The following is a 70,045-nucleotide window of genomic DNA, read 5'->3' on the forward strand; positions in this document are numbered from 1 at the left end:
CCTTTTAGCATTAAAACAAACAAGGGGAAACTTGAAGCAGATGGCATTTAAGTTTAACTGAATTTGATGTCATTGTTTTCATTTTGGAGTTGTATCATCTCTCGGGAACAGGGGGCCATTATGTTGGTGTAACAAACAGCCAATCAAGTCCCATGTGTTCGAATTGCAACTAGCAAAAGAGTCAGCAAAAATCAAGAGGGAAATTGTGTTGTTGAACTTTCCGTGAAAATTTACAGTTGAATATAAGGATTGTTTTGTCTTGAATAACACACAGGTTCTCTTGAGATTTTTCCAGAGTTGCAAAACTATATGTAGTCTTATCATTTTCTTGCAGAGGTAACCATGGAATAAGGTGTTGTGACTATAACAAGTTTCCCTAAAATCCAGTGCTTAATTTATCATAATATTTTCTTTGGCTGGCGTCTCAATGTTACTAAAGAAACAATGAAATTAAACTATGGTTAAGATTCTAGATGCAAAAGCCAACAGCCATAAAAGCTTTTAAGCACAGTGCTCGGTTAATGCAGGTGTGCATTATTCAACTGCACAAATGACAGTTGAGAATCTCCAGCCAGAACCCAGAATGATAAACTAGTGTGACTAAATATTTCACCAGCCAGAGCCCAGAATGATGAATTGGCTGGTGGCCAGGCAAACTGAGGAAAGCCTGCCTGTTCTTCTGCTGCTTCTCCCTTTTGGAGGACTTGTTGCATCCCTTTCCAACTCATTATGCAGCGCAGGCAGGAATTGAAACAAGGTTGAAGGGTCCGGTCTCTCCAGCCTGCGTACAATTTCTGTACAAGTTGTTCGTAATCAGCTAAACAATTTCTGGCTGCATTCGGGAATCTGTACGTGCCTCGCTACAACCAGAGATTCAAAGTTGATACTTTATTACTTCCAAAATCAATGACATGCGCAATAATTCAATGATCCTTGTTTGTTTACAAGAAGCAAAACGTTTCCCATCGCTTTCGTATTCATGTATCATATATGGCCCTCAAGCCCTGAACAACAATAATGCTTTCTTACAAAAAAAGGTTAAAAAAATAATAATAATGCTTCTTTTTTCTTTCTTTTTGTCATGAATATATGTTTATCTGTATCTATCTATGTATATACGTTATATATGTCAAAATTTATTTTTACTGATAAGGAGTATAAGTGGATTTTCTTGAAGATTACTATGACCTGACCTCTTGAGAAGAACGTGTTGCTAATTGCACTTATTTCCTTAAATTTTGTCATAATCGTGGGACCACCTTTGTGCTTTAATTTTAATTGGTATTCAATACAAATACACAGTCTCTCTCAAACATAAATTTTTTATTACTCCATAAATTTCTAGGAAAAAAAAAGAGAAAAGCAAACGTTTAATGCTATGTACAAAAAATCTTTTCACTAAATGGGAAGTCAAAAAATTCATCCAGCTAATTCTGTCTCCACTTTCGGGGTTCGGGGTTGTGTTTGGTTAGATCTGATGCGGCTTACTTATATATATATATATATATATATATATGAAAGTAACTATTTTAATCAGAGTAGTTTCTCACTCCTCTGTATCATGCCTAATTGAAGAAAATTAATGGGTATGGGTCATTTGGATTTTACCCATATTGAATCCTATTTGGATTGTATTATATGTTTCAAAATTATCTCTAATTTTAAAATAACTTTAAAAAATAACTAACCTTGTTAATGATATTTCTTTAACAACAACTAATCTTATCTTAATGATTCTGCTTTCTATCAAATTATTACATATAGAACTATAGTAAAATCTTTTTCAAACCACAATTTTGAAATCTTACATATTCCAAATTACTTCCTTAATATAATTACTAAAATCTTACATACCCAAATTACTTCCTTTTACCACCATTTCGTTGATTAGTATTTATATTGTTCATCATTTCTTCCCTTAATTTTGAATTAATTTAGTGTAAAAAAGAGAATTAACTATTATATCGATAGATTTACCAATATTGTTAGAAACTGAATATTTATTGATAAAGAAAAATGAATTGTTGGTTTTTTTCTACTTAATTAAATATAAATATATAGTTCTAGATTCATGATCATTATAAAAATTTAAATTGTCTAAAAGAACATTTGTAAAAGAAAAAGATCTACCAAATTTTTTATATATATATCTGTGTGTGTGTGTGTGTGTAAAAAGTAGATATTTTAATAAGAGTTGTTTTTCACCCCTATTTGGCATGCTAAATTAGGGATGGCAATGGGGCGAAGTCCGTCGGCTCCCACCCAGCCCCGCTTCCCTTGCGTAACTAATAAAAAGTTGTCATATAATTTTTTATAGTCAAATTTTAGCAAATAATTAAGTACTAAAATATCAACACATCACCAAGTTATTATCCATCGTAATTTCACAATTGAAATCCAAAAAAACAATTGAACAAGAGTTATTCGAATATAATCCAACATTATGAAACAAATATAACTAAAGTAGTCAAGTTTTCACTTTTGATACAAATATAATTACTAAGTCATTATTGAGTTTTTTTCGAGAAAAAAAAATGTTATTATGTTAAGTATAATTATGAATTTAGTATAAATGTATTAGTTAATTTAATATAACTAATTAATAATTTCTATTAGTAGACATGCATAATTATTAGTATAATTAATAATATCAATTATATTACAAATACTAAAATCCATTATATAAACATATAACTAATAATATCATTATTATAAATTTGTAACTAATTAAATTAAATATTATATATAATTATACATATATATTTATTATTTTTTAACGGGTGGCAGGGCGGGGGATAAGGCAGGGGTAAATTCCTGCCCCTGCCCCATTTCTAAAGAGGGGAAAAAATTACCCTCGCCCCGCCCCACCACCTGCCCCATTAGCCCCCCATGACACCCGTCCCAATTGCCATCCCTAATGCTAATTAAAGAGAATTAATGGGTTATGAGTCACTTGGATTTTACCAATATTGAATCCTATTTGGATTATATTATATGTTTAAAAATTATCTCTAATTTTAAACTAACTTTAAAAAGAACTAATTTTATCTTAGTGATATGGCTTTGAAAACAACTAATCTTATCTTAATGATTTTGCTTTCTATCAAATTATTACATATAGAACTATAGTAAAATTTTTCTCAAATCACAATTATTGAAATCTTACATATTTCAAATTACTTTCTTAATGACAATTATTGAAATCGTATATACCCAAATTACTTCCTTTCACTACCATACTGCTGATTAGTATTCTTAATTTTGAATTAACTTAGTGTAAAAAAGAGAATTAACTATTACAATGACAGATTTACTAATATTGTTGGAAACTGAATATTTATTGATGAAGAAAAATGAATTGCTAGATTTTTTCTACTTAATTAATATGAATATATAGTTCTAGGTTTAAGGTCATTATAAAAATTTAAATTGTCTAAAAGAACATTTGTAAAAGAAAAAAAAAAGAAAATTTACCAAATTTTTGATATGAGGTACATTATTTGAAGTATACCATCATATTATTGTGAAAGTATGTAAACAAAATTTTAAAAATTAGTAAATAATTGAACATTTAGAATACATTAATTTTTTTAAAGTTAGTGGATGAACATATAGGATTGTTGTTAATTTTTGCATCTAAATTATTTATATTTGTATAAATTCACAATAAATAAAAAAAAGACCGTAAGGCATGGACAAAATTCAAGTAATACTTGAAAATTATCTGCAGTCTTTTGACTGCCAGTACAGAAATCTCCCGAAATTAATCAATCTAATCATGCAATTCATAAGAAAGATGAATAGAGCCTGCTATTAAACCTTGACCACCAAAAAGATCTTTAAATAAAAAAAAAAAAAGATTCTTGTTGCTGGTCTCATTATTTCTTAATGTTTGAATAAATCTTTTCTAGCTAGAACTAATTTAACAACTGCCAACTGCTTGTAACTAAACTCGCTATTTGCAAAGACGCCAATACTAAACCCCACCTGCCAAGATTGCTAGTGCTGTAAATCGTGACCTGGAACGCGTTTCCTCAACCTTCCAACATCACTATCAGTTGGTGCATTAGGTTCGTGTGGTGTCCTGCCTTTAGCATCACGATGTCGATCGCCAGCCACGACACCTTTGACATTCTTGGCAGTCTCCTTAGCAGCATCCCCATGCAATCAATATACATCCTCTGCTTCGCCTTTTCTCCCAAGCCCAGCCCCGTCTCCACTGCCTTTGCTGGAGCTTCTCTTGCCATATCCGCCACAGCATCCGCCGTGGCCCTCGTCCTTTCCTTTGCCCTGTCCACGCCATCTTTCGTTGTATACTTTGCTCTATCAGAAACTCTTGCCGTCTCATCTGCACCTGCCCTTATATCATCCCTCCAGTTCCTACTACCCTGTGGAGTACATATATAAATAATTTGTTGCACTTGATTCCGTCTTTCTTCTTCCTTTTATTTTCCCCCGAAACCATTGCCATGTCAAGTACTTAATCATAGCGTTTTTGGATAGTAAGTTCATTTGAAAAAAAAAATATATATCTTTCTTACATTACAACTATATACATTTTTTTAATTATTTTTTTATTTCACATGTATCAGGTAACGAAAATGCTACGCTATTATTCTGAATATTCTTCCAGTTAATCTTCAAGAAGAACAACTAATATTTGCCTAGCCTACGAAATAGTATTCAAACTCCATGTAAGGACTTCCCTTTTCATTTTAATTTTTTGGGTGGGGGTGGCTAGGGTGGTAGTCCAGCTACAAGATTAATGATTAGTACCTGGGAATTGTGCAAAGAGGAAAAGCAATACTTGATCCCGGACGACCTGAAATGGCAATAAGATGGAGGATGGGGGGGCAAGAAGTCCATTACGGAAAGTGAGAATAAGCTCTTCTGCCTGCAGACATGGTTGCCAATGTGTGTCGATCAACTCCACTAGTGAACCAATGGTATGCTAGGCTGTTGGTCACCATAAAAATCTGAAATGCTTTTGTGGATTGAGAGATTAAGAATTCGAACTTAACCTTCTATAAATTATCACTTAATGTGTGGATTCTTCTAACTCTGATGCGTGCTTAATGAATCAGTACATCCATTTGATCCGATAATAGTTCCGTCACCATCGGTCTCGTTAGTCCACTTGAACGTGCCCCGTTCTCATACCTGCCGGTGTAATGTCAAAAACTCCACTAGTGTTGCTGTTCTAAATTCCAATGAAATGGGGTAATCCCTTTAGTTCGGTAAACTTTTTGGGTAAAATCATAGTAATCATGACTTTAAACTTAGGAGACGCATATGTAAAATGTAGTGCATAATTCCAAGACCATCCGTACACAGCTGATCGAGTGACAAGTCTTGACACTTTGTTAATTAAAGGACGCGTGCCTAAGTCCAGCTGCTGCTACATTCCTACGCTTCGTTCATCCTTTAGGCTTTTCTTTAGCCACGCATGGCGTTTTATACCTTGCATCATATCAAACCCACTCCTTTTTGTGTGTCCACTCCAAGATCATACCATGCTCCTGCTGTCACTGCTATACTTCCAATCTCAGTCCTCGTAAAGAGCAAGAAGAAGAAGAAAAAATCTTGCATGATTGCTTGTACGTTCTATCCATTTCTTCAATTCAATCGGGCATGTCCTCATTTAGTGAAAAAGAATGAGAATCCAAGAAAGCACATGAAGCGTATCGTATTCAGGAACAGCATCGAATAACCGTATGTATGAACAAGAAAGTGATTTTAAGGTCTAAAATCATTTAATTTGGGCATTTCATGCGAAAGACCATGCGAGCGAGACTAAAAGCGCTATACGTTAATAGTATTATATTTATGTGAAAGAGACAGAAATATTCAAGACTAGAAGGCACATTAAATTTCTTTATTTTCTAGCTCTTCCAGTCTCAATTGCATCAAGCCAAGAAACAACTTGATCGATGGAGGGTCTGCGTCTAGGCTCCTGGTCTATACATTTACAGGCTATAGCAAGCACCTCTAATAGCTGCTTTTCAAAATCTTTATCCCATATAGATGAATCAAATATCTCCTCCTCTCTCCTCTCAGATTTCATCTGAAACACCCATGAAACCAAGTCTCTGCAATTCTTCCCCTTGCAAACTTCAACAGGTCTCCTTCCGGTAAGAAGCTCAAGCAGAACAACACCAAAACTGTAAACATCTCCCCTGAAAGTTGCCGTCAATGTTTGGCTGTACTCCGGAGGTATATACCCCAGGGTGCCGACCAAATCGGTAGTGACATGGGTGTCATAAGGATGAAGTAACCTAGACAACCCAAAATCAGCTAAATGAGCTTCAAACCTCTCATCCAGAAGAATGTTGCTAGTTTTAATGTCTCGATGAATTATATTTGGCTCCTTATGCAGATAAGCTAATCCACGAGCAGCCCCTTGAGCAATCTTTAGCCTTGCTTCCCATCTAAGAAAGGAACTCCCATCAATCCTTTCATGCAACCAATAATCTAAGCTTCCATTCTCCATGTAGGAGTAAATGAGAAGCCTGTCATTTCCATGCCTGCAGTACCCTTGCAGAGAAACAAGGTTCTTGTGCTGAGCTCTTGAGAGTGCTTCTACTTCAGCTTGGAATTCACGTTCCACCTGCCCGCAATCACCAGATAGTCTCTTGATTGCAGCTTTTGTGCCATTAGGTAGGTCAGCCTTGAAAACAAGACCAAAACCTCCACAGCCAACAATATTTGTTTGGCCGAAATTGCTCGTTCCCTTCAGAATGTCTGCAACTGTGAGATCCTTGCAGTCAGCATTCTGGAAGAGCACCAACTTTGAAGGTCCAAATGCATCAGACAATCTCGGGGGCCTACTGATTTCATCCTCCAGGTCATCAATTGGATTTCCCATATCTCTTCTTGAAATTTTAAGCAGAACTAGGGCCAGGAGAATGGCAATTCCCACCCCTATACTAATTGTCAATCCAAGGATACTGCTCCGACCAAACTTGTTGTTTGAAGTTGCAGGAATAACAGGTTGAAGCCCAACATTATTAACTGCACAAGGAGAGATGATTTTCCCACAAAGTCCAGGGTTACCATCAAAGCTTGAGCTGGGGAAACTAAAAAACTGGCCACCAATTGGGATTGCTCCCTGCAAGTGATTATAAGCCACACTAAACTTTGATAGGAATGTTAGCTTATTGAATGATGAAGGAATTGATCCGTAGAGATCATTGAATGACAAATCCAGGACCTCCAGATTTCCCATATCAGAAATGGATGGAGGGATGGTTCCAGTAATATTATTCCTGCTGAGATCAAGGACATGGACTTGCTTCAACCGTCCAATTTCAGGCCAAATTGTTCCATTTAGTTTATTGTTGCTCAATAATATTGATGGAGGGAAACTTGAAGCTTGATTATACTGTAAACCACTAGAACTCTGATTTCGTTTGACAAAGAGAGGAATGCTGGTTGATGAGTTGAGACTTGGTGGATTGCTTTTTGCAGTTACGAGTCCCTTCAGCTCTGTTATACTTTTTGGAATTTCTCCCGTCAATGAGTTATTAGACAAATCCAAGTAGAATAAGTTGTCCATCTGGCCAATCCATGGAGGAATACTTCCATTCAAATGATTCCAGGACAAGTCAAGAACTTCCAACTTGCTGCAATTCAATAACCAACTTGGAATTTGGCCATTCAGGCCACAGTTCCCGAGTGCAAAAACCATCAAGTTCTGAAAACCACCTACATTTGTTGGGATTTTTTCACCATGGAAATTCTTGGTGAGGATGAGGGTAGTGAGGTTTCTGCAATTCTGCAGAACTGACAATGCTCCAGATAAACTTGTAAGACTGTTGTTGGACAAAGATAAGAACACAAGAGATGTGAGATTTGCATAACTCTCAGGTACGTGGCCAGTTAGTTCATTCTTGGCAAGACTCAAAATTTTCAGCTCCTGGGAAGTAGATAGTGAGTCTGGTAGGGGACCGTAAAAGTGATTACTAGCAAGATCAAGAGTATGCAGATTCGGTAATCCAGTGAAGTTAAGATCAATGACACCAGATAAAGAATTTTTTCCAAGATCAAGCACTCTTAGCTTAGAGCATTGGGCCAGGCTAGAAGGCAATGGCCCAGAGAACGAATTAGAATGCGCAACCAACTGCTCTAGTTTTGTCAAATTGCCAAATACATTAGGAAGTGTACCAGAAAACACGTTCCCGGATAAAACCAAAGATTTCAGATTGGAAAGCTTACTGAGTTGAGGGCTAAGCTGGCCAGAGAAATTGTTGGCAGAAAATGATAGCTGCTCCAAGGAAGTCACTGAATACAGGGACTCGGGAAGGGGGCCTGAAAAAGAATTTTCATCTAGATGTAGCTGCTGAAGAGAAGTGCTGCAATTATCCAAGCCTTCAAGTCCACCAGAGAAACGGTTCAACGATAAATCAACAACCTGAATTTTCCTCGAGATACTGCAGAGCTGAGAGTCCAACTCTCCAGAAAAGGAGTTGTTGATAATGATAAATTCAACAAGATTGGGAAATTTACCAAAATCAGTGAAGTTTCCAGTGAATAGATTGCTAGACAGATTCAGTGATTGGATTGACCTTAATTTAATAAGTGCTCCCACCACTTGTCCAGATAACTTGTTATGGCTAAGATCAAGAGATTCCAGCAGCTGCAAATTGGAAAGATCAGAAGGCAATCCACCTTCGAGATCATTGTGTGAAAGATCAAGCAGCCTCAACTGATCCAAATTTCCCAAAGACTCTGAAATCACCCCTTTCACGCCGTTTCTTGACAAATTTAACATGATCACTCTGCTTCCACCACAGACAACACCATCCCAGTTACAGCAACTGAGATCATTCGACCATGCTGAGATAATGGAGCCGTTTGTTAGATTTCCTGCAAATTCCTTCAATGCCGCAAGGTCATTTGGATGACAACCCTGGCTTTGGGCTTCAAGTCCCGAAAGCAAGCAGATAAAACAAGCCAATAATAGTAAATTCATGATAGTCATGGGGAAAAGTTCCCTGACCACCATTAGTGAAACAACAGAACTTCACTGAGTAATCAGAGCCAACATCACCATCTATCCACTTAGTTCGAGCTGCCCATTATTGCTGGTGCATCGCTTTTCAGAATTTCGAAGGTAAAAGAACCAATCAGTACCACAAAGATCAAATGAAATCCTAAGATAGTACGATAACGGATAACTATCTGAGAGCAACAAATTGCCCAATTTACAAGGGGATTGATAAACTGAAGTGAGGAAACCCAGATACAGATATATAAGTACACTTCATGCCTCTAGAAAAAGGTGCCGAGCTATCATCCCCGGCCCCAAAAAAACTGGACTTTCATTGCATAGATTTCCCAAATGAAGAGAAATTCAACATCTCAATTCCAAAAAGAACCCAAAGATCACAAAAAAAAAGGGTTTAAGAAACAAAAACCAACAACACCAACTTAGTGCTGAAGCAAGAAATGTCACTACTTGGACAAAAATAAAAAATGTCACTACAATTTAGGAACCCCACTTGGTTTCAGATCCCTAGATCAGAAACTAACAAGCAAACATTAAAATTCAAGTCATATCAATAGGTTGAAATGGGGAGAGAACCTTCTTTTCCTCCAAAAGGGAACCGATATTTCAACGCTCCATCACTTCAGAGTGAAGCAATTGTCACTTGTGAACACAACCCTCGACAGTGAAGAGGAACAGTTCCTTCTTTTAGAAGTACAATCAAGCAATGAATCAGGGGAAAGAGGGACAATGAAAAAGAACAGAGCCCCACTTTGTCTCTTGAGTCAGTAAATAGTGAAATTGAGAAATCTCGAGCGAAGAAAAAATAGGGAAAGTACACTGTAGTTTTGTGAGGGTGAGAAAATCCAAGTTAATAAATGGACAGAAAACTGGTGGACTGATTTGAAATGATGACACGAGAGCTGACTTTTAATGCAGCACGGCAAATTTGTTTAAGTACCCCATCGTTCAGAGTTTCCACAGATCACAAGTCTGAGTCAATTGTCGATACCCACATTTGTCCGCAGTCCACAGTCTCACATTAGAAAATGCGTGTGATTGTGTGGGAGTTCTGAGTGGGAGATTTGAAGGATGAGTGGATGAGGTTGGACATTAATTGGTGCATTCTTACGAGGACAGGCGTGAGATTTTAGTACGACTTATTTTTCGTCGGCTCCCCCACAGCCCGCACTGCGCGTGTACCATAAAACTGGCAACCAAATCATGGAGGGTGTCTTCTTACCTTTGTTTTCTTCTTCTGCCTTGCTCCCTCTATAGAATCACCAAATTTTCCTCAAAATTGTGAAATTTGAAGAAAGTTTCAACGTACTCTGCATGGTTTTTTAACAATAAGGCTTAATTCGATGGTCAAGTTAAAACTCTTTAAAAAAAAAAAACAGAAAAACCTTATATTCAAGTCTTATTACACGTAAATTTATCTTCCCACTATATGTGAGTTATATTGTTAAGATGTAATTTTTATTACTATAGATTGATTTGAGTTGTAATTTATTTATATTAATGCACCATTATGAGTTCCTTGAATTATTTTGAAAATAACACATATATATTTTAAATTTGTTGATATTAAAGAGTTTTATTATAGTGTTGAATTCATCAATACAAGCAATCAATTATTACCCCGCCTCCCCCATGCTTATGAAATACCATTATTATCCTTAGAGAGTATTAATGTCACATGCTTAGGTACATACTCTTAAATTTCAATAATGCTAGTCTCTTTAGCTTTTTAGTACTACTAGTATGTAATGTCTAAAAATATCCTTTCAGCACTTCTAAATTTATAAATAATATTTACATATAATTAAATGTTAGAAAATACCATTTTTTATCCTAAGGTGCTGCTAGTTTTATGCTTTTAGGTACCTGTTCTTTGATTTTTAGTGCTTTCAGTACCAGCTTCATTAATTAACTTTTATGAATCCGTTAAGATTAAAATCCTCAGGTGTAATTTTTTTTAAAAAAAAAAATGTTGCAGCACGCGCGTTGAGGTAGAGACTAGAGAGTGCGAATGTTTTATAACAGCTGGCAGCGGGACCGAAAAGTCAAAGAAGTGAGATTCGATGATGACCGGGGAAGCAGGAAAGGATGGGCGGAAGTAGCCGGTAGCATGGAGCGGCGGAAGTCACGGGGTTTGGGAGGTGATTTATTTGTGAAGTTAAGGAGATCCATTCCCAAAGGGGTTGTCGGGTCAACTACTCAAACCTACTTCTTATGTATGATGCGAGAGTAGGACTGACATGTGAACGTACCGAATCCGCATAAATATGAGACTCGGTTGCTGATTGCTGGATTGGATTGCGACAATAATATCCATTCCTCTTCCAACTTTAGTGGTTAGTCAAGGGCTTTTACCAGCATTCATTGATGATTTGATTCTACTAAGATGCAAGAATTTTTGTGGGAAGTAATTGCCTAAATTGGTAATGACCTTACAAATCAATTCGTCCAACTGCATACCGAATACGAGTAATTATTTATGTAGATTAGGTAGGTTCGCATGTTTAATCACGTCCAAGTGTTTTACGTAACTTTTTTATGGAACTTTGTGATAAACAAACATCCTTCATTATCCACTGCATTAAAAAAAAAAAAATATTCTATAGCATAGTGTATGGTGCTTATCGTTTCTTTTCTTTTTTTTCCATTTGTTGAAACCAACAGAAAGAAACGGTGGCATTAAGATTTCTTATTTTTACGTTTAAGGAGAATAAGATGGTTGATTAAGATGATTTCCTAATAGCAAGTATTATTCATATTCTCGTTATTTGTATTATCACATAGTCTAATAAATGAAAAAATATATGATAAAAATAATGGTAGAATTGCGATAAACAAAAAGGGGATTACAATTAACAATTCCCAATAACCTTCATGTTCCATCATTAATTCTTGAGTTTTGATAAGAATTTCTACCTTTTAGACGATCATGTAGAGACTTCCGCAAAGAACCATCTAGTCCAACCAAAAATGCAATCTAAAAACAAGAATAAACCTTAACATCCGCTCTTGAATTAGGAAAAGGTAATTGAATTAGCACTCAAAAGAGTAGCTCTATTGCTCTCTGTGTTTGATCCATCGAATTAGAGCAGCACACCATATTAAAAGGATAGAAGGAAGCTTGCTTTTAATTAAGGCCAAGAAATTAAGTAGCTGCTTTCATATTTCTTTCGAGGGATTAAGAGCCCGTCCTGATTACTATTTTTAGGAGTTTTTGTAAAAAAAAAAAAATTATAACAATTTGGTGTATATATATATATATGTACGAGGTAATAAGTGATACCGACATTCCTAAAAAAAAAAAATCCGAGGTAATGTCACCGAACATTTTTTCTCTCCGTTTCCTCTTTCTCATTTCTTGCTTGATAATGATGTAAGAAAACAAATAGTTCAGCAGCAGGTAAGCGAAGTTTAGACACAATAAGGTGCTATCGTTGTCATTCAATCAAAAACAGAAAAAAAAAATTGTGTATACTATAAAAAGAATAATAAAATGTCCCATGACATTGAGGTCCACTCGTCAAAACAAATTTTTATTAGTGTGTTCGAATGCGTGTGGGCATATATGATGGTTTAGGTGACATGATTGCATTATTAAGCTTGCTTGGCAAGCTTTTTAGAGTGCTACAAAGTAATTAGTAGTGGGACTTCCAATTTACAATGATGCCTCGCCCATGATATCAACTCATCCTCAGTAGTGACAGTTGTGAGTTTTGCTGGGAAGCTTTCTGCTTTTTGACTTTTTGGGTGCTGAACTGTCGAACCAGAACTTCTTCATAGAGTACAGAAATGGACACTGCAATTTTTTTTTTTTTTATTGGCACCCAATAAAAAAAAAATTATTTAACACTAACACAGATTGAGTCAGTTTAATGTGGGCTAGCAAGCAATTGTTAATATGTTTTGAAGCTTATTAGATATATTATATTATTTGCCAATGCTGGCCTCTAGTGGCGTGTTGTCGATGCTCGATAGCAACCTTTGACAAGATTTAGTCCTAAATTAAGCATTGATGCCAAAAGGAGTAGGCTTGTGCTAGCTTGAGTTCTACTCAAGAGTCAAGCCAATTAGAAGTAAGAGAAAACTTTTTAGCCTCGAAAATTTTGGGAGTAATTACTACTGATATGAGCCTTTCATGTAACCAAAATGAATCAAAACACAAAGAAGAAGGGCTGGGTAACACAAATTGTAATCGTCGAGTCTTTTACGACATCACCCTCAGTTCAAAAACTTTTGCTTGCATCGTCAACAAAATTTTTAATTGCCTTTTAATTTCACGTAAATCACATGCAAAAGTGTTACGATATATATATATATATATATTTTTCAAAAGATATCCCAAACAATCTATTATCCAAACACGCTCTAGAATTGAGTAAGATGCATGATAATTTTCACCGAGCCATTGCTCCTCAACATACTAACGATGACAAAGTTCATTCGTATTCGGTTCTATTGACTTCGATGAATATATTTAAAATAAATAAAATCCAAGAACTATTACTAAAGGTTATTATTCGAAATAACCCCATCAAATGAATATTGGGACATGCTTGTCTTTTTCTCTTTAAGAAAAAAAAATACTAAAAGAGAGACTCTAAGCAAGCATTATAAGGAGAGGGAAAAAGGGGGATTTTGATGATGGACAACTCAAACATGCCCATGTCAAAGAGTCATTCAAATGCTATCAAATTTCTGCTTGGGCTCATTGGGCGGGTCTTCTTTCTATACGTCTACTCCAATCTGGAAAACCATAGACAGACCAGGGCTATATCGGGCTGGTCCATGAACTACCAATACTTGCCTTTGGGCTGGAAGCAGGTACTTGGGTGGATATAATCCAGTTGTTTGGATAGTAGGGAATGGTGGGACCGGATCAATTATCAAGTACGCCTGAGAAGAATCAAGCCTAAGCTCGTCAATTGTCAGGGGAGTCGAAAGAGTTGCTGACATGGCTGAAATCAAGTGCATAGGAGTGGTTGGAGCCGGCCAAATGGGTTCCGGAATCGCCCAACTGGCTGTCGTCAACGGCGTCGACGTCTGGCTTCATGATACTGAGGCTGAAGCTCTCTCCAGAGCCCACAATTCAATTTCTAAAAACATTGAACGCCTGGTCTCAAAGGGTCACCTTTCCCAGGTTTCCATCACCCATATATCTATTTCTTTTGTTGTAAAAAATGAACTTTCCATCTTCGCTTTTCGTTTTTTGAAGTTCTTTGTAGAAAACTCGGCATCTTTATGTAATTTAATGCTTAATTTAAGTGGAGTTAGAGCAACACTAATGTCTCATTCGTAACGAGCTTGCATGTTTTCCCCCTCTTCTAATTGTTGTTGGCGGGTGTATTTGTCCTTATAGTATTAGATTCTGTGTTGCAACGGTAGAAGGCCGGAGATACTAATCCCTTTAATAGAATAACCCAGGTGACAAACTTAATTGAATAATTAAATCGAAACGGGGTTCATAATCATAGCTTGGTACTAGTTAGTACTAGCATTTTAGAATAATACCTGGATTAGCTGTTGAAGCTTAATCAAAGTCAACTACTTCAACGCTGTGTTTGGTTATCTATCAGAATTGGAATTCAATGGGGAATTGGAATTGCATCCTAGTGCCATGTAGCGAAACAAGCAAGTAGGATGCACTTCTAATTTCAATTGGAATCCTTATGGAGAACCGAAGACAGCCCAAGTGTTTAAAAAGTAAGTTATAATGTCTTTTCTTCCCCCTGCTGTAACTTTTTAACAGGCTGTAGAGGCTGATGCTGCAAGGCGTTTACGCTGTACTTCCAGTCTGGATGATCTTATTTCAGTTGATATGGTGATTGAGGCTGTTGTTGAGTCTGAGGATGTGAAGAAGAAGTTATTTGTTCAATTGGATAAAATTCTAAAAGGCTCTGCAATCTTGGCATCAAATACAAGTTCCATTTCCATTACTCGTTTAGCATCAGCAACAAGCAGACCCAGCCAGGTTACCTTTGAAGTGCTTGATACTTGATGAATCAATATGCAATTTTGTCATTGTTTACACTTATAGGTTTAGGTAAAAGTGAAAAATGAAGGTCCAGATAACTTCTGAGTATTTGTGCTTGGTTGCCTTTAATCTTGCGTTGTTGGTCAGGTTGGTTATATGAGCTCCCCTCATTTACTGTATCATGTTGCAGGTGATCGGCATGCATTTTATGAACCCTCCACCTATTATGAAACTAGTTGAGATTATTAAGGGGGCAGATACATCAGATGATACTTATAATGCCACTAGATGCTTGGCTGAGAGGTGATTTAATGTTAAATCTTATATTTATCAACAAACATACTCCATGCCTTTTACACACTTTGATTGATTTCAGTGTTCCTCTGTCATCGATATGCTAGTGACGTTAGCAAAATTTGCATCCTTTCTGCCTCAACAGGCAAAGTAGACATGTCATAGTGCTCTGAATAGGGCCCTCTCCACGGAAAACACAAGTCCACAGATTAGTTCCTCAGAGAAGTTGCTATGTCATACTTCTAGCATTGGAATACATTTCTGGTTGTGGCATAGTGCTAGAGTTATGTGAGTTCAACTTCTTGTCAAAGCATGCACATTTGGGAGTGAATTCGGTCTGTTTGATAGAGATAAGTGGAAGTATAGGGCTATATTACAATTCTTGAAACTCTTTAACAGTAACCCTGCACAAAGGCTTATCAGCTATTGAAGTTTGAAATATAATTTTCTGACATGTCTATTGTAGATGAATAGATATATACTTGTATAATTTCATATTTATGCTTTTACATAATAAAGTCATTGGAGCCACTGGATTTGCAGGATGGGAAAGACAGTCATTTGCTCCAATGACTATCCTGGCTTCATTGTAAACCGAATTCTGATGCCAATGATAAACGAAGCATTTCATGCTTTACATACTGGAGTAGCAACAAAGGAAGACATTGATACAGGAATGAAGCTGGGGACAAACCATCCAATGGGTCCTCTAGAGCTTGCTGATTTGATTGGGCTTGATGTTTGCTTGTCAATAATGAAAGTTCTTCAGGCTGGCCTTGGGGACAGTAAATATGCTCCGTGTCCTCTTCTTGTGCAGTATGTTGATGCTGGTCGACTTGGCAGAAAACGCGGTGTTGGGGTTTATGACTATGATTCTAGGCCCAAAGAAATAAAACCATTGGCTCAACTTTAATATTCTTCAAGTATGAAAACAACGAGAATCTCAATTATGCATTTTCCACATGACATGTCTGAAACATGACTTTGACTGTTGAGGTAAGATTAAGAGTGCTCTACTACAGAGTCCTGGAAGCTTGAAAGTTCCAAAATCTTGTTGTAGCGTCTTCCTGGAGCCCAAGCTGCGGTAGATTTAGTCTTGTTGTTCATTTCAAAATAAACATGTAAGTTACTGAAATAGGATTATACATGTTTGTAAAATTGATAAATAGAAGAGAAAATGAAACTCTCTTATCTGGCATACAGCAGGAAAGATGGCTTGTGAAAGTTTATGAATACTGTGAAGATCCAGTGATTATGCTTTTACCTGTTTGCCTCCTTTTGCTACTAGATACAAGTATGTGAATACTACTATAATCTGTTGAATCGAATACCATAATAATGGTTAGTGATTAATCTTGGTGATGGAAATCCTTTATCTCTTTGGTAAGAATCAATCGAGAATGCTAATCAGCACTCGGACATCAGGTCAATCTATTGCATTCTAGACTGGCATGTAATTGTCGCTCGCATCGTTGTTCACAGGGTAAATAATAGAGGATTTTACTACAGATGAACTACTCTAGGCTTTCCCTATGTATGATGATCTTCCAAAAGGGTTTTGGTTTTCTGATAGTCACAGGGGCGATCTAAGCTGTGAATAATTATCGGGTCCTTCAAGCTCTGCGCAATCAACCAAACATATGCAAAGATTCTAGCTGCCCTTGTCAGTTATCACAACCGACACATTTCTCAGGAATCTGTTAACCATCCGCTAGTAGGAGAAAGGAGTGATTAAATTTGCTTTAATAGCTATTGAGCGCTGTTATATTTCTTATTGCTCCTTCAATGATGGATTTACCCACCGCTTGTTTACATGTTCTATTGTTGAATGATGTCTAACAGTAGTTGGTATGGTGTTCAAGAAAGCTCTCTTATAATAACAATGTAGAAGTCTGTTCTCTATAATGCTTGCCAGTTGCCTGCCCAAAATTTCTTATAGTGAGTTGATTAAACCAAAAAGTAGTCCCTTCTTTTCAAAGTTAATGGCCCACCAAAGTTCCCTATTTGTAGGGTACCCCAAATTCCCTCACTGTCATTGCCCACCCAAAGCAATTTCATGCCAGCATATAGTTGTCTTATTGATAGCATGGCCAGTCATCATGAAAGCGATTGAAATGGAATCCAACAGTAAAAGGTGTACTATTCTCCAAAAGAATTCTAGTGAAAACGGAAGATAAAAAGAAACAAGAAGGGCTAAAGCACAAAAACTTTCCCGTGTGCACCATTTGGGATAGTGGGAAGAGAGAAGCATGAAGTTCTTATTCCAGTGCCCCTGTTGCTCCTGTTTCTGCTTCATGAAACCCAAGGCAGGCAAACCAAAGCCAAAAGAGGAGCCAAAGCCAAAGGAGCAGCCAAAGCCGAAGGAAGAGAAGAAGGAAGCCAAGGGAGAGTAACCTTACAATCGGATCGAGCAACGACTCTTTTTAAGTAATTAATTCTCTTTATCTTCCCTTTATGATTTTATTTGCTACCATTCAACAGGCGAATGGTGGTAGAAGCAATTGTATGTTTTTTCTAAATCTGTATCGAGTTACGACGTACTCGGGTTACCAGGCATGTTGCTTGTCCAAGTGTACTCAGATGGGAATTAATTCTCGCATAACCATTTCAGCATTGTAAATTGTCCTGCTAGTTCTCTTTTCTGCTTGAGTTTGCTTTCAATAGTGATGAATACATGTAGGTGATAGAGCCCTTTGCTGGCCCAATATGCCAGAATTGCCTGAGAAAGTTTTATGCTTAGATCCAGGTTGTCGTTAAAAACCTGAGGAAATCCTTAAACTATTGTGGTTATCTACTTTTAGCCCCTTATTTATATTTTGTTTCTGATTGGCCCCTGAACATTTAAAATCACATACTTTAAGGACTTCCAGTGACTTTAGGCATAAGTCTAGCCAGATTTAAAGGGTTTTTTGTCCGTTCACAATCAAAGTATCGGGACCAGCATTAGAAACCCGGAAAAAAAGGCAACCCTTCAACGACTGCTAAAGAATCTGAAGAAAAAGAAGGACAAGGTGTAAAAATGAAACTTGAAAATGCATAGCCAATAAATTGTACATATGGATATTGGAGTACCTCTTTTGTTATTGGATTAAAGGTAGCAATGGATGTTTCTTTGTCCATTAGCAACGGACCCTCTTCGGAATAGCAGATTGCATGATCTTTTAGTGTCTCGGAACTGACAAAGAGTACTTGGCATTTCGCTTGGAATCAACAAAGCTGTAGAGTCCTCTTGATCTTTCCAGGAATATTAGACATGGAGAGAATGTGTTGGTGGTCCTCATCGGAATGGTGGAGGCATCAAAAGTTTATGCAGTCAGCAAAAGAAAGTTTTCCAGCAGTGAGAGCAAGTATTTTTGAAGGGACATCACACAACAATTTCCTTTATTTTGTTTCTCCTGATTTATTCTTCACCAAACTCTTCAGCTTGATTTCCTTTTCTTCTACCTTCATTCGTCCTCTTAGTTGTTGTTCTTCCTCTTCTGATTTTCCGGAGATTCTAACAATTTCTTGCTGATGATTACTAGTGTCTCCCCTGTGATGATTATCCTAAAAAGAGGCAATCCTCGATTTTTCAGATGATTTTTTTTTTTTAAAGAAAATCTAATGGTGTTTTGAAGAAAGAAATTGAAGGATTGCCTCTATTTAGGGATACTAGTCCGGATGCTTCAATTGTGAATGGGCAAAAATGCCCTTAAATCAGGCCCGATTTTTGCCTAAAATCACCAAAAGTTCTTAAAGAATGCAATCTTAATTGTTCAAGAACCAATCGAAAACAAATTTCAAATGAGGAGTCAAAATAGACAATAAAAATAGTTTAAGGACTACGCATGTTTTTTACTTTATTCTGAGAGAAGATGCATAGTGTTTGGATACAAAACTTATCCCAAATAATATTTCGTTTGCATCATAAATACATTTTCCAACCCACCTTTTTATATTCACAACTACCTTTTTATCTCACATACATCACATCATAAAAAGTGTTACAGTAATTATTCTAAATAATATTTCAAATAATACCCTATCCAAACACACCTGCTTCCCTATTATTTTAGAAGGATGTTAATGGCACTCCCTATTTTGTTGTCCACACTTTCACCATCCATGTATATGTCAAGAAAAAAATGTATATATCAGATTGACCTTGCAAAAAGTAAGCTTTGATAGATTGAAGTGACACTTTTGCCCTACGCAAACACATCCACTTTCTTCTTTGCTACAAAAAATCAATTATGGATGACAGTCCTCTAATAGAGGACATATTACAAACTGAGCAAGATATGTGGTCTGATGAAGTGGTCTGATGAAATCCAATAATTTTGTAAAAAATTCCACCTTTTTATCAGCATTTTTCTTCCGCCAAAGCCTGCTAATCATGGTATAGTATGAAAATTCTTTTGGTGCATGCTCTTTTGCGGGTCAAGTGAGTTGAATATTTTGGTTGCTTTTTTTTGGAATTCTTCAAAGATCTACCATTGTTCTGTTTTTCTTTTTCACACGGTCTAGCATAAAGACCTATTAAAAATTTAAATCTTGAAATAGTAATATATGGTTCGTCAAGTTTAAGGAATTATATTTTAAGTTTTGAGCTTGCAAAATATTTTTGCATTGTAAAGATTAATTTTTAGCATTCTGTGGTTTTGTTAATTTTTATTCGTATTTTAGCTGAAAATTTTGAACCAAATTGCACAAGCTATGCTATTAGAAAATTTCAAATCGGCCATTTGTCAATCTATGGCCACGAGAAAGAAAATAGTGCAACTGGAGTGTTTGGATATCAAAATTATCTCAAATAATATTTTGCTTGCATCACAAACACATTTCCCAACCTACCTTTTTATATTTCCAACTACTTTTTATCTCACATACATCATATCACAAAAAGTGTTACAATAATTATTTCAAATAATTGGGTCTGTTTGGATTGTAAGTTATTTGGGATTATTTGGGATATTTTTACTGTAGCACTTTTTGTGATGTGATGTATGTGAGATAAAAAGATATTGGGAAGATAAAAAGGTGTATTGGAAATTGTAAAGATGATGTAAGCAAATAAAATTGGAAAAATATGAAGCAATCCATATTTCAAATAATATACTATCCAAACAATGTAATATAGCCTCTTCTCGATAAGCAAGATGAGATAGTAAGAGCGTGACCAATAGAAAAAGGGTGTACTAATAATTTGTGTTTGGATTATGCGTTATTTCACTTTATTTACATCTTATTTACGTACACTGATTTGCTTGCATCATCAATACATTTTTCAATCACCTTTTTATTTTACATACATCATATCAAAAAAGTGCTACAGTACTTTTTCATAAAATTATCTCAAATTCAAACACACTTATATTTGTGGTCATTTTTATTTATTTGTGATCGTTTTATCTTTTCAATAGTTTTTTTATCTCAAATACATCGTGGGTCATCATAAAAACAGTTACTATAATTATTTCAATTCCAAACACGTAATTTCACATTCTAAACTACCGATTTGATATCCTCAAATCTAGTCCAAATTTCTAGCAAGTTGCAATTACTAATTTACCATAGAATAGGATGCCTTATTGGCGTAATCAAGAATGTCAAATCTGAGCTAATGACATGAGTCACAGATTAATGATTGAGAGGCTTATCCAGCCCTAAACGTGCACCACAAGAAATATATATATATATCTTACATATATATAAAAGCTAAAACTTCTACTCTCAGGTTTAGCCACATGGTGGGCTGAGGGGATGGAGAAAAATTTTCTTCCATTTATGCCCTGAGAATCTTGATTAGTTCTCCGAACAGTGTATCATTGGTGAGGTTATTTTTGTCTTGTTACATGAAATTACTAACTTGTCCAGAGAAAAATAACTAGCCCCAAAACAGTAACTAACTATTGAGGGTTATTTCTGACTTTTTTCGCATATTCTTTTGCTTTACTTCTCAGTCTTTCCCGGCATGAAATCTGTTCTCCACTTCTTGTTCGTCTCCATTATGCAAGACAAAAAGCCAACAAGTCAAACAACTTTAACACCGATGGCAGGAAAGCAACACACTCTATTTGTAGTTCATTTTACAACTTTAGCCCATCATTTTTTTTTTCTTCTTCATTTCTCTCTCTCTGTTTCCCGTTTCTCTATTTTTCCTTTCTTCTCTTTCTGGTTCAACGAAGAAAAGTGACAAGAAGCCAAAAAGTCAAACAACTTTAGCACCGATGGCAGGAAAGCAAAACACTCCATTTGCACTTCATTTTACTTTCCCCACTTTTCCTTCGCTTTCCTTCAGTAATTAACCAAGAAAGACCTTCACAAATTTCAATCGATGTCCCAAAGATCACAACTTTCGATTTACTTTCACTACAAAAACCAGAATGATTGAAATGAGATGACTATGGTGAAAACACCCATCTCCTCTTGTGATTTTGTGAGTTTATAGCCATTGAATTTGTTTCTTTGTTGTTTTATATTGACTACAAATTAATTGTTTGGTTCCTAACGCTTGTTGCCATTTTGTAGAAAAAGTTGCAGATTTACTTCTCAGTCTTTCCCATCTCTTGCCTTTTTTTTTTGGTCTAAGAAAGCGGAAACTAGCATTGTCCAGAAGTGGTTTTTGACTTTTTGCCTAGCATTCTTCCCCTCTCCTTCCAATTGTTTCAGCTTCGTTTTCTTTTTGCTTGAGAAGAAGCATGTTTGCAGATTTCATTTTGTTGTCATGTTCAATTCGAGTGTGTAGGTCTATCATGGCTGAATTGTAGTCTTAGAATCTATTGCTCCAATATTTTTGGATAGAGCAATGCATTCTAAGACTTACACTTACTAGGACCTACCTCACCTGCTAATGACTGCTATTAGCAGAGCCACAAAGTTGTAAATCGTAGCTTGACGAGCTGAAAACGCAGTATTAGAGTTCACTGCTCCAATATCTTTTGATAGAGCAGTGCATTTTAATACTCATATGTCATATAAGTCTCTCTAGCAATGAATAATATGTACAGTAGTTCTTAACATTCCTTTTCTATATGCTACAATTTTTGCGCCCGAGTTTTGTTGTGTTTCACCTGTTAATCATACTTTTCCAATTGTAAGTTTGTTTGCTTTCACTTATTAACTCAATGTATCCTTTATATGACTGTAATAGAGCTAACTAATCGATAGATTGCTATGTATTGGAAACAAAAGAGTAAGCATTTCTTTCTACACCTTACAAATGAGTAAACAGGGACAATTTGTATTTAAAATTCTCCAATTGATGATTAATATTGTTCAATATTTATTGTACAGGATTTTCTTCTGTTTACATCCTCTTATAGCTCATTATACCTGAAGATATTCAGCTTAGATTATTTCCTATTATAAAAACACATTTCAATATTTTTTACACAATACCTTAGGCATTGGCTGTGCCTTGCACAGCCAGAAATACTCTAGTATATATATATATATATATATATATATATATATATATATAAAATGGTGCTTTGTCAGAACTCTGATCTACTATTCTTCATGGACGAATGAGGAACTGGAAGGAAGGGTCACAAAGTCCAGCAACGAATATCTATAAATCCATTGAGGTGGTCACTGGTAGTTTATTTGTTTATCCTCCAAGAACCAATGAATCAAAACCCCAAATTACAAATCAACTTGAGGGTCCCTAAGGCGCTTTTAAAAATAATAATACTAATAATAAACAAAGGAAAAATTTGACGGAGGTTTGTTTGGATACTTCAATTATTTCAAATAATATTTCGCTTGCATCATAGACACATTTTTCAACCCACCTTTTTATATTTCCAATCACCTTTTTATCTCACATACATCACATCACAAAAAGTGCTACAATAATTATTTCAAATAATATTTCAAATAATACACTATCCAAACACTCCCCTAATTTAATAGGAAAATGAAAAAGGATCGATATGAAGTCATGGCATTGACATGTATAAATATAATCAAGAGTAAAAATTCCCCTCAAACTCTAATGTATTCTCTAACAAGAGTGAATGGCCAAAAAGTTTACTAAACTATTAAATATGGTATGGATTACTCATCAAAATTTTCTTGTGGCCACAAAGGTTATTAAAATGGCAAAAACAGGTCATCACGGTAATTTTGTCAAATTCTACCGAAAAAATAATTGGTAAATTACTGAGATTCAAAAATCTCTGTGGCAAAAACCAAAAATGACCTTTGGGTAGCTCATTGTTTTATTAATAGAATTTGACAAAATGGCCTTGCTAGCCAATCCGTGTCATATTTAATAGTTTAATCAGTTTTTGGACCATTCACTTCTCTAATATTAATTAATAAGAGTCTGATTGAGTTTGTACTAATACTGTGACAGAAGATGTTCATGGATTGGATTGCATTTTTCTAAATTTTTTGTAGAAAAATTATTATAATGATTGGATATATATGAGATAAAAAAGTGATTGAAAAATATATTCATGGAAACGTAGCAATTTTTCAATGCAATTTTTCTTTGAAAAGGTGATTTGAAAAATTGCTTTCCAAACCAGTGTTAAACGGTGCCTTAAGTATTGGATTTGAGTTCTAAATTTGACTTTAAACTTTCAGGATTCGCTATTTCTACGTATACGGCTCCAGCAGGCAGTTGCGTGATTTGTTTTCCAACAATTAATAATATTCCGTTGACTTCTCGCCACCTGTCAATTTTTCTTTTCCACCTGTTGTATAGAATGCTAGTCGTGGATTTGTTTTGTTCATTGTTGGACTGCTATGCTACCTACCTCCTGTCGGTTCATTTGCTTTACTTAGGGATAATATCAGAAACCTCCTTTGGAGTTTCTCTTAATATCATTTGACAGCCCTAATATTTTAGAAATAACCACTTACCTCCCTTGGTGATTATAAAAAGACTATATTAACACTCATTTGGCACATAATTCATAATATATCAAATAAATGGAGCTAAAAATAATAGTTTAGTACGGTTGCGTATAATTATTGTATTTCTTTCAAAATTCGGTATTGTTATATATATATATATATATATATGAGAATATATCAAATTAGATAGGTGCATGGCATGAGAATACACCAAATTTAGTAGAAAATACAAGAAGAAGCACGGAAATGTACCTTCATTTTTCATATATAGTAGTATTTTTTTGTTTCATAATTATGCCACATTTTTCAGAAACAAATATATAGACAACTTGGATTACAAAAAATTTTCGAGTACAATTTACTGTGTAATAACTAGTGAACAATAAAGGGCTGGCGACTTAGCTACTGTGTAATAACGTGGTTAGGACCATAAAGGACTGGCGACTTAACTGCTGTGTAACAACAATAAAGGTCTGGCGACTTGCTACGTTCAAAACGTGGCCATATCGAAGTAAATATAAGCCACTGACGAGACCAACTAAAACAAGACGAGGAAGAAACGAAAGCAGCAGAGAGAGAAGCCTGGAAAACAGGCGATCGCCGAGACGGGCAGAAAGAGTAGAGGGCAAAATATTAGTATTACCATAAAAAAGATGCAATCAAATATTACTGGTTCAGAATCAGAGGCTAATACTAGCCCCTTGCTAGTAGGAAGAACAGAGTCAAGGAGTGTTAATAACGAAGGTGAAGCAGCAGCAGCAGCAGCAAGAGACAGGTGTTGGAACAAGATCTTGGACGTGGGACAAAGCAAGAACCAGATATTGTTTTCTCTACCTATGATTCTGACTAATGTTTCATACTACTCGATCCCTCTAGTCTCCGTCATGTTCGCCGGCCATCTTGGACAACTTGAACTCGCTGCCTCCACCCTCGCAAATTCTTGGGCCGCCGTCACCGGCCTCGCCCTCATGGTATATGTATATATATATATTTTTCACTCACTCTTCATACCAATTTATCTTCTGCTTCAGTGCTTCTATCCAAGACTCGGGATTAGGTCTATTTTGGCGATTTTCTTTGCCTCCTACTCATAAATTCTCTGATAAAGCCGAAGGCAGATGTGAGGACCATGTGGCCCTTCTCGCATTTAGCACAATTAAATAATTTGGTGGCATGCCATGGATTTGCTCTTGTCCTTTTCTATTTATATTTCTAGGCTGTTTGATGCTTGGTTGTTGACCATTTTAAGTAGCGCTGGAGCTGTAAACAACAAGGGATGCAAATTTTCAGTAGAAAACTAGAGAGCAAATCATGAAACTTAATTGCATTCTTCCACCAAAGTGATTAAATAGTCATCGACCTCATCGTATTCATTTGGTGATATGATATGTTTGCGCCCTTTAACATGCTTCACTTCATTTGCTCCTGAACTTTGTTAGTGGTTACACTTCATCACTTTCAACTTTAGAAATATACATTTCACTATCTATGAAAACTAGTCACAGATAAAAATGAAAAAAAAAAAATTAGTACAATGATATGATTGCCTTTTATTTATATGAGATTATGTGTAACTTGCATATTATTTCCCTTTTATTGCTACAAAAATATACATCTTCTTTGCTCTATCTAGTTTATAAAAATTCAAGTTGATAAAAGCTAAAATATCCTTAAAATTTCTCCTATTGGATTGGTGCACACTTTTACTTATACTTTGTTCAATTTTTTGGATTTTAAATCAAACAGTAAGGATAAATAGCACGCTAATAATAAATGAGTTAGCAAAAATTTTTTTTTTAAAAAAAGATAATATCAAACTTGTTATTTTTTAATTTTTTTTATTGTATTAGTTTATGTTAAAATTATAGTATTAGTATCATTTTCTGTTTCCAAATTAGTCCAATAGTAAATACTTAACCAAAATTGTTAAAAATGTCTGGGATGTCTTATTTTTAAACTTGGTGAAGGAAGAAAAAGAAAAGATCAGAACAAATTTCAACTTTTTTGGTCCAAAAAGGGGCAATAATTGTAAACCATTGACAAATATGGGCCAATGTTGTCATCACACACTTTTTTTTTTTGGGTCTTAATGTGGAGTTAACTTTTCAAGGTTGACTAGTCTTTGGGGGTGAAGTGTATACTTTTCAAGGTTAAGGGTAATAAAGTGCGGCCATCCCCAAAGTTCATGGGGACAAAGGTGTTACTAATATTAATCCTTTGCACTGTAGATGAAAGGGATGGGAATTAATCTCTCACATACCATTTCAGGTGGGCCTAAGTGGTGCACTTGAAACCTTGTGTGGGCAAGGCTATGGCGCAAAGCTGTATAGATTGCTGGGAATACACCTACAAGCATCTTGCGCAATATCGCTATCGTGTTCTTTTCTTGTATCAATACTCTGGTGGTTCTCCGACATAATCTTGATATTTTTACGTCAAGATTCGGAAATATCAAAAGCAGCTGGTCTGTACTTGAAGTTTCTAATACCAGGATTATTTGCATACGGGATTCTGCAAAATATTCTGAGGTTTCTTCAGACTCAATCAGTTGTGGCACCATTGGTTGTGTGCTCAGTCGTTCCATTGGTTATCCACATCGGGATTACCTTCATTCTGGTTAAATGGACACCCCTTGCTTTTGCTGGAGCACCATTAGCCGCCTCAATATCATTGTGGATCTCCCTCCTCATGTTGGGCGTATACGTTCTTCGTGCAAATAAATTTAAGCATACTTGGGATGGATTTTCAGCGGAGTCATTTCATTATATCCTTGTAGACTTGAAGCTGGCACTGCCCTGTGCTGCAATGGTTTGGTAAGTGTCTAATCAGCAATTCTCCAGTCCATGCATGCAATTCACAAACAGAAAAAATGTGATATTTTGATTGGATTCTAGTAGCATCACAGGCACCGTACATATATAGGTATTTCCATGGACAGAGAGGTAAAGATAGGCAAACACATATAAAACTACTCAATCATTTCTTTGATTGCTTGGAATTTTAAAGTTTCACGGGAGTGTACTCTAAAAGATAGGGGTAGAGATATCTAAAACATTGGGATAAGGAGATAAAATCACATGGCCAACAACTTTCAAAGTCACAACATTTTGTAAAATTCTTGTTTTGACATCAAATTGGCACTTAATTTCTTGAGATTCAACGCACAAGGAAGTATGTAGCGCTTTGACAGGCGTATCAGGTTGAGATGTATATTCTTGTTTAGTTAATTATAGTTGTTTCGCGCAGTATTAACTTATACAGAAGGACTACATTTCTTTTGGATTGTGACATCCTGTATTACAGTTTGGAGTACGGGGCTTTCGAGATTCTTGTCCTACTAGCTGGACTCATGCCAAATCCAGAAATCACTACTTCAGTGATTGCAATGTGGTAAGTGCTTCGTTGCCTTGAACCAGCACCCTTTTACAATTTGAACAGTTGAGTACGTACTTTCATATAATTAATTGCGTTGCCAAGTTTCATTTATGGGGTGTCTGCTTCCACAGTGTAAATACAGAAGCCATTGCCTACATGATTGCTTATGGCCTCAGTGCAGCTGCAAGGTACAAGTAAAGTTGTTGGTTTGATTTGATGTGTCCATTTTAACGCTTTTTCTTCCCATTTGGACCACTGAGCAACAAAAAATCCAACTGGATCTTGCAGCACCAGGGTGTCAAATGAATTGGGTGCCGGAAATCCAGAACGAGCCAAGCATGCCATGATTGTGACTCTCAAGCTCACTGTTGTTTCTGGACTTATCGTGGTTTCGGCATTATATCTTGGTCGCAATATTTGGGCTGGCTTCTTCAGTAGTAGCTCAGTAATAATTAGCAAGTTTGCTTCCCTGACACCATTGCTATTGATCTCCATTCTATTTGATTTCATCCAAGGAATCTTATCTGGTAGAGGCTTTCTACTCCACCCTTTAATTTTTAACTCCCTTAATTATAAATCTCTACTTTAACAAGAATTTCCGGTCTTAGCCAGAAAACATGATTTTGATTATATTCTTGATCAGGTGTGGCCAGAGGCTGTGGTTGGCAGCATTTGGCAGCGATCGTTAGCTTGGGAACCTTTTATTTCATCGGCATGACTATTGCAGCCGTCCTCGGTTTCAAGCTCAAACTATATGCCAAGGTATCTAAACCCAAAACATGCATCTCAAAGTATTTTGTTCAAGGGATAAGACTATAAGAGGTTTCTGAAATGGGAGGTTTCTGAAATTTCACTTGACTACCTTGAGATTTATATACAAGTACGGAACCTCCCTTGATGCAATAAAAAGATAATAATACCTTTAATTAATTGTCTGCTCATTGAAAAATTCTATCAAAAAATTAAATCTCTCTCATTTATTGTCAACCATTGGCTCAAATTATAGCTTTCCTCATTTAACTCTCTATCGTCTTTCTCCTACATTTTCTTTTCTTTCAAATTTATTTATTTATTCCCGTCGATCAAATGTGTACTATTTAATACCAACAAAAACACCATGTACACCAACCACCGGTGCTTACATATCTTAGTGTCTGTTTCCAATTCTCTTTCTTTTATTACTACTAAATAGTTTCTTTGTACCTATTGGATTTGGATTTTATCCTACCAACCGTTATTTCATTAAGTTTGGGTTTTATCCCACTAACAGGGGATAATATCTAAACCTAACGAAATAACGGTTGGTGGGATAAAACTCAATCTTAACAATGCCCATTTTTTTTTTTCAATTTTTGACAAGTATTAGCAAATTAAAATTGTCAAACAACAAGTTGAGTGATGGGTTCGTTATCAAAATTAGATGGAGATGAAGATAGTGGTAATGATAAAAAAAATTAAGAATGGGAAGTGGGAGGACTAAATAAAGATTATTTATAACTGTATTATATTTCTATTTTTCATGAAAAATGTTATTTGCACTTCCACCATTTGTTATATTATATAGTCTAATAAATAAAAATTATATAATAAAAATGATAGTGAAAGTGCAAATAATAAAAAAAAAGAGTGTAAATAACATTTATCTCTTTGATCTGCAATTATTAGTGATGGTCTTCCTGCAAAGAGAATTTGATGGATTTTAAAACTCTCTGTTGATGGAGTACTTTGGGAGTTGGTATTAGTGGTGATTAGTTGGACTGTTTTGTATTAGAGAGTTTTACATTTGTAAATGACTTTCTGATTTCTTGGTTCAGGGATTATGGATGGGCTTGATATGTGGCCTGTGCTGCCAAGCTATTGGGCTACTTCTGCTTTCTTCATTTACTAAATGGACTCGAGTGGAACTCACCCCAAGCAATGACATACAAAATTCAGCATAGGCTTAAGCATGACTGAATAGACTGAGATCCCTCAAGTGGAGATCTCGATAGGAGTTGACGGCACAGGCAACTCGTAAGTCTGAGACATGGCTATGTGCAATTCTGGACTCTGGATGTTGGGCCAAAAGTTTCGCAACATTTACTCGTTGAATAAACAAATACATTTTCACCTAATCCAATCCTCCATTGTATCAAGTCCTGTGCAAATATAAAATGACCATTTGGTCTCATTTTGAATTTGTGATGACAACAACGAAGGATTTTCTTCTTACTTTCCCGATCCAAGGTATACAAGGAAAAATAGATTGGCTTAGCTTAAGGTATACAAGGAAAGTTTGGGGCCATTACATCAACTGGAAACAGGTTTAAAAAACAAGATGGGGGTTGTTGATCAAAAACAAATTATTGTCTCTACAGATAAACTCTCGATTGAAAACAAGAGTAAATTTTATATACGCTGACGGAGTATACACTATTACGATTGAATATACGATACATATATAAAATTTGAATTCAGATAAAGCAAAAATAAAAGATTTCAAATCAAAGAGTTAAATCACTTCCTGACGGTCATGTGACTAATTTCTTCACGAGATGAAGTGATAATGGTGAGTCCAAACTAATATTGCATACGTTTTGGTCCACCAAGCAATCAGGGTTTTAACATTTTGAGCTGGCCTCAGCAAATCCTAAAACATAATGAAGCCCTTGATTTTTTTTTTCCGGTCAGAGGTCAACTCTTACGTTACTATTCCTACTCCTACTCCTAATCCCACTCTCAACTGTAAGAAAACCTGTCCAAGTAATTCACATACTCTTTCAGGAAGAACCGAATAAAATGTAAAACCCGGCCGAGTAAGCCATCATGATGAACACCGTTAAGTCTCTAACTTCTTCACCACGTGTACAGTGGATGCTTCTGTCTCTGGTCAGCTACATAGTTAATTCACGTACGTTAGAGGTCAATTCCTTCCTCTCTCTCTCTCTCTCTCTATATATATATATATATATATATATATATATATATATATTACCATTTCCAGTCTTCCACCGTAAACTGTAGCTCCTATTTCTTTCTCTTCTTGTCTGGATCATTCCTCTCTTCCCTGGATTTCTATCTTTCTTCTTAGACAACTTATATATCCCATTTCAAGTTTCTATCCTAACATTTCCACACAAAACATTTTCCTCTGAATTTCTTTTTCTTCATTTTCAGTGGAATCATAATCAAATAACAAAAAAAATAGAGCACACCACTCAGCCAATTGGTCATGGCTGATCATAAGAGACATCCCTCTGTTTTCCTACTTTGCATTGCTTCTTTCATTATCAGTTCTTACGCTTACCAGTTCAATGTTGGTGGTGGAGATGGATGGGTAGTCAAACCTTCTGAAGATTATAACCATTGGGCTGGTAGAATGAGATTTCAAGTTAATGACACTCTTTGTAAGTTGTTCTGCATTCGCGACTATTTTTAGATTTATTTTCTTAATTACTAGTGCATCAAGTCTGCACTTTTTTTTTTCCTTTTTTTGAAGAGACTATTGATCAAATCCCATTTAATTAGTTGAGTCTGGCTCTCAAATGATCAAAAAATCTTGAGAGTAAATTTCTTCTAAGTTCATTGACACATTAGTGATTTTTTTTTTTTTTTTAAATTCGGATGTAGTTTTCAAGTACAAGAAAGGATCAAACTCGGTTTTGGTGGTGAACAAAGATGATTATGACAAGTGCAACGTTGACAAACCAATTATCAAATTAGAAGATGGCAATTCAATCTTCAAGTTTGATCGATCAGGCCCTTTCTACTTCATCAGTGGCAACAAGACGTATTGTGACCAGGGACAAAAAATGATCGTTCATGTTTTAGCTGTGAGGACCCCACCTAAACCTCCGGCACCGGTACCTCCGGCTTCATCACCTTCACCTTCACCTCCACCTGCACCGGCTGTATCACCCATATCTCCACCTTCAACAGCTCCTACACCTGCAGGTTCACCAAGCCTGTCACCGCCTTCTTCGGCTCCTACACCTGCAGGTTCACCAAACCTGTCACCGCCTTCTTCGGCTCCTACACCTGCAGGTTCACCAAGCCTGTCACCGCCTTCTTCGGCTCCTACACCTGCAGGTTCACCTAGCTTGTCACCGCCTTCTTCGGCTCCTACACCTGCAGCAGCAGGCTCACCTAGCTCGTCATCACCTTCTTCAGCGCCCACATCATCGCCACCTTCAACCACTGCACCGGGATCGCCGGGACCGGCCGGTGCGAACTCACCTCCGGGGCCGGGTGGTGGGAACTCACCTCCAGGGCCGGCTGGGGGGAACTCTCCTCCGGGGCAGGCTGGTGCGAACTCACCTCCGGGGCCAGGGTCATCATCGGGAAGGCCAGCGGTTACTGCTTCCACTGTATTGGTGTCAACAATTTCTTTACTTGTCTTAAGCGTGACTTTTGGAGCATCCATTATTTCGGTCTAGATTGACTAGTCAGATGTACAAAATACCCAAGTAGTACTACAAACCAAATTTAATTTTGGTAAATTGTTGCAGGATTAGTTTTTTTTTTTTTTTGGGTCAAAATTTGTTGTAGGATTAGTTGATTGTGTGGTTTTTCATTTCTTGAGAATTTTGGAGTGGGACTGGATCGTTATTTGCATAGTTTATTTGGAAAAGTGGGCAGGGGATAGTCTGTTTCAGTTTTTTTTTTTTTTTTTTCTGGTTTTGTGATTCAGTTTGAAATTACGAGTATCCAGACTCGATAATAAAGGGTGAACTTTGTATTAACTCGTGTCATTTTTCGGTTTCTTGCTTTTCTGAGGTTGCATTTTGTCCTTCACACTTGTCCGTCCATTAATATTTTATCGTCAAGGTCCCACGTTTTTTTTTTAATTCCCTAATAATTGGACTAAAGTCTAATACACTATTTAATGCTGTTGCTCTTACCGTCAATATATAGGACAAGTTATATGGTAGATATTTTTTTTTCTAATGTTTTGTTTAATGAGTGTTCGTAGGGCACTCGTTAAGATATATCTCAGATATTATATTTTTAAAAATATAATATTAATTGAAAAATGTAAATAAATATAAGAGATGATAGGTAAAAATAAATAGAAAAAGTATATAAATGTAAGAGAAAATAATAATTATTAATATATATATATACGGTAGATTGGGTAAATACTAAATGTGTGTTTTTTTTTATAATTCTACTGCATTTAACTAATTATTGTTGCTTTATGTGGGGAAGGTTGGGTGATTGAGTGGTAACATTGAAGGAATTATAAATCGGAGGTCGTTTAAAATCTCTCACTTATCAGAGACAAAAAAAGAAAAAAGAAAAAGAACTGTTGCTTTGCATATTCTCAAGCACTAGCAAGTTGTGAAATCCATTCTTGTTGCAATGATCAAAATGTGCAAGAACTGTTCGTTTTAGAACTAGTACTGATTTACCTACAAAATCACGTACATGGAGTTTTAGTTGATATATGATCAACATGACTATAAACTTGCAAGAGCTGAAAGAGGAGGTCTGGATGCGACCGGACTTAATAGAGATATTAGACCACAATTGAGTAGAAATTCGCTGTTTGCAGAAAGTTACGTATTTATTTGTCTGCCTTCGCACGGCGATGAATATTTTGACGACGATGATGACGACAACAATAGGTTGAAAACGTTATCCTTCGTACCTTAACAAACACCCCGGAATAAAAGTAGCAGTTTCAGTACGTCAAGACTCAAAAATATATTGGTAATGGTTATTTCTCCCAGACGTACGTGTCCATATTTCCCTTGGGACAAATGGATGGGTGTGAAACCAACCCTTAAATTTAATGGCTGTTTGTGCATGATTTTCTTGTGATGAATATACCAAACTAAGAGGGAAAAAGTCTTTTTTAGGTGCGTGTATTCCTTTTTTGATTTTTTTTTCTTGGTTTTTGATAAGCAATGTTGTTGTCTTTGCGCGCCCTTTTACCTTAATTTTGATCTGAAAATATGGGGGTTTTCTAACAGATTCTTCTTCCATCCTACCTAACTGGTATTCTCCGAAAAATGAATAATAACTCTTTTTTTGAAAAAAAAAAAAAAAAAGGACTTTATACGGTCAACTGAGTAATTGACATTTTACCATACCATTTAATTTTTTTTTTCTATCTCATTACTTGAGATCATCAACTCAGATACGTTACCGAGCTAAATCCGCAAAGCATTTATGTTTGTAAATTGAATAAATAAAAAAAAAAAAGCATCGATATTATTGTCTTAATTGTTAAAATCAACTTGGAGTAGGACCCCACAATGTACACCTGTACTTGATGTATTAAACACCGCTCAGACGTGTAACTTGTTCATATGCACCAAATGGTGTGATTGTCGCTGCTTGACCTTGTGATAGATAGCATTGGTGTAATTAATGCGATGGAAGCAAATTGTACTATTTCACCTGTATTTGCAACACTAATAAATAGAGGAGACTGCATTTTATGCGAACTTGCCGCCATGGAGCCTTGATTTTCCACGCCATGAGTGGCATGTATATGTTATTTTTGTACGAGGAAAAGGTGGTTGGTTAAACTTACAAATCCGAGTTGTATTAAAAATCATATAGACGGCGGAACCAAAAGAGAACTGATGATTTTAGATTTGAAATTCTTTTAGATACTGACATCGTCAGTGCATAAAATATCACTATTGATTGAATATTTGATACATACATAAAAATTTAAATTTTAAATTTGATAATATGTATACTGTTAGTGTATAGAGCATTAATCTTTTCAAAAGAAACGGATAATTTGCAATTATTCCGAGTAGTTATATCCATCCCTAGCATTACTTGTTTGCCAAAAAAATTTTTTTTTTTGAAGTTACTCCTCATGTCATGTACACTTGCTTCTTGTATTAATTGATTCATCGATGCCCGTTCAAATATGGGATAATGAGAACAAATTACTACTGTCACTAAGCAAGCAGTCATGATCACTGATTAAACTATGGGAGAAGAAATTTCAAGAGAGCTCTCACACTATACTTTGAAAGACGAAATAGCGGGTACAAAAACAACACGTAGCAAGGAGTTACATTAAAAAAAGAAAAAAAAAATGCATCTAGAACCAATTACTCAAGACAAAGAAGAGATCAATGGAGTGATGAGTTTTCTCGTTGGCATGAAAAACGACTCAATCCTAACAATTATTTAGCAAATCCCTGTGATTATCAGTGACAGCCACAAATTGGATATGATCAATTAATTACAGGAGTTTTGCAGGGCAATTTTGTAAAGTAAAGAGCAGATTTCCATTTTTGCTTTCTTCCACCAACCAGATAAATGAATGAGGAGACCGTTGAACATTCAAGCTAAGGGATCATCTAAAAATGTGACACGAGACACAGATTGATGACTCCCTATCGTGGTGTCGATTCTGGAAATCGAGAACCAGAGGAAATTTCCTGCATCGCTTTCTACATTCTGTAAGTTTGTACACGTTTAGCAGTAGGACGAGGCTGATTTTGACTAAACATTAAATCCGCCCATACCTCCTGCCTCGGTGTCGGCAATGTGAGATTCATTGGCTTCATGATTCAGAAGAAAAGGTTTTTGAATAGCAGCCCCAAAAAAAAAAAAAAAAAAATTTAAGACGTTTGCTTCAAGATTCCCCCAAACTTGGAGCAGGGGGTGACTGACTAAGGAACTCAAGAAAGCTAAAAAAATGCCAAACTCAAGTAGTGTGTGAAACGGTATTGATCAATGACGAGATTGACATTCCTTGGATTATTTAAAAATAGGATGAGGATGAGAGGAATCAAGAGATGGCGTTGCCATAAGCCAAATTGGCATCTGGTCCAATTAGATTGGTCTCATTCTGCCCGTATCACAATCCTTCCCACTGCCGGTTGAATTATTTGTAATGTAGGGCGGAACAAATCAAGGGTTGAATTACCATTCTGCGAGGATCACCCAGCGTTCGTTCTTGAAGGGAATGAGAATCTTATCACTAATCTCAGACACAAAATATGCTGCTTTGGCAGCAAAGTCATGGTAAATGACAGCCGTGTCTGTGAAATTAATTTTAGAAAATTCTACTCTAAGTAACGTACGATTTAAAACGAATGTGAACTAAATGATGGCCGACATGCTGTTTTTGTTTGGATTGCTTGTTTCCGTCGAAAAATATTATCGTTTTTCGTGATCACATTTCCCTATCACCTTTTTCCCTCACGTATATCAAATCGTTACAGTAATTTTTCCATGAAAAATGACGGAAAATGCAATCCAAACACAACCTTAAGAATTCACATATTTATGATATAAGATATCGTGTTTTTAAAGTCTTAATTTTATTCCAAACGGCTCAGCCGGACAAAAAAAAAAAAAAAAGTGTCAACTTCACCACGAAATCAGTCAAAATAAAGAGCAATTTTATTTAGAGGGAGAAAATGTTCCTTAATGAATTAAATCGTAGCAATTCAATGCTTTCGATCACCATACATTTTACACTTCTTTTCCTCGTGGAGTCAATTGCTTAGTCAAAGTGAACAATTATGATTAGCGCCAGCCTGCTCTGACGCTGCTTTGCTGCTACCTTAGCCAAGCAGAGGAATAAGAAAGAGAATTTCAGTTTTTTCTTTAAAACAAACGTTTTTTTACGTTGGGGTTTGGGAGGGATTTGATGTCAAATTGTTCATACATTATGAATTTAGTGTAAGTGAAAGGATTTGAACTTGAAACTTTTCACTTACACTCTCTCCCCTCGAACTACCCAACCCATTACACCTTCCAAAATTGTTAGTATCTTAAAAAGTCCCGAATTCGCAATAAAATTACCACACTAATTAAGAATTGGTTTTGGTTGGAATTTACTCTAAGTTCTTCGATTACGATCGCTTTCTTGGCTTGGCGAACCCATAGTATTGTACAAAACTGATATAAGCTTAAAACCTTCTTATTTTGGTGAAAAAGCTGATCATAGAGGAACAAATATAAAAATGTTGTGGAATGTAGAAACAGAGAAAACACTCTGTTGGGCCCAAACCGTCAACACTTTTTGCTTTAGAGGGTTTCATGGATTGGAGCTTCGTGTTGCAACATTCACTACTCAATTCAGAGTACCCCAAATATATAGCTCCATTACACTTTTTGGAGGATTCATTGATTTACACCTAATGTATTTATTTATTTTTTTCTTATTTTCTGGGACACTTTGACTTATTATCTCCAAACTAGAAAGGCTGGGGAGTAAAAGTAATTGGTTTTAATGAAATTGTATTCCGAATTTCATTTTAAAAGGTGCGACTTTCGGCCTCATGGGCTCTAGCCCTCAACTCTTGCTTTAGTGTTGCCCTTCTACAACTGATGTCAATAATGTTGTATTGAGCCTTCGAATGCTAGTACTAGCCAGAAGTTATTATTTGGAATAATCATTGTAGTACCTTTTTTTTTTTTTTGCGATATGATGTATGTGAGATAGAAATGTGATTAAAAAGTAAAAGAACATGTTGGAAAATGTGTTCGTGATACAAGTAAATAATTTTTTAGCAAATAAAAGAAATTATCCAAATACAGCCAATTGAAACTTGAACCGAGCTTTGGGTTCCTTTTTTTTTTTTTTTGGTCTCTTTTTTGAGCTAGGTCCTTGATTTTAGTAGCCCTTCTTTTTTCTTTGAGGGAAAAAAAATCTTGACCCTTAATGTTATGTACAAATAAAAGAGAAAGAAACGAGAAGCAAAGAATGGACATCAACCTCACTGGTTTGAGCAAAATTCCCTATAATGTAACTGATCCATAGAGAAACCATGCATATTAATTGTGAAGGTGGCAACCTTGTAGAACAGAAAAACTAGGAGGAAGAAACGGGCCTTAAAATAGTCAGCATGCACATTTTCCATCTACGTAAATTACGTTAAATCACACAAGCACAGAGGACACAAAACAAGAACCAAAAACTCTTGAATATTCATCATATTCTTCTCTCCTCCAATCCCACAACCTCCTCCATTTTAGCACCAACAAAATTCCTTCCCCTCCTTCTCTCCCTCCTTTAGCAGGCAGGGCAGAGAAACCGAAGAGAACTTGATATTCAAACCCTCCTTCTCCTTATTCCCTTCATTTCTTTCTCTTTTTCTCCTCGTGTTCCCGCATTTCGGTAAAAATGAAAATGGCTATTCGACTAGGGGCAGCCATCCTCCTCCTGGCCATGGCTTTGGCTGTGCTTGCTGATTCATCACCCACACTTGACACCGTCTTTGGCCTCACCAGCCTGGCAGGATCCAAAGGCGACGATGGCCTCGGCGGACTCGTTGCGGACTTCATTGATGAGGATGAGGAGATGTCTGTGGAGTCTGGAACAGCCAGAAGAACTCTTGCAGGCCGGCCAAGGTATATCAGTTATGATGCCATGAGAAGAGGCAATGTCCCATGCAGCAGGCGTGGTAACTCCTACTATGCTTGCAATGCTCATGGTAGGGCTAACCCTTACCAGCGCAGCTGCACCAGGATCTCTAGGTGCCCAAGGAACACTCGTTGAGGACCCTCTTTGAATCCGATGTGCTATCGATGAAAATGGAGAAAGAGACGAAGCTAAAGAATGGTTTCAAGTAAGTCAAAATGGTGTTCTAGGAATAATATAGCAAATAAGATTGTGGGGTGGCTAATTAATCTCAATTGTTCTGATTTCTCCACCCCAGTTCACTGCAAATGTAGATTTTTGCAATTTTCGTTCTGCAGCCCCTTGTTTTACTTCTGTGATCATTGTAGACGATTGGTTGTCGGATATTGGTAAAATAAAACAATTATTACTATTCCCTATTCTATTTTCTATGAGAGAATGAGGAGTTTTATGCATTTTTGGTTCCTCATCATCAAATGTAAGTATATGGAAGACATTTAATATAAGTTAAGGCTTCTTTGGTTTGTGCGTTTGTAGGCAATAATCGTGAATCAATATTTCTTTGATTATGGGGAGAGAAAAATCATGTCGACAGGAGCACAGTGGTAGTTGATACAAGTATATCACAGACTCTGTTTTGGAGTGGATGTAGAAAATGAGAGAATTTTCAATCATCTTCCCCTTTTTTGTCTGGCATTTTATGCAGAAGACACATAGCTATATAATACTTTTGACAGAAATCTAGATTTTTCAGGGTCGCGTTTGATGCATCTGGATTGAAAATACGAATTGCTAAATTCAGTCCAACTAAATTTTGGCTCCACAACTCATTTGTTATTTACCTATTGATTCAGCAAAGCATAGGCAGCTTTTCAGCAGAATCAGTAGTATGGCATTTCATCAAAAAAAATTGAAGCAAAGCTTCTCTTTCGGACACTATTGCATATTGAGCGGGTACATTTTCGATAGTAAGTGTATCTTAGTAGCTGATTTGCCGTTTAAATACCAATTACATGTGGATTAAGTCAGAGGCAGAAAGAGAAAGTTCCCAGAATAGTCAATATAAGCGAATCGTGAAGGAGGATATGCAATAGGAGGCCTTCAGCCAACAAAATGGCGTAGAAGTAGAGAGAATTTACCCACTCATCCAAAATCTAGCGACAAAAGGAACCAAGTTTAAGACCACTTGGATTAACATACTAACAAAAATCATATCGACCCGATGGCCATCAGAAAAAGAACCACCTTCGTCGCTTTGTCTGCAGCAAACCACCAAAAGAAAAAAGGGTTACACAACTTCATGCATGCTATTACACCAGATATGCGGGAAGAAAAATAATGACACTTGCTGAAGTATTTCTAATGCAGGCCATAAAACATGCATATAATGCCTGGCCGTCTAGATTTCTTGACGCAGAAAACTATAGCCCGGGGTAGTGACTAGTCTGTCGTTCTACAACAGACAAATAGTTAATCATCACCATTCACCATAACTCCTTTCAATTGATACAATCAAGGTCAAAGAAAATGCAGTATTACTAAAGTTTTCAGTCTTGGCCAGCAACTTAGCCCCAAGAAAGCCTTTTGTTCTGCAAGTTCGGCACTTTTGAGAAGATGATCATTATTGGCTTATATTAACATAAATCTGATGAATTCATTCTGACCAAGTTCTTGGCAAGCTAATTTAGGTGTCTTAAAGAGAACAAATAAGTACTTGCTTTGATAGTTTTTTAAAATATTTTCATTAACTACTTACATGTCCATGCAATCCAACAGAAATAGGTAACAATCAGTACAAAAGAAAAGAGAAACATACCTTTTGATCCTGATTTCTGGGTTGAATTACAATTGGCTGAGGGAGAACTCCATTGTCAATGTCATGCAAGTAGGGTTGAATCTTCTCTTGCAGCATTTCATTCAACTACAATTTCCAAAGAATAGCATGCCAGTTTCAGAATAATTTTATCCTTCTGGAAAATTCAGAAATGAATACTTAATGCAAACTTTCTCTCAGCTTCCTAAATAGATTAGGTGTGACAGTTTGTAGTGTTCTTTGGCTATGTTCCCCTTTATCCTTCTCATGGGTAAATATTGTGGCATAACTAACTATATTAAGAGAATCATCAAAAGAACTCAGGAATTGGTAAGAACAGTTCATAATTTCTGAGGAATTATGGCAGAATGTGATACTGGAGAACCAAAGGTGTAAAAAAGAATAAACTATGTATGAGACTTTCCATATCATTGTTTTGGTGAACAAGAGAAGAGTGTAATATCATGTAAAAATCATACGCACATCATTTTGACAAAGAGATGGCAATGTGAAAAATATGAAACATACACCATATCACCAGCAACAAAATGTCTAGTCAGACCTGTAGAACTTGTCAAATGACTAACCTTGTCTTGACGCCATTTTCTTTCCCACTGAACATCTAGCATTTGATCAGCAATTTCTCGTTGTGCGTTAAGAAGGACTGTCATTTCATATAACTTCTTCGGATCTTTGAGGTCTTCCTCACTCCAAGATGATGCATTCAATGGCAGATTCAGTTCCTGCAACACTTATATTAGAAAATAAGGAGCACAAAGGACTTGTTTTAAAATGTACAACATATGATGACAGCCCACAAAGAAATCGGACATACTAGCAGAATAGCAGGTCCAAAAAATATTAATATCTTCAGTTCCGATAGAAAGCACCAGCCAGAGAATAGACTACAGTCAACGGCACCAGCCAGAGAATAGACTACAGTCGACAACAGTACTTGCAATTTCCGCAAAAACAATGATATTTGCACATGGTGACTTACAAAGGTCCAAAGAAATACTAAAGCTACACATTACTGACATTTTAACCCATGTTCTGACTAACTTTCTGAGACCATTAAGTTATCCTTCATTACTCAACCATCAAGAAACTGCAAAACTTGGCAAGTTGCAGTATCAAAGTCAAGGAAAAGACATTTACCCCCCAATTCTGTGGTCGCGGTGGAGGATCAAGCTTCATCACTTCTGCTTCTAGTGCCTTTTTGGCCTTGTGGTAAGGTACATTTTTTACAATAATTGGATCATCTCTAGCACGCTCTGGATCTATTGAGAATAAGGCCTGCCAAAAAAATTATACAAGACTGAGGATTCGATTAAAAATTTTCCAAACTTTGTTTCTGTTTGAAGGTAATCTCCTGCATACATAAATTAATTGAAAGATCTTTACAGCAGAACAAAGATATGATGAATCACAACAGCGTGCAAGGTGATCCTAATAGAAGTTTGATAAAAGGAGAATCAAGATGTAAATTTCAGGTTTTCAACCTTAACTTCTTGCTACTAAAAAGTGGTGAAGAAACTTTGTTAGATTACAGCCCCAAGGATAAGTTATGCAACTAGCTACATAAGCTAAGAGCCCGTAGGCTAACCAATAGCTCAGAACATTCCAATTTATACTGGAGAAGCATTTAAAAATCAATTTAAAGTTTTTGGTGCTCAAAATGATGATCTATGACAAGAAAATGTTCTTACCTCTTGTAAGTACTCCCACCCTGGTTTTCGCTTAGCTACTGCATCTTGGAGTACATCATACCTCATAGATTCCTAGAAGGAGAGAATGAAAACATTAGGCCTACACACATGCACGACATAATGAAAAGCATCATATTAGGGCCAGGAGAATATCAAACTGACAGCTAAAGCATGTTACTCAACAGAAATAGTAGAAGAACTTACACCTGATTGCTTCTTACCATTTTAGAAGGTTAAGTATAATTCCATATCAATCTACAACACTTTTGATATAAGTTAGACTTTCAAGTAAATGCCCAAATTTAATTGAGTTTGAAGTTTGAACCATAGACCCAAAATATATCATAGAGCATGAGCAAAACCCAAGAGTACGTGAAAGCACCACGTATTATAAATGTAGTGAGCAGGAGTCATATGACCCTTTAAGCTTCATAAATGAGTAAAACTCCTACATTCTCACCATATTTCACAATTTTCAGTATGAATATAAGCAAAGCCGAGTGCAAACAAGCATGAGGACCAACAAATTAAGAAGTTAAAGAGGACAAACCTTGTATTGCCACCAAATCTTCTGCTTGACATCGTCATCATATTCAAATCCTCCCACAACCTGAGGTAGGGTAATCAACCAAAATGCAGCAATACTGGGGTCTTTCATACTATGAATAATATGCTGCACATGAACCAGATTGGCAATGTCAAAAGGTGTTCAAATTACTGAGGCTTGAGGTACACAGACCACTGATATAAGTGTTACTAGAACACATATAGACACACATTGTGTCTGCTTGTTTGTATTCCTAGTAAAATTCTCAATGAGCAAGAAAACAATAATAAATAAAAGAGCAAGGAATCATTAATAAAAGGAAAGAGAACAAAATTGATAACATGCAACTAAAAATTCTCGTTGATCTCCAAGATGGACCATTAAGTTTCAGATTGTACCTCAAAACACAGATGCATCAATAAATATATTAACAAGAGCAGCAGAAACTGTGAAAAGCAACACTTTTGTTATTTAAGAAAGCAGAAGACATTGCACTAGCCTCATAAGGGTAGTTCATCTTTCTCATTATATTATAGGCTTTCCATGGAGGCTCCATTATCTGCAATAAAAAAAAAAGGCAAGTTTAACTCAAGTAGAAAGCAGATATAAAAGCATACTTGTGTATATGTTCTCCCTGTGGTAAGGGAAATAGGGAAAACTGTTAACACCTAAAAGCTTTGTTTTTTGAATTGAAGCAGACAGAACAAGAAATTGTCTGGAGCCCAGACAAAATAACTTCAGAATTGTCAAATAGCTCCACAGGAATTATGCAGTACCATGTTAAAAAAATATGTATGACGTCAGAAATTCCCAAGCCTTTTTCCACTACATAAACTGACTGACATGTTTTACCCAAACGCACCCTCAAGTATCCGCAGCCCAAAACAAGAAGCTTAAATTACATTAGTAAAGTCTCAGAAAACTCATCCAACCAGTCAATGGGACCCAACCAGTAATATGAGTATCAGAGATGACAAACTAAATCTAAGAAATGGGCAAAGATGAGATCAGAAACTCACATCATCAGCAGAAATCCTGATCTGCAACTTGTTTTTGCACTCTGGACATTTCATTACACCCTGCAAAATCATACAGTCTGCAATAATCATTGGAAATGCCTTACAATGTTTAATCAACACCAAAATGCAAGTAAATGGGTAGAATTCCTTTAAAGCATTATCAGTCACTTGAGAGAAAATTGTCACAAGAAATCTTAAACAAGAAATCAGAACTGACATGCTTCAGTGTCCAAATGAAGTGTTAGAGAGGTACTTTAATGAAGGTTCAAATCAAGCAAATGAAGGTATCATCAATAGGAAAAGTTATAATAGCACTTAGTTCTTACTGATCCATCACAATTTGGACAATCCTTCGTCGGCAAGGGTACATGAAGGTCCATGGTAGAAGGAAGATGTATCAACTCAGCTCGATTTTCAGCAATGGCATTCGCAATGGATTCAGCTGTTGCCTTTTCTCCACTAAAAGTCATTTTAGAATATCATAAACATAAGAAAGTGGCTGTATGGACACATAAATGAGAAGGTGGAAAAGAGGTGGAGGATGGAAGACTGCTATGATTGAGTGGGAGACATTTTGATTTTTAGAAGTTTTCCAGAGGTTGAAATTCAGAATGCTGATTATCCGTGTCAGCATGCAGAGTAAGATTGCAATAAGTCATTTTACAATTAGCGATTAGATGAAAGAAGGGAGAATTGAATGGTAGTCTGAACGTTTATGACCTTCAGAAACTCAAATCGAAGGAGTAAGCACCTACCTTTTCAAAGTGTAGCTTTTCACCTGGTACTGCACCTTTCCTGAACCTTTACACATAGTACATTGTAATGCATTCCATCCATTGCATGTCCAGCAGTTCCTACAGTTCAAAATCCTGTCAAGCTTGGTAGCTAAGAAATAGATGCACACCTCAGCTAAAAGCAACTACACACAACTTTAGGCAGTCAAGCCCTAAGATATCGTAAATCGGACAATGAGATATATATGTACATTGATACGGATATAATGCATGTCTTAGCTTAATGCAACAGCAAGGAACTCAAGTCATGAGAGGGGCTAACATCAGCAGATACAGAAAAAATCACTTGAAATTCACTAATGCCACAGTTATCATCAAATAAGCATTGAGATGCACCTCTGACACAACACCTTCTTCCCTAGTTCCATTGCAATGTCATAAGTCCCAACAGTAGCAACAACCTGCAATCAGCCCCATAGAAATATCACGAAAATTCAACCAACACCATGGAATTTCAGCTGTGTTGTTCTCTTAACATTTAAAGGCATAAAAACACTATCTTATGCAACACTTTCTTATTCAACAAGTAACAAAGAAGTAAATGTGCGAGTAAGAGCAGCCACTCCACTCTTTTCAATTAGTAAAAATATGAACAGAAGATATGCCTGCCTTCCATTACCACAGGTCAAAGTTTTTGTTTTTATTCCTCTCATAGAGAATGCCATAATTTCTACCAATAAAAAAGCTGGTTGTTGAAATCATGCATGTGCTTAATAAAGGTAACCCAAAGGGCAGAAGGATCAGCCTTCAATCCTTATGCCAGCAAACTAAGTATACCATTTTGTCAAATTCTAAATTTAAACCACAAAATTCAGAACTTGCAATTTCTAATGGGAACTGAAAAAGGATCCAACCAAACACATAAAATTCAAGCCAGCTAATCCATTACAGGCGATTCTCCTCCCTATCCGTAGGCATATAATTCAAGCCCATCCATCATATCTAATCCAGATTAAGCTTAATTGCTCTAAGAAAGCCACAGAGCCCAGCCCAAACGGAGCATATCAATCATTGTACAAGAAAAAAAAGAAACACCGGTGGATGCTCATGCCTAAGCCCCGCAGTATTATCATTTTTCTTTTTAGCAAAAACTCCACAAAAAAACCAGTTAAAATTGAACTAAATAAAGACAGCCCATTTCAAGAAACAAGAATTACTAATCAAACCAACTTGAAAGGACCAACCTTCCCAGCCAGAAAATATATGCACTTAACAAGTATGGAATGGAACAGTACACTGCATAAGAAACCTACTTGCACAAGAATAAAAAGAAAGACAGCCCATCTCACGAAATGCCAAGGATTAACAGAAGAATAAAGCCAAGTACAGAAAGTTACCAGCTTTTCAACTTCGAAAGCATATAGACATTCAAAGGAAAAATGATGTGGAAGGAAAGGAGAGAATTACGAAAATTGCAGAGTAAGAGAGCTTGGAGATGAACTCTGGGATGCCAAAGCCACGAGGGGCAGAGCCAGCTATGTCATAGGCAAGAGTAAAAGGGGATAGGACCAGCTTAACAGGGAAATCCAAGATATCAATGATTTGTTGGCCATAACGCCGGGTGAAGAGCTTGTATTGAAGGTCTGCTTTCTGCTGTAGGCTCTTCAGAAGAGGATTGATTCCTCTCGACATTTTAGTCGTTGAATTCCCAGTGAAGAGGATAAAGCTTCGGTTTTTCCTATACTGCTGCTAGTCCCAACATTGCCCTTTGTTTGTGGGCAATTGCGTCTCTGTAGAACAGCAGAAGGTTGCAGATAGCGGAACTGATCGGTGATGGGCTCGCGTTTGTTTGTTTTGTAGGCTCCATTGGGCCTCATGTGACACCCAAGCCTATCTCGCCTCACATTTAATTCACACATTCAAGCCAGCCAAGTTGAATTGTTCAAGGAAGGGCCCATCTTGACAACTTCAGCCCTGCACACAGGACCAAAAGGTCCAAACTACTTACGAGATGCCCATGTTAATATTCATAGCCCAAAAAAAAAACCAAACTACTAACACTCAAATTTTCAATATATATATGTATGTTTGTGTGTGCGCGCTCATGTTGAGGAGAGATTTTAAATCCAAAATTTTTTACGATCCCTTCCATCTTACAATCCAACTCAATTCAACCATCAACCCCAATTTCAATATATTTGATTAAGTATTTATTTGAAATTGGTATCCTAATTAATTAACAATAATACATATCTAGATTTTATTATTCGATTTGGCCAACGATATAGGCACTCGAGTTTAAGTGTTAATTTTTTGAAAAAGTGTAATTAATTTTGAAAAGTTTCACAATTCATAAGGGGCAATAAATATGAGTATGTGTAGTTATATGATAATGATAATTTAAGTGTGTTAATGAGCGTTCTTGAAAAATCCTTTATTATTAAACATGAAATGTGAGGCTTAGATGTAAATAAATTTAGTTGCCAAATCTCAAGTGGTGAGATTTGACTTGACAAAAAAAACCCATCATTTGATTTATTATAAACCAAGCGAAGCTCAAATAAAATTATTCTGTCGTCTCCGGAAAAAAAAAGAACAAATAAAATTAAAATGAGTTCCATCCATCAAAGTGACATTATTGAATACAACATGTGTGATTTGATTAGCCTCATGACTAGGGCTGCAAACGAATCGAGCCGCTCGCGAGCGGCTCGAGTCAAGCTCGAGTCGAGCTCGTTATTAATCGAGCTCGAGTCGGCTCGAGCTCAGAATATTAAGCTCGTTAGCTCGCGAGCCGGGGTATATATATATATATTTTTATTTTTATTTTTATTTAATAATAAAATTACGTATATTATATTTTTATTTTTTATTTTTTATTTTTATAGTAAAATTACGTATATATCCTTAATATTTTATTATTTATTAAGAAAAAAATATTATTTTATTTATTTATTTAAAAATAAAATAATTATTTTTTATTTTTTTTCGAGCTTGAGCTCGAGCTCGAGCTTGGTAAAATTTAGTCGAGGCTCGGCTCGATTAGCTCAAAACTCGACTCGGCTCGGCTCGTTTGCAGCCCTACTCATGAGTCATGCCTGCCGCAGACGGCCCAAATTGCCAGTTTTGCCCATGACGCATTGCCACGAAGGTCGACTTGACGATAGAGTCTCCTGCCTTCGGCAATCGGAAGTAAAATTAGGCGACAAAAGAATAGAGCTCGAATTTTAGTCCAAGTGCTGGATCGATGATCTGTAGTACAAGCCGTTGTTGTCATAACCGGAAACGTCTTTTTAAAATTTTAGGAAAAAAATAAAATAAATCTTATCTATATTAAACAGAGTGTATTACCATTTGATCCATAATATATGTATAAAAGTTGAATTTCAAATTTAAATTTTATATAGTTATCATTCATTTAAAATTGACGGTATATACACTATCCATACACTGTTAGTTTAGAAAAAAATAATTCAAAAAATATAATGACATGATTTCAGAATCTTTTTAATTCATTCTTTTTTTTTTTTTGAATAAGTTGGAGATCTTGAATCCAAGACTTCGTAATTACAATCTCTCTCACCATACATGATATGATAATTGAATATGTATACAAAGAAAATATAGTGATACTCTTATGGATTTGCCATGCTAAAACTAAATTAATATGGTAAACCGTCTCCTGGCAATCAAAATAAATAAAACAGTGGGGGTGCTAGTTTACTACGATCCTAAAAATGCTATTGGGCGGATTTAAATCAGTACAATACTATCAAAGACTGGTTGAGTTTTTTTTTTTCTTCTTTTATGATATTGCAAGAAACTCAACGATGGGAGAAGAGTAATATAAGCAAATTACCACTCAATAAATATTATAACTAAATCTACAAGTACATATGGTGAGACTTGAATTCAGAATTTTTAATTTTAGTTAAGTCTAGGTAAGGCCAAAAATATATAGAAAAAAAAATCAAGATATCACTGCTTAATTAATGTGTGTATCCGTCTAATTCTAGTGATTATAAAGAAAACCATTTGCGTATATGGAAATTTGGACCAATTAATACCCAAACGTTCCTTCGTTTAATTTACCAAAGCTTGGGGATTTACCTTTCCAAGAAAAAATAAACCTAACCAAGAAAGTCAAAATCAAAAATCAAAGATGAGGTTTGAACAATTTAATGACGCATTTAACAAAAAATAAATAAATGCGTCAAAATTTAATGCCACACCTATAATGAAGCTCGGACCTTAGGATAATAAACATACAGATGACGTGGCCCAATCATCTGCCAGACTTCACTGTGCTTCGCCAAATTTAATAATCACCCCTCCACTAAATAGACAGAATACTTCTGACTGAAAAAAAAAGAAGAAAGAAAGAAAGACCACTATCGACCAAAGATTCTAGTACTAAAGCAATGGCTGCAGCTTTAGTGACCCCATTAGCATTAAACGGAGCTGTAAAAATGGCGAATTCAGCTATTACATCACAGGCATATCTTGAGGGCTCTAGAGTCAAAGAAACAAAGGCCTTGATTGCAGAGCTCTGCCGCCACTTTTACAATCTGGGTTGGGTTTCTGGAACTGGTGGCAGCATCACCATTAAAGTCCATGATGATTCCGTCCCTAAACCACAACAGCTCATTGTCATGTCCCCTTCAGGTGCAGCAGAGTCCTGTTTTTATCCAATATTTGGGTTTATGAAGCATGAAATTTTTGTGGGTTCTAAATAAAGCCCACAATAATCATATTTGTATGTTAAAGATACGATTTTTATGGGTTTAAGCTTCTTGTTTTTTCTCCCCTCCTTGATTTTTATTTGGTGGTTTGTTCATGTTGGTTTTGGGTTGTTTTGATAGGTGTTCAGAAGGAAAGAATGATGGAGGAGGATATGTATTTGTTATCCCCAGAAGGGTCTATTTTGTCTGCGCCATTGGCAAAGCCTTACCCCCATAAGCCTCCTAAATGCTCTGATTGTGGTCCTCTTTTCTTGAAGGTATGAATATTACTGATTCTCAGCTGTGGCATCGGTTAGCTATATGGATTTAAAGTTGAGTATTTAAATGTAAGGGAGTTGTATTCTTTTCTTTTTTTTTTAATCAGGCTTCTGGTCTTACCTTCTGTTTCTATGTCCTAATGCAGAGTACAATTGTAGCTCCACCAAAAAAAAAAAAAAAAAAAAATTGTAAACCAGTTAGACCGGGGGGAAAAAAGAATACAACTCTGTTTTTTTTGGGGTGGAGCTACAATAGTACTCTGTATTAGGACATAGAAACAGAAGGTAACACCAGAAGCCTGATATCTAACATATATCACAATAAATCAACAAACTGCTACTGATTACAACTCTGCTAGTCTTCCATAGTAGATAAAGTGCATATAATTGGAATATTAGTAGTCATCACAACCTTTGCTTTTTCTCCGTGCTTACATGTAATTTTGTGAGTCCTTGGTTGCCATTTATTTTCTTTTTTTTTTTCTCCTTTTTTTGGGTGCTTAAGAAGTGTTAAAACTTTGGTTCTGGTAGGAGATAAACCTTTATGCTGTTATTCACATGGGTATTGTGAAGAATTGTTTAGCTTTTTGGTTAAAGAGCTTCTACCAACCTCATTTCAACCATTGATGGCATCCTAATCAATGAGTGCTGTAAATTGACGGCTTTGTTTCTGGAATATGCTACTTTTTTTTTCAGCCTTTTATCATTTTTTTTTTTAAAGAAGAACACATCTTGTGGTTTTTCCAGGCATATGATATGCGAAATGCTGGAGCTGTAATCCATAGTCATGGAATGGAATCATGTCTTGTGACGATGATCAATCCATTTTCAAAAGAATTTCGGGTAAAAATATTATTTCGTCATCCTCTCTGATCACAGAGCTATTCAATCTTACATCAGCATTTATTGTCTTTGTTAGTCCTGTTAGAACTAGTCTTAGTGCTTTGTTTCCTCTGATACTATTTACATATTTTTCTAACTTTTTCCATGTTATTATACAGATTACTCACATGGAAATGATCAAAGGAATTCAAGGACATGGTTATTATGATGAACTGGTTGTCCCAATCATTGAGAACACAGCCCATGAGAGGGAGCTCACAGATTCTCTTGCAGAAGCCGTATGCTCTCTTTATTTCTTTATATTCTTTAACCCCCATTTTCTGGTATTTAGTTGTATAGCAGTTGCCCCTTCATTGCTGACTCATGGCTGCATACATGTACATACAGTGTTGCAGAAAGATTTTTTTTTTTTTAAACAGAAAGGTGTGGCGTTTTATGATGGCACTTGAGGAAAAGTTATATAGATGGAGATGTTTTCATTACAATGCATATGTGTTGGAACCATATTGGTAAAAATAGTTTGCTCATTCAGAATTAAGTTTCAATTCACTGCAGAACTTGGTATTGAAAATTATAAATAGCTGTTTTATTATGCTAGCATTGAATTTCTTTTGCATTGTTTTTTAGGTGTTTTAGATCTATAGTGTATGTCTTTATAGTTTACAACTTGTGTCGTTCCTGCTTCCATTGATTAATAGTGTAAAACTCTTACTATTCTATCAATTCAGTAACTGTACTTTCTTGTTAATTTTGATGTTAACTAGATTAAAGCGTACCCCAAAACAACGGCTGTGCTAGTGCGAAACCATGGAATCTATGTATGGGGAGATAATTGGATCAGTGCTAAAACCCAGGTTTGTATTGTGCAATGCGGATATAATCTTCGTGGACCTCACTCTATTTGTACTTAATTGCAGTCAAGACTTTTAATCTAATTATTGCTTCTCTTTGTTTAGTTTCATATTTTAATAGCTGTCTCATCATTACATAAATGACTCTGCTTTTAGCATGTATCATGATTTTTCATGATGTAAATTTTGTTTGTGAAATGTTAAGAGATAAGAGAGAAAGGCATGTGAGATTGCAGGTTAAAGTTTGGAAAATGGAAATACGCAATTATGCTGCTGAAGCTGCAAGATTGAACCCTCTGTTTTCTTATTCAGAGTCTCGCCAGCATAGATGAATAAATATACTTGGAAATAAGAAGTAAAATAGCTAGAAGTAAAGCAGTTGCTTATGGGCGGAGCATATTTTTTGAGTTGCGAATATTCAGATAGTGATTCTTGGGAATTTATGTAGGAGACATTCTGATATGATAATATTCTTCATTTATAGCATATGTGCTGCATTATCACATCTTAGATAAACATTTCTGTTGTGTCCTTTGAATTGGTTGAACGCTATGTCATATAGATGTTGTTTGCACTAGTCACTTGTGCTTACATGGGTGAACTTACCTGGGCTTTCCATGGCAATGCATCAATACTGTTCCTTTCAGCGGTTCTGAATTCAAACTTGATCTTGTAGGCTGAGTGTTACCACTATCTGTTTGACGCTGCAATTAAACTTCACCAATTAGGATTGGATTGGTCAACTCCTAGCCATGGTCCTATTCACAGTGTAAATGGGGCTCTGGGGAACGTTCGGAGTGCAAACACCCCAGTAAAGGCAAGAAAAGTGGCTTCAGATAATGGCATTGAGCCATTAAGAGTAAGTTTATCAACTATTTGCATATCTTAAATGGACTGTGAGTCCATGGTAATAGGGTTTACCATCGCAACTCTTGAATTTGGGTCTTAATATGCTGCAGCGCTGCATTGTTCTGGACATTGAGGGGACCACTACACCGATATCATTTGTCACAGATGTTCTCTTCCCATATGCTCGTGAGAGTGTAGGGAAGCATTTAGATGCAACATATGACACAGAAGAGACAAAAGATGATATTAAGTTACTGCGAGCTCAAGTAGGTTGACAATTCATGCAACTGTGTAACTGTGTTTAAAGGATATGGTACTCTTTTGAGATATTATGCTTTGCTAAAGCATGCCATCCAAAATGTTTTCCCTCTATGATCTTCTGCTGAACAACAATTTCTTAATAGAAGTCTTGGCAGTGAGAGGTCCACATTATGTGCCTGTTGGTGCTGTTATCAGGAATTGCTTCCTCACTCAGCATTGTCCTAGCAGGTACAAGAAGATTTAGAAAAGGGCATTGTTGGTGCTGTTCCTATCCCCGACGATGATGCAGGGAAGCAGGAGGTAATTGCAGCTTTGGTTGCCAATGTGGAGGCAATGATTAAAGCTGACAGGAAGATCACCGCTTTAAAGCAATTACAGGTGAGTGGAGAGATAATTTGAGATCAGTTTCACCATGCCCACCTTCTCCCCATATTTTACATTAATCTCAAATCTGAAAGTAAAATGATTATCTTGAGACCAACTTGTAGACTTGGCTAACATTTAATATCCAGGGTCACGTATGGCGCACTGGATTTGACAATAACGAGTTAGAAGCAATTGTTTTTGATGATGTACCTGAAGCTCTTGAGAGGTGGCATGCTTTAGGCATCAAGGTTACTTCCCCGGTTCTCTATTTTGCCTTAGTTTTTAACCTCTTGAGATTGTTCTAGCTACTTCAATCTTCACTCACAGTACCTACAAAAGTGCAAAATTAGTTAAACAATAATTGTCTATCCCTATTATACTGCTTTAAACAATCATCTAAGGTTGGAAAGAAGAATATGTTGCTTGTATACTTGCATTTGGATTGTTACACTTTCTGATCATTCTAATCCTCTATTTGGAAATCACTGGTAGATTAATCTGGTTATTGATTCCTATTATTGCCTAAAATGAGCATAATAACCTTTTCGCATGCCTCAGGTATACATATATTCCAGTGGAAGCAGATTGGCACAGAGACTTTTATTCGGTAACACGAATTACGGGGACCTGCGAAAGTACTTGTGCGGTTATTTTGACACTACTGTGGGGTAAACATATGCCTGCCAAACGCTTTTTCGATTCAATTGCTGTTCGTTTTATCTTTATTTGAAAGCTGTCTGATTTGCATCTCCTGTTCTTGATGCAGAAACAAGAGGGAAACAAAAAGTTACCTTGAAATTACAGAGTCAGTCGGAGTAGATAAACCTTCTGAGATTTTGTTCGTTACTGATGTCTATCAAGAAGCGACAGCTGCCAAAGCAGCAGGTACTTTTTGCTTCTAGTATCTATTTGGGATCATTTGATACTTTTTTTTTGTTGTAAAAAAAAGATAAATTTAGAATTTCTTCCTACACAAACAAAAGAACGCACAAATAGCAAATTTAAAATTTGCTGCATTGGACATCAAGAACAGCTGGATGTTTGCACAGTTGCACAAAGACGTGCATGTCCGCACAACAAAACAAGAAACTGAGATTCTTAGGCTTTTTGCTGCACTGTTTTGATTAAGCTTTTGTATCAGGTTTGAACGTGATAATATCTATCCGGCCAGGAAATGGACCTCTTCCAGAGAATCATGGGTTCAGGACGGTGAAGTCATTTTCAGAAATATAAGATGGATTATAAAATTTCTGTAATAAGGTTGGAGGTGATCGAATGTGTTCTCCAGGATAATCTTCTCATTCTGAAGCGAAGTTATGATGTAGACATTTTTGCTTCAGGGGCTTGCAGCTTAAATCTGGGTTTATGATCGTCTTAAGTTATCATGAATAAAGCTGTCAGAATTAAGCAAGAAATTGAATTTCCTAACATCCCTTGTACACAAGTGCAGATCGATAAAAGTTACAATACTATCTCTATTTTAGGATTCATCTTACAAAAAGTCAAAATCAAGAAACAGACTACATCGAATATTATTTCAGATAGTGTGTTTGGATTGTAAGTTATTTGAAATATTTTTACTGTAGCACTTTTTGTGATGTGATGTATGTGAGATAAAAAAGTAATTGGGAAGATAAAAAGGTGTATTGGAAATTGTAATGGTGATGTCAGCAAATATATTTGGCCAAATAATTGGCTGTCATGCATCATAAGCACAATTTTTAATAAATGTATTATTTTTTTTCAATTAACATTTTATCTCGGATACATTAGATCCAAAATTTTCAGGTGATATTTTATTATAGTAGGCATCCGATAAAATCGATAATGTCCTTGTTAGTGTGCTTCATGTCTAGGATTCGCTACATCAAGTCAATAACAGAAATGAATACTGTCGTCAAGAAAAAGGGGAAAACGGGAAGGGGCATTGAAAAAGAGTCGCATTTTCTCCGCTTTTAGTAAACTAATTATGGTTTGTTTTACTTCTTTCTCAAGCATCATGGCATCCCCCACTTTCTTCCCCATCTTCCATCCCATGTGTTCTCATATGTCACCCTACAGCTGGTCTCCGCCTGAGTCAAAAGACATATCACTAACATGGTACCTATAATTTAAACAGGAAAATCGAGCTTGTGCGCCTGTCGCTTCAACCATCAATATCTTTTCTTTTCCTTTCTTCTCTTTTCTTTATATCTTTTTTTTCCGACAATCATAATAATTATATAATCTATTCTATCCTAATTTACAGAAAGGGAGTGGCTAAGGAGACTTATGTGTTAGGAACCAGTAGGTATATAGACCTACCAAGATCAAGAGAGTGCTATAATATCACATTTAAATTTTTTTTGTTACAGGTGGGATTTGAATCCTTCACCTACAGCCCAAAGAAGAACTGAACTTAAGTCCCTCGCTAATGGCCACTAAGCTGAACTTAAGTCCCTCCTGGTGATCACTGAGCGAAGCTCGGTGGTTTCTTTTCTTTATATCAAACACAACAAATGCAGCCCCAAATCAAAAAGTTGAACAAAAAGTAGAAAGTAGAAACAAATTGACTCTTTACCATTTGTGACTTCAGTTGAGCTCTGCCTTCCCTTCCCTTTCACTTTCCAAATGTCATCCTGGAGAAAAGGTAATTACTGACAGTTTAAAAAAAAGTGAAGCCAATTTTTTCTAGCAGCAAGCATTTAATAGTTTGATTTGCACTATGTAACCTCACTTGTCAATTCTTCAAAAGAACATAATGAATTCCTTGGAATTGCTTCTCTTAAATAGAATAGGCTGGTCTTGACGTTATCAGATAGATGAATGATGTAATAATAAAATATCTGCAGAAGTGGGGCCATTCCTAGAGCTTAATACCTCAATTAACTTCCAAACTCCCAGAAGATGCCTTGTGGCCAATCTTGTACCATACATCCAATCATATGGGGCAAAACAGATTCTACTAATTGCAAGTTTTTAGCCTATCTTGGGAAATATCTATCATAGGGTGTGTGAAATTGACTCTCTAGCAAGATGGGACCCCTTAGGCCTTTGTCCCTCCTTTTTTTTTTCATAATACACACTGGATTTCATTTCAGGGACCTGTATAGATTTTCTCCAGTTGTATGTATATGTATATCCTCACACAGTAAAAAGGGTACTACTGTTGGCCCAGTGAAAGCAGCACAGAAACTCTTGCATCTCCCTCACTTCTAATCATATCATACTCACAAGTCGTAAATCACAATCCATGCCACCCTCCTTACCTGCTCACTTTCTGCACGAGGCTTACAATTTTTTTTCCCCACTAACTCGAGAGAGTTCGAGTGGGATTTAAATGAAAACCCTTCAGGATTCTGAAATTTTAACTTTAGTCACTAGATCAAACCAAACGCTCCTCCCCGATACTCAAGAAGGTTTACAAGTTAGTGCACATAGCTGAAAACATTATCCGAGGATTCCTGTGTGTTAAGTACTAATTTGGACATAAAACCTTTTTATCGAACATTGGATGATACGGTGGTACTACCAAGTTTCGTTACAAGTCCAAAGTCCCACTACAATGCTTATAGTCTGTCTCTACTTTACAAGTTTTTTGGGAGTGGATATATGCCTGTACAAAATGTGGCATTTGGGGCATTTATCTTTGATGTGATAGTGTTTAGAAGAGTATAAGAATCTGAATTTGATCCTGCCCATTAACATAATTTACCAATGGTCTAGCGCATATATGCGAAGAATATGAATTTGATCCTTTCCATTATGATTTTCCTGATGAAAGCCTGTAACAGCATACGTCAACTGCCTTTTTCTTGGTTGGAAAATTTTAACAGTTTGTAACACCAGAATGGTTTTAATTTAGCCTACTATTTACACCAAAAAAAAAAAAATGCTGCCGTGCAACCAATGTTGGTAATATAACCAAACAAAAAATTATTATCTCAGAAGATGGATCATCCTAGCAATTTACTCAGTTCGAGAGAGAAATTAAAGAAGGTAAGTAGTGAACAGAGGAAAAGAAGAAAGATGAAAGCAACGAAAATGAGGTGCCTTTCCTTTCTTGTCTCGAGACAATGGAAGAAGAGAGATCAAATTGTACATTTGGAAGCAATGGTCGATCTCTGTCTACCTGTTTCTTTACACCCCTAACCATTTTCAACGATATTGTTCAAGAAGAAGAGCCTGATACTCGAGGTGAAGTGACAGGAAACAGGGGCAACAACTGGGGTGGCTCAGAATCTCTAGTAGTTGTTCTTGGAGATGGATGCAAATAAAATTTCTTTTCAGCTATGGCTTTTTCCTCTTCCGATGAATTTCCCATTGAAGGAGAAGACTTGTTAAAGGGGTCTTCATTCAAGGGTGTGACGGGGCTGAGAACAAGCGAGGGAAAATCAAGAATACTTGGGGACAAGATCTCAGGCTTTCGCGGGGAAAAGCTTGTGGGATTATTTTGAGGAAAACCAGAGATCAGAGGGCTGATCATGAGGCCATTCTTGAGCGAATTCCTTCTTTCATAAAGCTTAAACCCTTGTTTCTTCTGCCCCGTCCTGATAGGGGGGATGCTGCAGCCTCTGTTGGTGGCGGTTGTATTGGTGGTGGTGGGAAGTGGATCTGGTTTTGAGGCTTGTTTAGCAGTCTCTGATGATCCGGTCAGCATCTGAACTACTTGCTTGAATGTTGTGGTGTCCGCTTGAACAAAAGTCGTAGGATATGGATTGGGTTCAGATCTAGAAACAGGTTTTGGGGTGACTGGAGGAGTCGGGACTTGGAGTGATCCATTGCTGTTGGTGCAACTCCCATTGCTGTTTGGGGAGTTAGTGGGAGAAGGGTTCTCTCTGTCTTGAGGTTTAGAGGCACTTTCCATTGAATATGGCGAAAACTATCACAACCCTCTTCTGGACTCCGGAGAGCCAAAAAATAAAGAAAAGGCTAAAAGGGGAGAGAGGAGAAGATGAGAAGAGAAACTCTTTGAGGTTGGTTTGGGTGGAGAAGAAGAGATGAATGAGTGAAAAACAAGGCTTCGGCAAGAATGGGATTGCTTATTTGCTTTTGTTTTGTTGTGCACTTGAGGTCTAAGATCCACACTTTCTCTCTCCCTTCCCAAACCCCTTCTCTCTCTCTCCCTCTCTCTCTCTCTCTCTCTCGACTTATTTTCTTCTGCGTCTTTCTTTATCTCTCTCATTTGTTTTCTTGGTTTTTTTTTTCTTTTGTATATTTTGGCTTTTGGTGGTGGGGTTAGAGGGATTGATTGGCTACCGAGGGAAAAAAAATGCAGCCCAACGGTCTTTAAGATAAGAAGAAGAAGAAAAGGGTGAATGTGAAATGAGGGGGCATTGGCTTAGTTTGGAATTTTGGGGCATCGGCATCATCATCAACATCATCATCACTCAATTCAATTGGCCTTGAATTGAATGAAGAAGCTTTTTGAGCTTTTGCCCCTCGTGCTTATTTGCTTATATTCTGCCCACCTCTTATTGCTTTTTTGGCTCTTTGGGTGGGAATTTTTTCAATTTCAATTTCAACACAACTGACTTACACGCATATTTGAGCATTGACTTCAGAGCCTGACCTGCACAGACTGTGGGGTGTGTGTCTGTTTGATTGGGATCGGAGATGTTAACCTTTGATCAGTAAATAGTTGTAGTAGTCGTAGCAGCTGTACGTAACAATACCAATTCCTCCGCGCATCGAGCGCGTGAGCTGTATGTGCCGCCCTTGAACCAAATGATGAGAAATCACATCCATGCCATGGACGACCCTACTACCTACTGCTCTCTCTTCCTCATTTTTTTTTATATATATATATAATCCACATGTATTCACGTCCATTTTACGATTTGCGATTAATTCTGTTCGAAATGAAATCGAATCGAACCCTTTATATAGGATGTAACTATCTCAACATTGTTCTTTTCATTTCAATGGATTTCGAATCCGAAACCTCATAGTTAAGAGATATAAGCTCCTTCCGCTTGCTCACTGATCTCTCTTCACACCCTCTCTTTCTAACTATTAGTTATTGTTACCCCATTTCTCATCCTATGTTCTGATTGTTTGTTTGTTTTAGTAGTAGTAGTACTAACTCTTAAGCAATTAATCTTCTCCTCTTATTCTACACCAACGACTAAACTTACCAACCCCCTTAATTGGATAATATCGTAGGAGTGCATTTCAAGGTGTCGCAAGAACCAACCTAATTAAGGTCCTAATCTAGGTTGTGTGGAGGCCACAAGCTCACAAATTAATGGATATGGGGATTCTACAATCACATTACTGTGTTTGGATAAGAAACTATTTGAGATAATTTTTTGAAAAGAAGTTTTGTAACGATGCAAAATAATCGTTTTAAAAGTACTTTCCATGTTACTATTTTAGATAAAATCCCCACTAGAAGAACTAAACATACATACATATATATATGTGTGTGTGTGCGCCAATTGCCGTCTAACTAATAAGTCCGTGTACATTGAGGAGGTTCCACAACCTGTCCATTTTTGTATTTGTTAGGCGCAAATTATCAGTTCTCATGCGTTCGAAGCCAAATGACAAACTTTGCTACCCACGACGAAGTCCGGGGAGCAAAAAATAAACGAATGTTTAAATTTGGGGTTTGAGGGGTGGGAGGAAAATTTTTATGAGGGCCTCTCTTATTTATCAGGTTAAGGTTGGAGGAGGAGAAATGGTGGCACAGTTTACTTCACGTCATAGAATCCAATTGTCAAGAAGAATTTGGAATTAAAGAATCTTAAAAGCAGTTAAAGAAAGTACCCTGCGACGATTGATTGAACGTCCCTTATTCACAAAACTGACGGCTGGGGAATTAAGTTTGGATAGTAGGATGTATCAGAGGTGTCCTATTTGCTCTGCGTTGCTTTCTTAGTGGATTTGTGGAAGTGCTCGAATCTGCAATTTCCATTTTCAATCGCTTTAAGCGGCTTCAATTCTATTCAATCTCCTATTGTCACTCGAAGCCAAAATGTTGTTTGGATAGAATATTATTTAAAAAATTTTTAGAATCATTAATGTATGTAGTTTTGGTTTAATTATTGTAATGATGATATTTACGTTCGTTGGTTGGTTGGATAAAAGAGTATTTAAAAAGTGAAAAGATTATTGAAAAACGTATTTGTGATGCAAGTTTTTTTTTTTTTTTTTGAGACAAAGAATGGCCAATTCAAACAAACATATATTTCCAAAGGAATATTGGAAATTAAATTGCACTCCTCTCATTTCAATTCAATTCAATTCAATTCTGCCATTCATGGTAGTTTTAAGTTTTTTTTTTTTTTTTTGTCATTTTACGGCAGAAATGTAGTGTTAGTAGTTGATTGACAAAAGTTTTCTATTTGGGCAACAAGGTTGAGGGGAAATAGAATTCATTACTTCAAAGATCACAAAGGTCCTTCAATCTCGTTTCATATCATCAACATTAAAAATACACACCGGAAAGATATTCAAACCTCGAAAAGAAATACTCCCTCCCTTTTTTTATAACTGACGTTTAAGAAATTTGCTCTTAAGTACTTTTATCTGTCGTTTTACTATCCCCATGCAGCATTAATTATTTTTTCACAATTTTACCCTTTTATCTCTCTTTTCCAATACAGGGTTCTTAATTACTACTCCTAGTTAGTTTGCATTGCTTTTGGCCTAGTAAAACATCACCATTTAGTACTCTAGTGAGAGAAAACATGGGTGAATTGGACAATTAATGAGGGTACAAAAGGAAAGTAGTGTATAAATTTAAACAATGAAAAACTTTTCTTAATTGGTGTGCAAAACCTTAAACGTCAGTTATAAAAAAAGGGAGGGAGTAGAAATGTCGTTACAAAATTCAACCTCTAAATATAATAGCTAATATTATTGCTTTTTCTACTTTCTATAGGGGTAGGGGTATCATAGCATGCATGTCTAGTAATCGGAGCGTGCTATTTGCCAAATTGACATTTTGAGCCTACCAAGTTGCGAAAATTCGCTCCTAAAAATGGTAAAAGAAAAAAAGACTATCCAACAGTAGAAATGATTCTGCTGAATATGATTCCTAGCAAAATTACTCGATTCTTCCTGTTCTCTAGCTAGTAGCTACTCGTACTTTTCTTCCTCTGCTTATCAACAGTGGCGACATGGACCAAAATAAAGAGCAAAGGCAGCAAAGTACAATCGTCATTTTCTTTTGAAGGTTCAGTGAACAAACAGAGCTTTGTAATAAGTGCTTTGTTGTTGTTTGTTAAAAGTCCACTTACGGGATTGCACTCAGCATTCATATATAAAGAGAAGAAGAATCGAATTCCCATTTAATTGGAATATGCTTCAAAAGAACGGCCAAGAGCCCGTTATCAATTTGTCCTTGTTGCACTAACGTTAGTTTGTTTGGATTGCTTCATATTTTTCCAATTTTATTTGCTTACATCATCTTTACAATTTTCAATATACCTTTTTATCTTCCCAATATCTTTTTATCTCACATACATCACATCACAAAAAGTGCTACAGTAAAAATATCCCAAATAATCCCAAATAACTTACAATCCAAACAGTTACTTCCAATTTTAGAGATGCAATCATATTTTTTTGAATCTACTCACACTATATTAATATATTTTCTCGTTATTTTTCAATTTCGTAATTTAGTTAACAGAGACATTAACCGATATATTTTCTCGTTATTTTTTAATTAATTTCACAACTTAATTAATAGAGACATTAGTCAAGTGACTATCTTGTTTTGATTGCTATTTTTTTTCAAAGAAAAAATATATTTTTCATCAACACATTTCATACTTATCTTTTTATCTTACATCTATCAAATCATTATAATATATTTTTTTAACAAAAACTCCAGAAAGTAACTGTGGGAGTTCTAATTCGATTTTCAACTTCAACTCCTTCCCTTTTCTCTAGTCAGGAGTTTTGATTCGATTTCCAACTCCTCTCCTTTCCTCCTTTCTCCTTATAAGATCTGGTATTTCCTCTTTGAACCTACAAAACATATAACGTAAGCATGCTGATTGACAACCTTTTACGATACCATATTGTATTCATACAATACAACACAACACAAGACTTTTCTTTACTTGAAAGTATATGATACTTAGGATTTCTCTCAAATTCGATTTGAGAGTTTCTAACCGTCAAGGATGCCTATGGCTGTTGGGAAATCTTCAGACATTACGATACCAAAAATCTTCGTGACGTTGAATGTGGAGGATAATAATTCAAACCATTTAATATAAGTAGCAAAATCATCCGAGCCCCTTGAGGTTGGTTCGGATGATTTCAGGGTAGTCTAGTTAGATTTCGAGATCGTGTGTTCAAGTCACCTCTTTACCGCTTGTGTATCCTTGAGGGACTGGTGTACAGACGCATGGAGATTAATCTGGCAAAGTTGGAATACGCTTGGTGTTGGGAAAAAAATATATAAGTACCAAAACCAAAAAGATTAATTTGGCCAAAATAACAGACACTAGCTTGAAGAGTGGCTACTACATGCATGAAGGGAGAACAGTGGCTTCAAACAAGGTTTAAAGTGTTTCTTTTGGTCGCACGCGTATAAACAATACTTATTATCCTTCTGACGTCATTAATCATTGCAACAACTTTTCGTCGAGCATTTAAGGATGCGATGACATTCTGTGATCTTTTCGTTTGTGTTGAATTAACATTTTTCTGTTTGACTGAGACAAACATGCAGCTCCCAAATAACCATTATGAATAATACAAAGAGGTGTTGCATTGCATTTACGATTTCACAACGTGAATGAAACCCAAACACGTACTTGAAATTCCATGTAATCTCAGAATCATGACAAACTATTAAAAACTAGCTTAACAATTTATGTTGATTTTTTTTGTAGGTGCGGTGCGCTCATCATCGGGCAACGCCTGAGATGCAGTTCTTTAATTACAAGTCAGAGGTTCAAACTATTGCACCTGCACTTAAATCTAGGACTGTCAATGGGGCTGGGTCAGCCCGAGCTCGGCTCGTTCGGCCCGACAGAAAGTCCAATGAGCCCGATCATTTAGTGAGCCGGTCTGAGACTGAGTCTAAAAATTAAGTCCGAATTAAATGTGAGCCGAGTTTGGGCCTTATTAGGCTCAAACCCGATATAGGCCCAACCCTTTAATTACCTATATATATAATATTTATATTTTGATATTATGTATAATTATATATCCAAATATATTATTACTAAATACTAAATATATACATAAATTACAAAACACAAAAATACATCTAAAAACTCTTTCATGAGCTTTCTTGAGAGCCAATATTGGTAATGCATAACTAAATCTCTAATTTTTCTTATTGGTTGAGTAAATTTTTGTATTGGCATAATATTGGTTGATTTTTTTTTGGTCTACAAATACAAAAATCATCAAGCATATTTGGATTTCAATCACAAGATTATAAAAAAAGTTTCAACTTTTAAAGATGTATTGGCTTATGATCGCATGTTTTATTACTATTTTTCATGCATTTTGAATGGATTAAATATAAATATTGTTGAAAATTTTTTAGTTTATATACGTTTTAAGAACTATTATTTGTTCATGTTTAGTTTTAATATTATTATAGTCTTGTAAATGTTAAATTAGTTTTACAACTTAATAGTTATAGTAATTATATTAAGAAAATTAAGGAGTAATAAGTGAGCTTGGGCTAAACCCGATTAAGGCTCACAACCCGAATATTATGTGAGCTGAGTGTGAGCTTCACATTTATGAACCCGAAACTCATAGCCCGAAACCCGAAAATGATTCAAATTAAATGAGTTGAGTTTGAGCTCATCAAAACCCGGCTCATTAGGCCCGATTGACAGGCCTACTTAAATCCAAAAGGGTTTCTATCTTTTTTATCCCTCTTGATCTATTTAAGCATTCTCCTAATATAAGTTAGCAGCAGGAGTAACGCACATGTTGTCAATTAGCACATATAAAAAAGAAAATGTGCCTAGATTCAAAAAAATAATAATAAAGCTAAATGAATTTGCCCTTATGCATGCCATTATTGCCAGTATCCATCGAGTAGTGACTCTGATAATGATTTTGTTAACGTTTTCGACCAAAAAAAAGAAGAAGAAGAAGAAGAAGAAGAAAAAAGACAGTGATAATTAATGACAGAAAAGCACCGCGAATTAGGTTAAAACTTTATTGTCAATATTGGTACCACACCAAATGTATATTATGTACAAGTTAGTGTATTCTTTCTTGTTTAACAAATGAGAATAAGAAGGTACCTAAGTTAATCTCAAATTTCTTCAAACAAAAGATTACGCCTTAGACAGATGCGCACTTGCATCTAACTTTCTCTTGCAACATAAGAACAGCAACAACAACGACAGCAACCCAAAAAAAAAAAAATTTACCAAAAGGAGGATAAGAAGACCTATCAAACTTAGGTCTTCTAATCCTATTTCTGATAGATTAACCCCATTTATATCAAAGTCAGATTCCGGTGTTGGAACAATGATCCCCAGCTAAATGGGGTAGGGTCCAAATCCTGTATAGATAGATAGTGTATGGTATATACGTTAATGAATTTTAATATATACACTGTGAATGTATAAAAAAAAATTTAAATTTTATAGAAAAACTTTTTTTTTTTGGCTGGTTTTCTTTAACCACCATCCTCTTGTGACTTAAACTCCAGGCCCTTAAGAACACAACTGGCTAAAACGAGAGAAGCATAAAGAGTTTTTTTTTTTGGAAACTAGAGAACCATAAAGAGTTAACCTCAAAGGAAGTCAGCAATTATGTCAACCCTCAACCTTGATGATATTATAGCACTCTCCACTCACACAATTGAATTTGATTACTGGATTATATATCTTTCTACGTTGGATCATCTCCTTAAAAACGAATAAGAGGGTTTGGTCATCAATAAGACCCAAAACAATTTAGTTCTAGTTTAGCTTTCTACCAAACGATCCTACTACTTTTTCAAACTCTTTTACCAGAAAATTGAGCTAGTCAACAAACAAGAAATTCAATACGATAATGACAGAGTAATCTTTGACCATATTCAATATTTTTTTCAGAAGAGGGTCCCTTCTTAGTGTATTTTTATGGGACATTTCACATTTGATATGGGATAGGGCAGTCGGGAACCAGTTTTGGCTTGGGGTACCACTACCAGGGATCCATCCAGGTTCATGAATTTTGATTAGTTCGCAGGAAAGGGCATATGCTGATGTAGCTGGCACTCTTGTTTATTTTCTCACATATTATTGTTTTCTTTTTTTGTCATAATAAAAATATGCTGGGGAATTTTTTTTTTTTTTTTTTTTTTGGATGTTGTCATCCTATACTATCTCACTCGCAAAAACTAGAGGGAAGGTTGTCACTTTTGTTATTTCATAATGCTTTTTTCAATCTTCTTCGGAGATTGCTAATTAACCCTCAACACCAGATGTCACCACAATCATTCTTGACCCACTTTAATCATCATCAGTAAGAAATTTTGTTTTATTCTAATAGTTGGTGGGAGGTTGTGAAGAATTTATTTTTCACCTCAGAATTAAACTAATATCTTCACTTGGGGCCAAAAAAAAAAAAAACTTCACTTGTTACTTCTTGGGAAACTTGGCCCTTATTATTCTCTTTGCCCTTTACATTTTGATAAACAGCAAGAAAATAAAAAGTTTGTATGGGCCACTCTAAAGTATGTGTGCCTAATTTTTTTTTTTCCCCCAAAACTGCAGACATATTAATTTGTATAAATTGTACAATTGTGTGAGCAAAGGTCCAACTGAGTTTGGACTACATGCCCCTAACGACTAGAGTCGAAACTCCACTCTCCATGGAGTAATTTTACATATTCTGATCCAAAAGTTGTTTCTTTTTCCTCTAAAATTTTTAATTTTATTGTTTTCTAGTAATTAACTTTATTTATCCCCAGTAAGGCATTGATCTAATGGTCAAAATTGAAATCTTAAAGGCCCATTCGGGTTCAAATCTCATCAAATATGTGTTTCCTCTTCCGCTTTATGTAAGTTGCTCTATAGTGATTAATATTGAAGTGTTATTCTCACTCACTCTATTCGTGGGTTAGTTCAAGTTGTTTTATTTGTACTGCTATTACTCTTATGATTGCGAGTTGTTGTAATCTTATGTCCATCAATTCATCCTATCACATCCGAAGTGCAATTTCTTGAGCATTTGACACTTCCGGCAGAGAGAAGATTATTCTATGGACAACCGCCAGTCAGTCGCCATAAGCAATGGCAAATCTCCAACTCAAATAATGGTGAGTCTGTTTGGAAAGACAAAATTTGCAAGATTTATTTCAGATTTTGTTTTGCTTGCATCATACACACAATTCCCAATCACCTTTTTATCTCACATACATCACATCACAAAAAGTACTACAGTAACTGGATCAAATAAATCATCCAAATAAATTCTTATCCAAACAAACTCGGTGTTTCAGAGAACAATAATATAAAATCGACACTGACCAAAAACCACACCGAACTCCATGATGCAATTTTGGCATTTCTGTCAAAGTGCTCTGGCCACACTTTTGAATTCATTCAAACAAGAATGGAGTATTTTCTGACGTTTCTGAAGAGATTCTCTTTCATTCTGAAGTACATCAATTGCTCCTGGAGCAACAAACATGTCCATAAACTTGTCATCATTCACCGCAAATAATTCTACTCCAAGTGCTACCACAAGCCTATCCCGACTGTGCAAATGGCAAAAAACAAAAATCATCACTAACTGGAACCCAGAGGTTATAGATAGATAGATAAAAAGCACGAACAGCATGCTCTTGAGCAAAAGTACCAAGTCTCAATTTTTCGGATTAGTTAAATAAACAGCATTTTTAGCAAAGTCATATTTAGTCACTTCAATTGCAAGATTTAAGCGTGTGTGCAATCGAGTGGGCGCGGAGTAAACCAGGGACCAGAGTTTAGATTGAAAGGTGTTTGTAACTTACCAACAGATTGATTCATTTGACTACAGAGAAACAGCTAATGACTTACCAGGGAGTCAAGAAGCTCGAATTTAAAGTTGATGTCACACTACGCTCTACCAGAACTTCTCGCATTCGAGCAAAATGCAGTGCAGCAGATGAGCATATATCTGAATAGGCTGAGCCTGATTTTGAAACTGTATCTCCATTGCCAAACAAAAGGCTATCATTCTTATGGCCTCTCAATTGGTCACAATTTCTGTTGTTGCCTGCTATTCTTGAATGGCGTTTCCTTGCTCCAATCTCAATGCAGTTTCCAAGCTCCTTTTTCACTGCAAAAACTTCACATGGCTGGTCAGGTGATGGGGTCTCGGGCACAGTCATCTGGCATTCTCGAAGAGCTTCTCTAGCTTCGTCACTTTTTCCTGGTGGGGTTTCCTGTGCGTTCTTTTCTGGTGGTACGTTTTCTTGATCCTTTGCAAGTGAGTTGCGCAATGAAGGTGCGGCATCAGATAGCTCAAGGAAAAAAGAACCCGCTGAAACTTGGTTAAATTGGCAGATTGAATTTATGCCTGATCTAGAATTCCCAAAGAAGTCATTCTCATAGCAGACTTGAGAGTATGGGCTTGTAACTGAATCGAGATGGTGTCTAACCAATTGCTTGCACTGTTTGGCAAGATCATGTACAAAACGATTGTATGAGTGCCTCAAAGCAGCATGAAAACCGACATATCCATCCATTTCACCAGCTTTCACGCCATCTGCAGAATTAAATGGCAGTTAGAAGTCCAACAATTATAATATAAATCATTATGAAGCCGTTAATTTCTATTATCACATTTCCAGTATATAAAACAGCAGACTACAGTTTAAGAATAGAGACACTATTGAATAGCAGGCGCAGATAACATAATTTTCCAGCACAAATATGCATTCATAACCTCAATTCAGACTTCAACGATTTTATTACATGGTATTCCTTTCAAGTGAAACAGCAAATATGGGTAGAAAGGCTGTGCGTGCTGGGAAATTTACTATCACTGACAACTTGTAATGAACCGTGTGCAAATTTTGCTAGTAAGACATCAACTCTTCAATTAGGCTTTACAGGAAGCAAATTGTTAGCGCATTTACAACATTTTTGCACTAAACTAGGTAAGGCCTCCTTAAGCAATGCTGTAAGGAGAAATTAACAGAAAAAGGGATCGTGATTTGTTGCATTGACTGTGCAAGTGGCTACTCAGAATAAATTCTAAGGCATTAATTCCATACTGATCTACAGATTATACCAAAGAAATCTGAGATAGCCAGCTCAGACGCTAAACCAGACAAGTCAAACTATACGCCCTAAGAAAGAAAGGACAATCTAAAGGAAGTAGAACATAATTTTAAACTTCTTACATGTAATGTCAAAGATGTAAAACTCTTACATTCAGTGTCACGATGATGATTTCTCTCAATAGCGAGATCAAAAAGCTTGCTCAAAACAAAAGCAAGCCGATCACATGCTGTGTCAAGAAGAGGAGCTAGCCATGATCGTGCAGCAGCACGTGCAATCTCTGCAGCTGCCTCTGTAACTCCTCTATTTCCACCTCTACCAGCATGAGCAAGTAATATGTTTGCTACCTGTTACATAAATTTTAAAATCAAAACCTTGTTCCCCATTGGAGTTTTAGTTACTGTTGACAAACAGTCACCTTTTCCCTAGATACAGAAGGGCATTCAATGGAATATGTAGCACATCGAAATTCATGCACCACCCTCTCAAAAGCAGCACCTCCATACAGGCGTAAAGTGGCATTGGGGGGCTTTACATCAGCTACAACACCAGGCCAACAACCAATGCTACTCTCTGAACGTTCCTCCTCTGTTGTTTTACCCCATAGCTCAGGGTCAGGATCTGCTGCTCCATCAATAAGTGCTCCCTGTGACCAATTGCGCATGAAATACCATGCTCCAAGTAAACTCACAATCCTAAAATTCAATTTCTCTTCAAAGCATTTGGTGAGGCTCGAACCTCAAATAACACAAACAAGAAAAGTTGAACGGAAATGTTCATTAAAAAACAATAAAACTTTATTGCATACCACATGGCCGCATATGGAAGCAGCCTGCAACATGGCAGATCTCCGAAGATGGGCAACATCAGAAGTGGCTTGTATTTTGGAATCCATTCTTGCTAATTCAGCTGTGACTTCACTGCAGCGTTGTTCAAGCAAAGCCAGTGTAGCTGGTGCAGCTTCTTTGTATCTCTTTTGGAGTTCAGATTCCAAAAAGTCTCTGAGACAACCAAAACCAATGTGGGGCCGGTACTTCTCTTCATCGAACCCCCCTTTAACGCCATCACGTAGATAGCGTAATATTTCTGAATCCACCTGTGATATTTGCCTGCGGAATTCATCATTTGAAACTGAGCTCCTCTCTTTTGGCAAGGCCACAAAAAATGGTCGAGTATTCTCCCCAAGGTAACCACTTGCACTCAGGTAGCGATCAACTTCCCAACGGTCACTGAACTCCTAGATGATTAATATTCACTATACATGAATCATATCCCATACGAGAATGCTCATTTATGAGATAAGCTCATAATCTACCAAAAGATTATTGTGAAAGGATTACAAAGGACATTCACAGTATCAACCGTTTGCATGTTCAAATAAAGAAAATACTAGTACTGTTTCCCAGCACAAATAAAAGATGTTCCTGTGTAGTATAATATATTCCTATTCAGCACTTAAGTCATATTGGTCCTTATAGAGCAAAAAAATGTATAGAACTAGTTCTAGTAAGAAATTGCTCCACATTTCTTCAGTCTTTGAGCAAATTTCAGCAGCTTCAGCAAACAATCAAAACTTTGTTAAACTGTTAAAGAAATAAAGCAATGGTTCCACTTAACAGCATAGACAGGTGATCATGTATGTTTTCATTAGCAGAGTAAGCTTTTGGTATGAATACCCAAACATGCATAGAGACATACCCGTTCACAATTCTGCATATTGCATCTTTTTCTCATCTATATAAAGAGTTCTGAGCATGATCCTTTTCTTTTTCTATTTTTCCTCATTTAGCATGTACTTAAATGTATACAACAAATGCTAGCTTCTGTTTGCTACTCTTTGTAAACATTTTACCATAAGATTGCAGGAGACAGAAAAAGCTTCAGGATGGAAACATAACCAAGCTCCTGTAGCAGTTAGCTTATGTACCTTTAGGCGGTTATCAAATTTAGATACAACAATCACAGTCCTTCGAAAAGTTGGATCAATTTCTCGAATAGCATCCAACCACAATGAAGAGCACCATTCAACACTACTCTGTTGAAGGAACAAAAGAATGCGATGAGGAGGACTAGCTAGTGCCTTCACCATTGATAGAATCTCATCCGGTGTACTTTCTGGTTCACCCTTTTTTGCCTGTTAACCAATTCATTCAACAACCGAGAAGTGCAGAAAACCAAAATTCACATACTCAAAACCATGAAATGTTCCTTTAGTTTCACGAATGCATGCGTGTCCAGATAACTAACCTTGAGAACAAAGCCCGGGGTGTCGATGATGGTGAGATTGGGACAGTGAGCATATTCTGCTCTCATCACAATAGGTTTAGAAGAAACAGCAGTTTTGTTCTTCTTCAAAAGTTCCTCTGTACGAAGCTTAATGGTATCCGCTATGGCAGATGCTGAACTTAAGGAATTTCCATATTCTTCTGAATCCTCCTCCTAAAATTTATAGCCATGATAATTCAGCTCTCCCTTTACTTATATTCCAATATAATTGACATCGTTATAATTAAAGAAAAAATATGAGCTTTGATCTCTTGTTGGATTGGAATAGTAGCACTAGAATACAAATCCAGAAAATGCATGGACAGTAATTTCTTCTTTAAATATCTCTGAAGTCTCAAGCAAAATTTCCCAAATATGTAAAAAGCACTGTCATAATTGCTTCCAAATTATCAGTTGTTTTGCAGCCCATAGAACAAATTTGGCATGTATCAAACTTAAATCAAGCACTGTCATAATTGCTTCCAAATTATCAGTTGTTTTGCAGCCCATACAACAAATTTGGCATGTATCAAACTTAAATCAAGAGTTCCTATGCAAAGTTTAACTCTTTTATTTTTATGTTTTTAAAAATTTCGACTTTTCCTACCAATTTTAAAAGATAAAACCCACAACGGTCATAAACTATTATAAGAAAGAAGCTTGTACTGTACTATGCTTATTCGATTGATCCAATAACCTGAAAGCGGCAACGGGGCTCCAAAGCTGTCGGATCATGGACCATTTGGAGAATGAGGGGGCGCCGGGTCCCCATCTCCACTTCCCGGACAT

At 36.3% G+C, this 70,045-nt stretch overlaps 9 protein-coding genes across 10 annotated transcripts in view; 5 read left to right on the forward strand and 4 right to left on the reverse strand.

Moving 5' to 3' along the window:
• Positions 1-5,844: 5,844 nt before the first annotated feature.
• On the reverse strand, positions 5,845-9,973 carry LOC113688504 (phytosulfokine receptor 2). Of its 2 annotated transcripts, none has more exons than XM_027206330.2 (2): positions 9,584-9,973; positions 5,845-9,083 (listed from the first exon to the last, which is right to left on the reverse strand). In XM_027206330.2, the coding sequence occupies exon 2, from the start codon at positions 9,002-9,004 to the stop codon at positions 5,876-5,878; it is 3,129 nt and encodes a 1,042-aa protein (XP_027062131.1). In that variant the 5' UTR covers positions 9,005-9,083; positions 9,584-9,973; the 3' UTR covers positions 5,845-5,875. The 2 variants fall into 2 exon arrangements, with proteins under 2 accessions (XP_027062131.1, XP_027062130.1); XM_027206329.2 differs by having other exon boundaries at positions 5,845-9,094.
• Positions 9,974-13,861: 3,888 nt separating this feature from the next.
• LOC113688585 (uncharacterized) lies at positions 13,862-17,892 on the forward strand. Its single transcript, XM_027206457.2, has 4 exons — positions 13,862-14,144; positions 14,754-14,975; positions 15,169-15,281; positions 15,816-17,892. The coding sequence occupies exons 1-4, from the start codon at positions 13,959-13,961 to the stop codon at positions 16,183-16,185; spliced, it is 891 nt and encodes a 296-aa protein (XP_027062258.1). The 5' UTR covers positions 13,862-13,958; the 3' UTR covers positions 16,186-17,892.
• A 6,737-nt stretch (positions 17,893-24,629) lies between these two features.
• On the forward strand, positions 24,630-29,608 carry LOC113743385 (protein DETOXIFICATION 19-like). Its single transcript, XM_027271371.2, has 7 exons — positions 24,630-25,090; positions 26,388-26,932; positions 27,423-27,509; positions 27,626-27,682; positions 27,783-28,021; positions 28,138-28,256; positions 29,309-29,608. The coding sequence occupies exons 1-7, from the start codon at positions 24,773-24,775 to the stop codon at positions 29,432-29,434; spliced, it is 1,491 nt and encodes a 496-aa protein (XP_027127172.2). The 5' UTR covers positions 24,630-24,772; the 3' UTR covers positions 29,435-29,608.
• Positions 29,609-30,459: 851 nt separating this feature from the next.
• LOC113743672 (uncharacterized) lies at positions 30,460-32,215 on the forward strand. The gene is made up of 2 exons (XM_027271721.2): positions 30,460-30,880; positions 31,104-32,215. Exons 1-2 carry the CDS (start codon positions 30,706-30,708, stop codon positions 31,907-31,909), a joined length of 981 nt encoding a protein of 326 aa, XP_027127522.2. The 5' UTR covers positions 30,460-30,705; the 3' UTR covers positions 31,910-32,215.
• A 5,375-nt stretch (positions 32,216-37,590) lies between these two features.
• LOC113687645 (protein RALF-like 22) lies at positions 37,591-37,959 on the forward strand. The gene has a single exon (XM_027205206.1). The coding sequence runs from the start codon at positions 37,591-37,593 to the stop codon at positions 37,957-37,959; it is 369 nt and encodes a 122-aa protein (XP_027061007.1).
• Positions 37,960-38,855: 896 nt separating this feature from the next.
• On the reverse strand, positions 38,856-45,462 carry LOC113743226 (uncharacterized). The gene is made up of 12 exons (XM_027271188.2): positions 45,111-45,462; positions 44,040-44,104; positions 43,665-43,763; positions 43,236-43,368; positions 42,910-42,969; positions 42,390-42,449; positions 41,894-42,016; positions 41,344-41,415; positions 40,793-40,930; positions 40,222-40,377; positions 39,638-39,742; positions 38,856-39,080 (listed from the first exon to the last, which is right to left on the reverse strand). The coding sequence occupies exons 1-12, from the start codon at positions 45,333-45,335 to the stop codon at positions 39,051-39,053; spliced, it is 1,266 nt and encodes a 421-aa protein (XP_027126989.1). The 5' UTR covers positions 45,336-45,462; the 3' UTR covers positions 38,856-39,050.
• Positions 45,463-47,990: 2,528 nt separating this feature from the next.
• LOC113687999 (probable bifunctional methylthioribulose-1-phosphate dehydratase/enolase-phosphatase E1 1) lies at positions 47,991-53,227 on the forward strand. Its single transcript, XM_027205576.2, has 12 exons — positions 47,991-48,308; positions 48,506-48,642; positions 49,390-49,485; positions 49,644-49,763; positions 50,250-50,339; positions 51,013-51,195; positions 51,296-51,451; positions 51,675-51,824; positions 51,959-52,060; positions 52,371-52,480; positions 52,579-52,697; positions 52,954-53,227. Exons 1-12 carry the CDS (start codon positions 48,065-48,067, stop codon positions 53,043-53,045), a joined length of 1,599 nt encoding a protein of 532 aa, XP_027061377.1. The 5' UTR covers positions 47,991-48,064; the 3' UTR covers positions 53,046-53,227.
• Positions 53,228-55,821: 2,594 nt separating this feature from the next.
• LOC113688000 (VQ motif-containing protein 4-like) lies at positions 55,822-56,969 on the reverse strand. Its single transcript, XM_027205577.2, has one exon. It carries the CDS (start codon positions 56,656-56,658, stop codon positions 55,963-55,965), a length of 696 nt encoding a protein of 231 aa, XP_027061378.1. The 5' UTR covers positions 56,659-56,969; the 3' UTR covers positions 55,822-55,962.
• Positions 56,970-65,049: 8,080 nt separating this feature from the next.
• The window catches only part of LOC113743554 (dynamin-related protein 5A), a 5,334-nt gene continuing 338 nt past the window's right edge, over positions 65,050-70,045 (reverse strand). Inside the window, exons 1-8 of the mRNA XM_027271609.2 lie at positions 69,954-70,045; positions 69,239-69,430; positions 68,919-69,125; positions 67,800-68,228; positions 67,410-67,637; positions 67,143-67,338; positions 65,783-66,473; positions 65,050-65,481 (exon numbers count right to left, since the gene is read on the reverse strand). The exon at positions 69,954-70,045 is cut by the window's right edge and continues 338 nt beyond it. Of these exons, the coding sequence (XP_027127410.1) occupies positions 65,295-65,481; positions 65,783-66,473; positions 67,143-67,338; positions 67,410-67,637; positions 67,800-68,228; positions 68,919-69,125; positions 69,239-69,430; positions 69,954-70,045 (2,222 nt within the window). The 3' untranslated portion in view covers positions 65,050-65,294. The remainder of the gene's footprint in view (positions 65,482-65,782; positions 66,474-67,142; positions 67,339-67,409; positions 67,638-67,799; positions 68,229-68,918; positions 69,126-69,238; positions 69,431-69,953) is intronic.

Source organism: Coffea arabica, chromosome 5e (genome assembly GCF_036785885.1).
Source record: "Coffea arabica cultivar ET-39 chromosome 5e, Coffea Arabica ET-39 HiFi, whole genome shotgun sequence".
Lineage (NCBI taxonomy): Eukaryota > Viridiplantae > Streptophyta > Magnoliopsida > Gentianales > Rubiaceae > Coffea > Coffea arabica.

Bases quoted from the DNA above. Each gene is read 5' to 3' on its own strand.
- LOC113688585 (XM_027206457.2), top strand. From the start codon at position 13,959: ATGGCTGAAATCAAGTGCATAGGAGTGGTTGGAGCCGGCCAAATGGGT. The intron at 14,145-14,753 runs GTTTCCATCACC...ACTTTTTAACAG, and splicing joins CAAAGGGTCACCTTTCCCAG to GCTGTAGAGGCTGATGCTGC. The intron at 15,282-15,815 runs GTGATTTAATGT...CTGGATTTGCAG, and splicing joins ACTAGATGCTTGGCTGAGAG to GATGGGAAAGACAGTCATTT.
- LOC113743385 (XM_027271371.2), top strand. From the start codon at position 24,773: ATGCAATCAAATATTACTGGTTCAGAATCAGAGGCTAATACTAGCCCC. The intron at 27,683-27,782 runs GTACAAGTAAAG...TGGATCTTGCAG, and splicing joins GGCCTCAGTGCAGCTGCAAG to CACCAGGGTGTCAAATGAAT. The intron at 28,257-29,308 runs GTATCTAAACCC...TTCTTGGTTCAG, and splicing joins AGCTCAAACTATATGCCAAG to GGATTATGGATGGGCTTGAT.
- LOC113743226 (XM_027271188.2), bottom strand. From the start codon at position 45,335: ATGTCGAGAGGAATCAATCCTCTTCTGAAGAGCCTACAGCAGAAAGCA. The intron at 44,105-45,110 runs GTAATTCTCTCC...GGCTGATTGCAG, and splicing joins TCTCTTACTCTGCAATTTTC to GTTGTTGCTACTGTTGGGAC. The intron at 39,081-39,637 runs GTATGTTTCTCT...GGTTTGCTGCAG, and splicing joins CCAGAAATCAGGATCAAAAG to ACAAAGCGACGAAGGTGGTT.
- LOC113688000 (XM_027205577.2), bottom strand. From the start codon at position 56,658: ATGGAAAGTGCCTCTAAACCTCAAGACAGAGAGAACCCTTCTCCCACT.
- LOC113743672 (XM_027271721.2), top strand. From the start codon at position 30,706: ATGGCTGATCATAAGAGACATCCCTCTGTTTTCCTACTTTGCATTGCT. The intron at 30,881-31,103 runs GTAAGTTGTTCT...ATTCGGATGTAG, and splicing joins TCAAGTTAATGACACTCTTT to TTTTCAAGTACAAGAAAGGA.
- LOC113688504 (XM_027206330.2), bottom strand. From the start codon at position 9,004: ATGGTGGTCAGGGAACTTTTCCCCATGACTATCATGAATTTACTATTA.
- LOC113687645 (XM_027205206.1), top strand. From the start codon at position 37,591: ATGGCTATTCGACTAGGGGCAGCCATCCTCCTCCTGGCCATGGCTTTG.
- LOC113687999 (XM_027205576.2), top strand. From the start codon at position 48,065: ATGGCTGCAGCTTTAGTGACCCCATTAGCATTAAACGGAGCTGTAAAA. The intron at 48,643-49,389 runs GTATGAATATTA...TGGTTTTTCCAG, and splicing joins GTGGTCCTCTTTTCTTGAAG to GCATATGATATGCGAAATGC. The intron at 52,698-52,953 runs GTACTTTTTGCT...CTTTTGTATCAG, and splicing joins GACAGCTGCCAAAGCAGCAG to GTTTGAACGTGATAATATCT.